This window comes from Barbus barbus (genome assembly GCF_936440315.1).
Source record: "Barbus barbus genome assembly, chromosome: 26".
NCBI lineage: Eukaryota > Metazoa > Chordata > Actinopteri > Cypriniformes > Cyprinidae > Barbus > Barbus barbus.
In genome coordinates, this window is record NC_136754.1 from 26,279,730 (window position 1) to 26,351,818 (window position 72,089).

Genomic DNA, 72,089 nt, shown 5'->3' on the forward strand with positions numbered 1-72,089 from the left:
AAGTACTCAGATAATCTACGATGTCCGGCATGAGGCCAAGGGAGAGGATGTGAATGCCAGTGAAGCAACACAACTGATGCTGATAGATCACATGACAGGTCATATATATAGCATATACTATATATACCTTTTTAAAGCTTGCAAAGTACCTACTCTGAGAGTATGCAGTTTTAGATGGAGCCTATGATGGTTTATGGTTTTGAAAAACTGAAAAGATTAATGACAACTATGAATGTGGTGTAATTGTATATTGTAATAATAAAACAAGGTTAACATTAGTTACCTACATTAGTATGAATTAACAATGACTGTCTTGCTCATTGTTAGTTAGTGTTGATTAATGCATTAACTACTGTTACTGTTTTGAAATATACTGTATTAAGGAAGTCATGCCACATATTTTACCACCTGTACTAACCTTGATTTGTCATAAGTTCATTTACCTTAAGTTAGGATGAAACAGAAGTAGTGACAAATCTTTTCTTCTTTATTGTTATGTACATCCGAGTATTTTTCATGGGAAGGTTCAGTTATGGCATTTTGATTAAACATCACAAGTTCGAAACATAAAGCAATGAACCATATTCACGGATGAATAGTTCTCAATAAGATCTGTAACATGCATTTAGAAAATAGACACATTTTCATTCCATGCTGACTTTAAAAGATGAATTGACCTTGATGCACACTGAACTTGACCTTTTGAAATTTGGTGACTTTCAAATATTAATAAGCAGTGATGCAGTTTTATTCAAATAATATTTGTTTCTAGAAAATAATAAAAGCTTGTGCTAAACTACTTAAGATTTTATCCATCAAGGAATTTCATCCTTTTAATTAGGCTTTTGTCTTCATTGCTATCAAGTGTATTGTATTACCCTAATGAGAAATATTTTTTAATTGGATTTTAATTAAATCAAATCAATGCATGAATAGAATTGCAATGCATTTTTGAATAGATTGATCATTGAGTGTCACATCATTGACCCTTATGTTATACAAAAATAATATGGTAACACTTTATTTAAAGCCTATATATATATATATAAGTATTATAAAAGTAGTTTTAATGAATCAATTATGCCTTGTAATGCACCTCATGAATTATACACTTAACTCTTCATTATTACACCTTTAGAAAGTATACTGCATTTAAAAAACAAAAATTGAAATATTACAATGCATTTCAAGTTTGGTTACAATTATTTATGAAAAGATATAATGCATTGCATACATTTTGAATACTTTTATAATAAAGGCTTTAAAAGTGTTATACCAATAAGAAGCCAATAATAATCAATAATGTTTAACCTTGTAGCAAGTGAAGCCTTATTTTATGTATTCAGGCTGATAATTGCCTTTTACGTTGTGTTGTTTAAGGGGCAATGTACACAAGACTGTTATCAACTAAAAACTGAAAACCTTTTATGCATTTTGTATATGCCTTTCATATATATGTTATCAACCTTTTGGTGGCCTGAAACTGCAAACGTTTGAAAATGGATTTTAAAGTGCAAGCTTTTGAGAATGTTTTGTATATTGTTGTCGTGTAAACGTGGTTTTTGATAATGAGTATATCACACCAGCCATCCATGTTGACATCAGCCTAATTTGACTATAGCTCCTACCGAATGATAGATGAATGTGTGGCAAAATACCATAGAGCTTGATTGGGTGCACAGCCTTTGACATCAACAAGGAGATATTTAGCATTTTATTATTTGTAGTCAGTGTTCTTTCCCTGCTGTCCATGACCCTATCAGATCAGACTTGCGGCCCACCGCCTCAGACCGCTGCACTTTCATGTTTTCTTCCAGCATTTTAGCATGCCATCACTTTTCTGCTTGTACCCACAGTGAACCTCGCGAGTCACGCTTGTCTGCAAGATAGAAAAATTAGGAAATTTACTTCACAATGCTGCTGTCAATCACGACGCAGCACTCTGGAGCAGCAGATGGTTTCGCAGATCCAAAAACAAATTCATCTGAACCCTAGCAACCAAGGTAAATAGCTCACATGCTTGGAACAGACTCCTGCCGCCATGGAGAAGGATCTCAGATAATGGGCTCTGTCCAGGGTGCCAGCCTTTCGAGCGCCGCACGTCTCCATCTCCTCAGTGCTCATCCATCACACCGGGAGCGATGACGAAGCGGAGGACTGAGGGAGGTCACTCTCCTCATCGTCTCTTGAGGACCGTGCATTTAGGGCACTAAATCTGCCACAAAGAAAGTAGGAGGAGACCATATGCTGTCCGTCTCTAGGGGTTGTTAAGAGCCTCTTCGCACGTTGAGGTGTGATGGAACGTTGAAGGATGAGTTGGAGATGTATGACATGTGAAGCAGGCAGGAAATAATGTTTATTAATGACCATGTGATTGACGTTTCAGAAGCAAGTCTGTTTTTGATGTGAAATTTAAAAGGAGTCTTTGAATGTTGCTAAAGACCCATCCTCTCCATTGACAGATCAGTACATATTTATGTATTTTAGTAACTTCATTTGAATATCCTGTGTACACCTAACACTATTTGTAGTCTGTCTGTTTCACATGATGTCTTTATGCGATCCATTCTGACTTCGATTGGAATGACACATTTAAGGGATAGCAGCACCTCGGCTGTCAGTGCCATTGGAAATGTTCAATGTGGTACTTCAATATTCTCTTTAAAAATGTCTAGCCCTGGATTTAAAATATATTTCACTCACATCTAATATTTGAAAGTGAAAATGAAAAAAAGATTTTGTCTTTGCCAATTAAAAATGGATGTAACATGCATGATGTGAATTGTTAGGGTGACCAAAACATGTTCAGGCCACAGGTCATCCCCAATTAGTATACATTATAAATATATATGGTAGAATTCATCAATATGCCTTTTTATGCTGTATCAGTATATATATATATATATATATATATATATATATATATACACACAGAACAAAAATCCATACTGAGAGCAATAAAAATGGCAACAACAACAAAGCATTATATATACACCATTCAAAAGTTTGGGCTCTCTAAGACTTTTTTTTTTTTTTTTTTAGTTTTTAAAGTCTCTTATGCTCGCCAAGGCTGCTTTTTAACAAAAATATAGTAAAATGGTAATATTGTGAACAACTGTTTACTATTAGAATATATTTTAAAATTAAATTTACAAATTGTGATGCACAGCTACATTTTCTGCATCATTACTCCAGTGTCACATGATCCTTCAGAAATCATTCTAACCTCATTTTATAAATATACAAATCCTTTGTGACATTTTAAATACCTTTACAGTCAATTTTGATAAATGTATTGCATCCTTATTGAATAAAAGACCTTCCACCGATTTTTAATGGTAGTGTATAATATATGCATGTATGGATGGATGAATGGATGGATTACTTTTATTTTGGGGTGAAATATGACTGTTCTTGAGGAGTTACTTTGAGTAAATGGAAAGTTCTCTGCTTTTTGTTAAACGCATAGTTCAAATGTTCCACTGCATGGTTGAGATCCAGCCAACTGCAATCAGTGTGCCACAAAACATAACAAAAAGTTTGGTTTTTTAAACTTGGTCTTTTTTGCCTATTTTATTTAATTCAAACATGGCAGAATTGATAGAATTGTGCAAAACGTTGTTTCATCTGAACTACCATTTGAACCAAAGACATCAAATATGTAACAGTAATGACTTCATATCAAACAGCAACAACAGTGACCCCCCCTCATAAAATAATTTTCAGTTAAATTAACTTCTCAGCGAGTAAAGCAAAACATCAATGGCAAAAATAAATTGGTTTGCTTTCTAACTACAAAGTTTCACAGCTTCGTACTCTTTGTAGAACGGCTGTTTGGTACTAAAAGTCTGCAGTGTGGTGAGTATTCTCTGTACCTCGGAGCTGGAGAGCTTCAGCCTATGTCGAAGTAGGCAGGAGAACAGATCCAATGGCAGTGATCCAGGAGGCGACAGTCTATTGACCCGATATCGGATCTCCATCAGCTGCAGCAGAGCAGAGTCCTGAGATCCCTGAGTGTATGGATAGTCCAACTGTAGGATCAGATCCTGGATAGCCTCAGGGTCAAAGTGCATGCTGTAACCGAACAGTTGCATGCTGTTGATCTTCATGTATCCAAAGTTCTGAGAAGCATCCGGCGGCTCGAAGTAGACCGTTTCGTTCCCCTGAGAGGACTCGGCCCGAATGCGGCTCCTCAGGTAGAAGTGAACGGTCTCAAAAAAGCTCTTCCACCGGTTGCCCAAATTCAAGGTCCAGTTGAAGCAATCCAAAGGAATGTCCAGCTTGGTTTTTTCCCAGTCCGGGTAGCCATTCTGATTGATGGGCATGGTCCAGCTCTCCGAATGGCTTCCGCCAAAAGGGTTGACATAGACGGACAGCGCAGGCTCCAGGGTGGAGTTCTTGGTCATGCAGATCTGCAGCGAGATGCCCAGGAGCATATGGACGCGGCTGGATTTGAACTTGTTGCTCTTCAGCGTAAGCAGCATCCTCTTTCTCCAAGACGGGTCGAACCAGACGTTGAGGCGAACGTCGTTGCTGACGAAGATGGCATGCGTCGTGATGCGGCCGTCCCGGTGTTGCAGTAGGTAGCGAAGCTCCAGGTCTTGTAGGTCGGTCTCAAAGCCCAGGTAGTGGTCTGTAGGGTTGGGTACGGCATATTTACAAACTCCATGACTGAGAACGTAACCTGGGTTGCAGCTGGAGCAGCGGGTACGATTGTCCACTGAACAGGAAGCACAACGGTGACCATCGCCCACCTCGCACGGGACGATGCCCTGGCACGAGGGGCTCTCGTACGGACAGGCGCAAGTACGTAATTGCTCTGCGTAAAATCCCAGTTGGTTATTCTCACTACAGTACAGGATGGACAGGGTGAACTGTAGCCAGTAGCTCAGCGGCCTGTGAAAAACAATAAAAGAGTGAGGAAACAAGACAAAACGGGATTTTATAGCATGTAATGTATGCAAATAATTGCAGAGATCATAAGGCAATGATTCGCAACAAACGGTGACTGTCAATAAACAGCTTTGTTTAAGCAACAGAACGAATTGGTTTCTAACCTTGAGCTCTGCTAAAATCAGCCTTTGAAAGCACTGCTAGGGCAAAAGTAATCCATTAGTGCAGCAATAGCCTCAGAGGCTGTAGTGGGTGGTTAAACAATAGATTAGTCATTAGTCATTTTTTACTCGCTTGGAGATCAGGCTTGGCTAAACAATGGCGCTTTCAAATCAAAATCCAGTAGTGTAATAATCATCGAAGTGTTTTCAAAATCCCAGAGGACAACTGCATTGCTCGGAGGTTACCCTTTCAAAGCTCAAAAGACTTAATAGAGATTTTAGTTCTATGTTTAATTTATGTATCATCAACATATTAAATAATAATAGGCACAATTGTTGGTTTTAAAACTTGACAAGGACAAAGACTGCTAATATGATATAACTCCTTTCCTAAAATGTAAAAGCAGCTATTTATCTTCATGTAAGAAAAAAAAGAAAAAAGCAATAACACAATATAAAGACAAAATTAAAATAATTTTTTAACTTTTTTATTGCCATTCGTCAAAAGCCGAAATACATTTTTCAAATATTTTCAACTTTTTCTGCCCACTATGAGGTAGCTGTACGAAACTGAAGAGAAACATTTTCAATTCAAATGTATTTATATAATGCATTTCACAATAAATATCATTCCAAAACATTTTAACAGTAAAGGAGATAAAGGTGCCTGTAGCAATTCCCTATAAAAACAAATGTTTTTTTGTTTGTTTTTTTACGTCTCACTAAAACTAGATAGCTATCAATTAATTATTAATTTCATGATTTACAACAAAAATGAAAGAAAGACAAAACAGTATTACAGTAAAATCAATATTTGCTCAAGTGTTAAAATATATTACTGCATGTTAAGCATTTAATTAATTTAATTGGTAACACTTTAGTATAGGGACCAATTCTCACTATTAACTAATTGCTTATTAGCATGCCTATTATTAATATATTAGCTGCTTATTAGTTATAAAGCACATATTCAGCATTACCATATTCCTCATCCCTAATCTTACCCAATACCTAAAGTTAACAACTATCTTACTAACTTTTAATAAGCAGCAAATTAGGAGATTATTGAGGCAAAAGTCACAGTTAATAGTGTGTTAATAGCAAGGATTGGACCCTAAAATAAAGTGTGATAATTTAATTTAATCTAGCAAAAAAAAGTCTCAAAATATATTTTGTTTTCCACAAATGCGGGTTTGAATGACACTGGAATGAATTCTGTCACCACTCTCCAATTGCTGTCCTTTTAATTTCATCACTGTCTAGAAGAAACAACTGAGATATTAAAGAAATCTTATTTGTGATATTTCTGTCCTTAGAGATTGAATGGAAACACATACAATTTCAACTCAAATCCAATGAATCTCAAACTTCTACTGAGTTTAATGCACAAACATTCAGAATTCCTTATAGACTAAAACTTTGCAAATTCATTTGCATAGCTTGCATAATTATACGACACAAACTTTGGATTCACGGGTTTGATGTGTGCCTATAAATATATTTTACCTTTCCCTTAGAGACACTATTTTGGGCTGTGTGCGGCATCTCTTGCTGAGGCTGAAGAGCTTGTTAGCAGTTCGTCGGGTCTTGGAAACCAGGAGGCTAACGCGACTCTCTAGCTGCCTGTAGCGTTGCTGTAGAGCACTGTCTGTCCTCCACAATTGCTGGGTTCCTGATGAATTTAGAGCGCTCTGTGTTGGCAGTTTACCCATGAAGCTCTGGAACTCATCTGATAAAAAAGTAGATCTGAATTAACACAGCATTTTGTTTCAGTGAAATAACCATACTAGGATTACTAGAATTAGAATTAGCATACATCGAACACAATTGGATTCAAGGTAAACAAATACTAACTGCTCATGTTAAATAAAGAAAAGTAATACTGTTTTTATGTCCTATATAACATGGTCTGGACAGGGTGCTTCTGTCAAACGTTCTGCTTTACTTTTGTCTGTGTATTGTTCTTGTACTTTTATATTGTTAGTTTGTATTCAGTTGTTGGTAATTTCCCTGCTTTATCTCAATTGTAAAGTGTCCTTGAGCTATGCAATAAATGGAACTTTATGATTATTATTATTAGGCAGCGGCTATTTGCACTAAGTGCACATAGCATATTTTCTTAGCGACAGATACTATTTACATTAAGTGCAAATAGCAATGGATTCTATTTACACCGAGTGAAAATAGCAGTATTTTTAAAAGATATGCTATTTACACTAAGTGCAAATAGCTATAGATTCTATTTACACTATGTTAAAATAGCAAGATTTCCTGCTATTTATAGTACTTATTGCAAATAATTATCTGCACCTCAGTATTGTAGTACATTATAAAACAATGTGCAATAACGTATTGAGTGTAAATTATAGTTTTAATTCAAATGATTAAATAGATGCCACCTCATTGGGACAATAAAACCCTCCCTGCACCTACCCTAACCCTACCCGATACTTTTATTTTCAACTTTTTTATTATTTCCTTCATTTTTATTGGAAATAAATGCCTTTCTGATGCGATATGAGATTTGAAAAGGTAGAAAACATTTTGGGCAAAAGGCGGATTCGAACTCGGGTCGATCGCGTCAAAATCACTTTACCATCTATGCCACTGAAACTGATGCTGAATTAGTGTCTATTTTTTAGTGTTGACTACCCTAGTCACATGTTGATGGGCGGAGTTAGTGTAAATAGCCTTTGCCAACAAGCCGGGCTATTTGCACTTAGTGTAAATAAACACTCGGTTATTTATTATCTGTTTGCTATTTGTAATGGTTAGTATGAACTTTTTTCACATATTACAAAACCCCAGATCCCAGCAGATCCCAAATCTTGGACCCAGTCCACACAAATATTTTTTTAAACGTATGAGTGTCCTCTGTGTTTTGGTCTTGCATTCAAATTTTAATGCTATTCCAAAGTGAAAAAAAAAAAAACAGAATGCATGTGGATATTTTGCCAAACAGTACGATTATGCACACAATTTGCACATGACAATTATTTTTAAATACAAAGTGTCTATTTGTACCCAGGTGCAAATAGCATCTCCCACACAGTGCAGCTATTTCCACCCACGGTAGTGTGAAGCCACAGATATTTAGGACAAAATATCACTTATGTACTGTAGCTGCAATGGTGTGGAATAAAGATGAAACCAAAACACTTGTATGTGCAAGCAGCCAGAGTTCACCTCTGTGAGCACGAGTGCAGAACGAGCCATGAAAAATGTAAAGAAAAAAATCAATCAATCAGAATCCAGCTACACTGTCCACATCTCATTTGACTCTTTTCTCGACTCTTTTCTCTTCTAAATCAACTACAAGTTCTTCCTCCATGTTGTTTGTTGACATTCTGTGTTCGTAAGTTTGAGTGAGAATGTAATTTCGGGATGAGAGTTGATCGTATAATTGCCACACGTAATTTCGATAATGAAACCAACTCGCTCTCTTTAGTTTCGTACAAACAGCGCCATCTTGCATCTCAATTATCGCCAATAGTGAAAATGACCTCAGAAGGCTACTGTAATATATTGGTTTTCTTGTTGCTTCACTGTTAAGAATTCTTTCGAAGGTGAAAATCAAACTATTACTGGAGTATGTTTTACAAGAAAAAAATTTAGTTTTTTACTTAAAAATTTCACATTTAATTAAATGCGTTGCTTGCTGTGTTTTTGTATTTGTTTGTGAAATTTCTAGCAATAGCTGAGCAAACTTGTTTTTTTTTTTCAATCGTTTGTTTTGTTTACTTATTTATTTGTTTTAGTGTAGGCCGATTATGTTTTTCCTAGCAGACTTAAAGATAACAAAATGATAAAATAAAACAAATTATAAAAATAATTCATATAAATATTATTATACAACATAATAAATATATAAATATATGACACTGTAAAATATAAAAAAGTTGAGAAAACTTACCAGCTTCAGCAGATTTTTGCGTTTTCTCAACTTTTTATTTTTTACAGTGTACAACATTGATAAATAATTCAACTTCAGTCAAATCAATATTTATTTATTTTTGTGAGTAGCCATCAGTGCTATTTTAGTAATATTTTAGAGACTGTTATACACTGTAAAAAAAAAAAGTTAACTTAAAATTTTGAAGCAACCAGCTTCAGCAGATTTTTGAGTTCTCTCAACTTATTAGTTGAGCGTTAGTTAATAATAACAACACTGCCCTGGGCAGATTTGGGGTAACGGGGGTGCCTATGGGGGTCAGCGGGGGAGCTGGCTCCGAAGGGGGGGGTATTTTGCCCCCTCTGATGCTTTCCTCCCCATCCCTAAGGCTTCACTTCTCCCGCTCCATCACACCAACACATAGGTAGGGTTTTGAGGTGCGGGTGTGTCGCTGGGATGCGGGGGAGGTGGTACTCCTCTGTCTCCTCGTGGCCACCTGCATCTCAGTCACACATTACAGCTTAGACATTCTCATTACTTACTGTCACATGACACATACATATAGGGCCTTGGGGGTGGGCACACTGAATGGCATCCGGAGGGCGGTCTGTTCATTCAGCCTTCCCTCTGGTGCCAGTGCCCACTTCTCAATTTTAAGTTGCACATAGACATTGAGGGCTCTAGGGAGGGGACGAGCTGACACAAGCTTGTGGAGGGTGCCCCTCCCCTGTTTTAAAGCACCCCTGTTTTAAAGCACCTTAGAACAACACACACCAACACTACATTTGAGCGGGTGAGGTGAAGCATGGGGTCTCTTTTTTTTTTTTTTTTTTTATCTCACACCCCTGTTCTCTGTTCTCTGTCCGGGGCCGGGGGCTGCGAGGATGAGCTGGCCGCCCGGTCGGGGTCTGGGCTGGTGGTCTTCTCTGCTGCTGCGGGGACCGGGGTGGTCTTCCTGTCCCCACGCCAGAGCGAAGGGGGTTCAGCTCCGGGATCGGGCGCTGATTACCCCTCTGGGGGTGGTGGTGCCTGGATCTAGGAGTATAGAGTGCATATAGGGAGTGTGAGTGTGGGTACCATGTCCATTTTTGTGTGTCTACATGTGGGGCGAGGGTGAGAATATTCGTTGCGTGCATGAGGGTGGGAACGTATGCTTGTGTATATGTGTGCTTGTTCGTCTACGTCTATGTGTCAGGTCGGGCCTTAGACTCCACCTCACTCATCATCTCAGTCGACCCCCACCCCACCACCATGCCCTGCTGGTGGAGGATGCCGCCGGTGCATTGGTGGTTTCTCGCGCCGGGGCAGGATGCTCGGGTGAGCGCTGGCCCACTCTCGGCGGTCGCTTGGCGGGGCCTGGCCCTACTGGCCTTGCTGGGCCCCGGTTGGGGGGTGGGGGGCCCTTGGATCTCCGGGCCCAGGGCTCGGTCTGCCCTGGTGTGGTCGGCTGCCGGCGGAGCCTGCGGGCTTGCCGCCACGGCACCCTGGGGTGTCTACACTGTGGCTGTCGGATGTCCCACCTTCGGGTTCTCCTCTGCCCTTTTCTGGGTGGGGGCCGCAGTTGTCCCTGCGGTGGTTCCCCTGGGGGTCCCGTGCCCTGGGGGGCCTCCGGATGTTTGGGGCCTGGGTCTCTTCCATGCCTGCTTCATGCCTTGCGGGATGGGGCTGTTGTTCCCCACACACACACTATTAAACATTTACATGGAGGAACCTTATGAACACAAGCGCGCTCACACACACAGGTGTACACTCAAGCATTCACATTGGTGTAAAAACGGGTGCTCACAGACACACATTGTTCTGATCTGCTGTTGCTTCAAAACTTATTTTGTAATATTAGTTATGCGTGTTGCTCAATAACATTTAACATTTAGAATTTATTGTGATTCATACAGATGTTGGTTGTTGCTGCAGTTTCTCTGATGTTGTGTCTTCTGTTGTGTCTTCTGTTGTTTTCTCTTTTTGTCAGCAGGTATCGAAGCAAATTGTCTGTTTTTTTTTTGTTGTTGTTTTGTTTTTTCCTCTCTCTCTCTATCCCCCATTCTTTTTTTTTTTCCTCTCTCTCTCTCCCCCTTCTCTGTTGACTTTATCCACAATTTTTTTTTTTTTTTTTTTGTTTTCTAATTCCTTTTTTTTTTTTTTTTTTTTTTTATTATTATTATTTTTATTATTATCATTATAATTATAATTATAATTTTTTTATTATTATTATTATTATTATTATTTTTTTTTTTTTTTTTTTCTCTCTCTTGTTTTCTCTGTCCCCTGGTCTTGTCGGTCATAGTATGGTTAAATAAAAGGGTATATAAAATTTAATTAATTAATTAATAATAAAAAAATAATATAAAAAAGAAAAAAAAAAAAAAAAGGCTGTGAATGATGATAGCATAACTACACATACGTACTGTCATGTGTTATCTGTGTTACTGACAGGCCAAAAAAAATAAAAATAAAAAAAAAAATAATAACAACACTGGTAGATGTGTAATAAGCAGAATAATGTACATTCAGCTGGTCAGTATTGCAAAATAAACCCCTTACATTAAAAAATGGACCCATTTAACTTGGTTGACCAAGTCTTGCTGGTTAGGTTAGTTAAGCAAGCTAGCAGCCTAATGGGGACAATAACGTCCCACGAGAAAAAGAGAAACACAGGAAGTTTTGGTACCTGAGTCTTGAAATTCCTGGTTCTCCTGCCTCCAGGCATCCCTCATGCGCTCCAGGTAGTTTTCCTGGGAACGGATATCAGCTTCAGGGCAGTTACACTGGGGAAACTCCTTATTGCACTGGCACCAGCAGTCATTGTCTTTGCACACAAATTGGCCTTCAGCATTGCAGCCTATGTAGCCTAAGGCGGCCTGAACAAAATTGCTCCTTAAATAACTAGGCAGAATAGCCTGAAGTCCTGGAAGGAGAAAGACGGGAGTGTGAGGTAGACCACACATGCCTCCACTTTTCTAGTATGGCCTTATTCGTGTCAGTAGCTAAATCCTTTAATCTCATTAGCAAGCACAGTCAACTATCAGCATTCAAGATTTGTGTATCATTAGCAGGCTAATTAGACAACGGCGGCATTGAGGCTTTGATCGTGTCGCTACCACGGCTCATCACACAAGCACGACCTCTGGAAAACACTTTAGAATCAGCGTCAGGATGAGAGGAAGTGTTTTGAGATGAGGTGTGGGATTGTGTACTTCTTTACCTTGCAAATGAACTTTGTTCTCGTGGCTGTGAACCAGAACGGAGCTGACAGAGTCGAGGTTGTCATAGTTACTGCAGCCTAAAGGGCCGGTCCTGGTCTCTGTTACCTGGAGAGAGAGACAAAAGCAATTATTGTCTTTGTCTAATAAATTAATTGAAGTGACTGGTAAATATCAAACACATCTGATCAGTGGGTGAGCGCTTTTCAACGTAACCATCTAAATGATCAGCACAAGGGATCCTACACCTTTTGGCCGATGAATATCCACAACTTTTTGAAATAGAATTTCCTCACAACAAGCTATTTTAATTTGGTGTAGAAACAATTTTCACTCAGAAATTGCTGGTTAGCTTTGCAAACAAACAAAACAAACAAACAGCAAGTAACACTGAATTTTAAAGTAGAAAAAAAATTACATAGTATTTTCTTGTAAAACATAATCTTCTTTGCATGACAGGGTTTTTTTTTTTTTTTTTTTTGACTTTGACTTTGACTTTGACTTTTTTAGCACTGGAAATGAAATTCTCCAGAATATTTTGTATTTTCCTAATATTTGTTATTTTTTTTATATTTCCCTAATAATCTTGCTACACTTGCCTGTTTTTAAACATTGTCTAAATCACTTTATTCTGAAAAGTTTAGAAAAGAAAAAAATAGACAAAATCTGCAATTTTTACCAGCAACAGCAACAACAAATATGCAGGCCTACTTCTGTTTGTGTAATGATGCAAGAGTTGGTTGCATCTGGTCCTAATTTATCACTAAACTAATTAGGTTAACGTCACTGTATTTAATTAACATTTTTATTATCTTTGCATCTTTGTGCAGCCCAGCGAGCACTGTTCATCTCTGTATTCTGCCGTGGCATAACACTATGGATTTTAACCGGCAAAATAATTCAAAAGCTTAGGTAGTTCATCATTTATGAAAAAAAGCTATAAAAAGTATTGAAACGGCATGAAGTCAAGGGCAAGAATCAGCAGAGTGTGAGAGAGACAGAGAGAGAAAAATCACAACTTCATTACACCCGCAGCAGGCTCTTACGCTTCTGTTAATGCTTGCTGGAGGGAGATTCATTAAATCCAAAAAATTCTCTCTGAGGTCCGAGCCAGCTCATTGTCCCTGCAAAGGCCAAAAACACAATAGGCCTGTTGTTGCACTCTGCATCTAATTGTACATCAAAGAAATAATTGAGAAATAAGGATTATATTCCTTATTTTGCTATGAACTGTGAATATGGAGGAGGGGGAGATTTTCTCATACAAATCTGCTGGGTGGCTTCATTAAAACGGTGCAAAAGCTGTACTTTCATTCTTTAAAAGCTTCATATGATAAAAAAAAAAAAATCATATTTAATGCAATATTTTTCTACACCCTGAATACATGTAAAAAAGTAACTTTTTTATTTTACAATTATTATGAATTATTCATTTTTAAATTATGAATTATTATGAGTTATGCATTTTTGAGGGGACTTTAACATTGTGATCTAACTGTGCCGAAGGTAAAACGGTCATAAAAAGGTAAAATAATCTGATATTCCTAGACAATTTCACTGAAGTCTCTGCATGTATAAATTACATTTTAATCTATTTTTAAAATTTAATATTATTTTTTTCTTTATATTATTCTCATTAATATAGCTAAAGTGTCACATTATTGACCCTTCGCTGTAAAAAAAATTAAAATAATTTGTTATGCCTCTGACTTTAAATTTTTAGTTTAGTCAACTTGAAATTTTAAGTCAGCGGTGTAACAAATTATTTTAAGTTGAAACAAGTTTTTTTATATATAAGGGTACAAATTATTTCCATTTTTTTAATTTTATTTTTGTGTGAAGTGTTCCTTTCAAACCACTGATTGACATTGGATGATAACATACTTTTAATACATTACTTTTCTCTAACATAAATATTATATAATTATATAAAATTTATATAAAAATTTTATATAAAATTAATATTTTATATGTGAGCATTAGTAAAAAAAAAAAAAGATTTAAGCACTGGAAATTTTTAAATTCTCTATATTACCAGGTCCTCTATGATTGTGGGAAATACTCATTATTTTCACTCAGTCTACTTTCTGTTTAAAATCATTATCTAAATCATTATTTTTTAAAATAAATAAAATAAATGGTTAATAAATAAAATAATGAATGTGGTTGTAAATTGTATTAAATTATGTGAGATACAGTATGAGGGTCAAAGATGTATTAATTATTCCGAATTTTCACTTTTGTGTGACCTGTTCCTTTAAAAGGACTGATTTACACTAGATGCCAACATATGGCCAGACACTGGCAAAACAACACCAAAACAAATCTTTCCCGGTGAACTTAGAGACACTTTACTAGTGAAAACTGATTTCTGCTATCTAAACGATGGCCTCCTGTGGTCAAATTTAATCTAGGTGCCAGAAAGAAGCATTGTGAGTTCATGTGAAGGTTAATGTTCTTTGGCCTTCTCTCTTCCGCTTTACCGAAGAGTTAAAAAACTGTGAATAATGTGACTGTGCTTAATGTCTCTCTCCAAACACTCTGAATTTACTGCTTTGATTAATACAAATGCAGAGCGAGTATTTCACCCCCACATTTACTGTCTGTGTTAAAATGAAAAGCTAATTCAGACAGCAAGAATTCTCCACCTGATAAAAGAATCAATACTCTTAATGAATAACATATAACGTTATAAAACTATTTTTGCACACAGACAAATCATTATTTTTCTAAACACATTTAACACCATTAATTAGTGAAGAGACAGATAATTGTTCAAAGCACAGATGAGGTCAGTTACTGATGCCATCTGCGACTCTACCGAAGACCCAGCTAAACTAATGAGGCCGAGAGATTTGGCAGCAGTGCATCATAATCAAACCTCTAATTTATGCTCTCAAACACTCTTCGAATAGCGTCCTCCCTCACCTGCTCATCCATAAGACTAACACTGAAGAATCATTCAACTAGCTCCATTTAACACCTCGGCTAACCTTACAATGCATCTTCCACACATCTGTTTTCGTGCCTCAGAGCTCACTTCATGCTAGATGCAACTAATGAGTTGAATTAGTCAACGCAGAAAGGAATGTAAATGGAAGAGCCAGGCTGATCCATCACCGTGATGCATGTTGCGACTAACACAGACAGGCGCTTTGTCCTCATTAATAGCAACTTAGCCCAGGATTCTCTTAGCAAACGGGCTCAGATCCCAAAACGGTTTGCCTGAGTGAGATTGCGAATGACTGAATGTGGCAGGGCCAAGTTCAGATGGAAAACTGCAGTCTGGGATTAAGTCGCTGCTTTACTGATGACTGTTTGAGACGTTTTCAAAGGAAACCTCGGGTCAATCATATCTGAAGCATGGATTTATATTTAAAGGCTGTGCTTGACGTTGGCGCATTAAACAAAGCCTGAGCAAATGAGATCAGTGTGGAGTCTATCACGAACGCCGCAGGCACGAGGTTATGCAGCTGATAACTGCGCGTTGAATAATGAACTCACCTCTGAGGCTGTAATAATTGTATTCAAGAGAAAGGCGTTTGCTCGTATGTATCACCGGTGATTGCACATATGAAAATTCACATTGAATATCAGTCCTGGTTTTTCTGTCTTAAGTTGCAAAAATGGTGATTTGAGACTTGACTTGGATTCCGATTTAGAGACTTTTGCAGGATTTAAAGAGAAATATTTTCTCTGAATTGCGACACAGTTTTGCAGAAATAAGGAATTTAAAATTTCCAATTCTGGTTCTTTAATGATTCTTTTAATAATGATTGATTGATTGATTGATTGATTGATTGATTGATTGATTGATTGATCGATTCAAATGCCAATATGTGGCCTTAAATATGTATTAAATAACAATACTAAACAAACCAAAATATAATTTTTCATAAATAATAATTTGTCATAATCATAATAACATGTTGTCATATTCATAACCAGTCAGTAATATTTTACTATCATTACAATATCTTGAATTAGATTTTATATATATATATATATATATATAGATAGATAGATAGATAGATAGATAGATAGATATTTATTTATTTATTTATTTATTTATGTAATTATAACCATTTTTTTAAATATCCTGTCAAAAGAAAAGTTTGGTTTCACTTGAAGAAACTGTGACTGAAATATTACTAAACGTAATGACACTGTCACAGATCGGTCAATCATCAGTCAATCACAGCGCACTCCCTCACCTGAATTCTAATCACCAGCACCTGCACGTCATCAATGGCAATCATCTCGCACTCCTCAAATACTCACACCTCACTACACTCCAGTGTCCGGTCTCGTTCCTACGAAGAGGACTACTATAGCTATCATATCTCTATGCTTGATACTTACCGTCTTGTTTACTTACCTGCTGTGTTCCATCCCAAGTGTGTCTTCCAGCGATCCCAAGTCTGTCAGCTCCCGAGTCTCGTCCAGATCCACTGTGTTGGTGAGGTGTTCAGTTACTCCTGTTCCGTGTCTCCTGTTTGGAAAAAGATATTCAAGTTACCATCCCTCCAGAACACCGAAGAATCCTAGTATCATCACTTACCTGATTCATTCCACTACCTCTAGTCTGTCAATAAAACCCGTTCACATCACGTCCCTCAATCTGTGTCCAACTTCTGTAACAGAAGACCGGACCTACACCGAATAGACAGACTATGAGCACACCGGATCCATTCCAAGAGCTCGTAGATGCTCTCCAGCAGGCTCTCACACCGACTCCTCCACCAGCACCTCTGGTCACTTCCGTCAACAGCTCCACCAGTTCTTCTACCACCGTGATCTCCCTTCTCTGGCAGTGCAACGGATTCTTATTACAATGTTCCCTAGCCATCGAGATGCAGCCGCACTTGTACCCCACAGAAATGTAAAAGATTGCTTTAATTATTTCTCTCCTAAAGGGAGAGACCTTACAGTGGGCAGAAACCTTCTGGGCTCAGGGGGATCCAGCCACTCAATCTTTCGACGATTTTGTAAACCATTTTCGGGAAGTATTTGGCAGGCACCTATGACACCTCCGTAAGTGAGAAGCTGTATCATTTACGTCAAGGCTCTCTGTCTATTAATGATTATGCTCTCCAATTTCGCACCCTAGCAGCACCTCCATAGAAAGTCCCCTCGAGAAACGCTCCATAGATATCCCAGCCTGTTACTCCCACTTCAGCGACGTCTTCTGCCCCCAGAAGGCCTCCCAGTTACCTCCACATCGGCCATGGGACTGTGCAATAGACCTCATACCGGGTGAGCCAGTGCCCCGTTGGGGAAATGTACCCACTCTCAATCCCCGAGCAGAAGGCCATGGAGGAGTACATTGAGGAGGCACTCAAGCAAGGTTACATTCGCTCCTCCACATCCCCAGCTGCTTCGAGCTTCTTCTTCGTGGCCAAGACGGATCAAAGGGCCAATTATGACCTTGCATAGATTACCGAGCCCTGAACAACATAACGGTTCAATTCTGTTATCCCCTTCCTCTCGTCCCAGCAGCGTTTGAACATCTTCACGGAGCCACCGTATTCTCCAAGCTGGACCTCCGCAGCGCCTACAACCTCATGAGAATACGTGAGGGGGACGAGTGGAAAACGGCTTTCGTGACTCCTACTGGCCACTATGAGTACCTAGTCATGCCCTAAGGTCTTGTCAATGCCCATTCCGTATTCCAAGACTTTATAGATGAGGTGCTCCGGGAGTTTCTCCACAAGTTTGTGCTGGTCTACACTGATGATATTCTCATCTACTCCCAGAGCATGGCTCTGACACGCCTGAGAGACGTCCACCTGTTCCTCAAGGCAGAGAAGTGTACGTTCCATCAGTCCTCAGTGCAGTTTTTAGGATACAACATCGACATCGGTGGCATCCGGATGGACGAGGGGAAGGTGGAGGCCATTCGAGGATGGCCCACTCCTGGCACTATTAACGAACTGGAACGGTTCCTGGGGTTTGCCAACTTTTACCGCCACTTCATCCACGAGTACAGCACCACAAGCCCTTTGACCAACTTGCTTCGCAACAAACCCAAATCACTAGTCTGGAACCCCACCGCCACTGAAGCCTTCAAGCGTCTCAAGGAGGCGTTTACGAATGCTCCAGTACTCGTGCACCCTGACCCCAGTGAACCGTTCATCGTGGAAGTTGACACATCCACCTCAGGAGTTGGTGCTATCCTTTCTCAGCAGCAGGGGACACCATCTAAACTCCATTCATGTGCCTTCTTTTCCCACAAACTCAGCCCGGCAGAGAGAAACTACGATATAGGTAATCGAGAACTCCTCGCCATCAAGCTGGCCCTTGAAGAGTGGAAGCATTGGTTGGAGGGTGCGCAACATCCGTTTTCAGTCCTTACTGATCATAAGAATCTCCAGTATCTGAAGGAAGCCAAGAGACTTAACCCTCGTCAAGCCCGATGGGCTCTCTTTTTCACGTGCTTCAATTTCATAATTTCCTATCGACCTGGTCCCAAGAATGTTAAAGCTGACGTTCTGTCTCGACTCCATGACTCTAAAGAGGAAATTGAAGAAGAACCAGAACCCATCCTACCCGAAAAGATCACAGTAAGCCCCACTCAGTGGATTACCAGCTCCAGCTTCCACCCCAGTACAGAATTCATCCCACGTTCCACGTCTCGCTCCTTAAACCTTACTACTCTCCTGTTTCTCCCTCCAAGGGGCCTGGCCTGATAGAGGTGCCCACTCTCCCATTAATCCTGGAGGACGGCGGCATCTATCAGGTCAAGGAGATGGTCGCCGTGGTGATCGTCTGGAGTACCTCGTGGACTGGGAGGGATACGGCCCTGAGGAGAGATCTTGGGTCCCCAGAGACGATGTACTAGGTCCAGCCTTACTCGAGGAGTTCCATGCCAGTCATCCTGATCGTCCTGCACCCAGAGGAAAAGGTAGACCACCACAACGTCGGGGTCCTCGGCCCTCAGGAGCGGGCCGTGGAGAGGGGGGTAATGTCACAGATCGGCCAGGCTCAATCATCAGTCAATCACAGCGCACTCCCTCAACTGAATTCTAATCACCTGCACCTGCACGTCATCAATGGCAATCATCCCGCACTCCTCAAATACTCACACCTCACAACACTCCAGTAACCGGTCTCATTCCTACGACGATTCCTACAGCTATCATATCTCTATGCTTGATACTTACCATCTTGTTTACTTACCTGCTGTGTTCCATCCCAAGTGTGTCTTCCAGCGATCCCAAGTCTGTCAGCTCCCGAGTCTCGTCCTAATCCACTGTGTTGGTGAGGTGTGCGGTTACTCCTGTTCCGTGTCTCCTGTTTGGAAAAAGATATTGAAGTTACCATCCCTCCAGAACACTGAAGAATCCTAGTATCATCACTTACCTGATTCATTCCACTACCTCTAGTCTGTCAATAAAACCCGTTCACATCACGTCACTCAATCTGTGTCCTACTTCTGTAACAAATACTACTACTACTACTAATAACATTATGAAATTATTATTATTTGTAAAGGAATATTTACCAGAAAAATTATTTACTAGAGTTTATTTAGCAGAAAAATTGCACAACACAGTATTTCTGGAAAATAAATAAATAAATAAAATAATATATATTTTTAAATAAACTCAATTAATTACAAATGCTAAACTGGAATCCTGAAAATTAATGGAAAGAATTTGGTAAATATTGGTAAGTTTCATGATTTACATTAATTAGATATGCATTTTTGACTAATAAAATGTAATTAAACCATTAAAACAGAACCTAAAAAAAATGGAATAATATAATCCAGAATAATTAAAATGGGAAAAAAATTAATTTGGAAAGAAAATAAAACTGAATTTGGGCCTTATTTTAAGAAAGAAACTTACCGGTTTGGAAAATTTTGAGGGTGAGTAAATCATGACAGAATTTAAATTTTTGGGTGAACTATCCCTTTAAGAACAACTTTACACAGAAAGCTAAGCTGTATGTGTTTGATTCACTAAAAAATAACTGACTCATTCTTGTTTGAGAATGTGTGGACTACACTGGATGCGATGTGTCTTTGATTTACAGTTCATAAAAGTCATTTGATCAAGAATTCCTGGCTGCACTGTACAGTATGTTTTTGATTCACCCACAAAAACTGAATCATAAGAGCCATTCTTTTGGGAAACAGACCACACTAGTTGCACTGAATGCATTTGGTTTACTTTAAAGAACCAACTTTTTCATTATTCATTCAGGAAAGAGACTACAATGGTATTTACATTAAATGGAACTGATTCATAATAAGACAACACTTTTGGTTCCCCACCAGTCTCCTTCCTGTTGGCATATCAGTGGAACATTCACCATGGAAAACATGCTAGAAATACAGAATCATTCATAATATTAAATGTAGCTGTAGATATAACAATATAGACCTACTAGGGAAATGAGGGAAAACAAATCCCTGTTATCACAGTTATCCATTCATGTACTATAGGGAAAACAAAGAAAGATTATGAGTGGGCATTCAAGGAAAGAAAAGCCATGTCTGAACATTGTTCAGTGGTTTTCATTTTTAATTGCTCCCTTGCTCACTTGGATAATGGGTAATGAATAAACTATCTATTTTAAAAGTACATGGTATTACAATGAAATGGTCTGTTGATTCAAGTAAGGCTTCCTAGACTTATGTTATGATAAGAATGATAAGAAAATTATGTGAAATAATGTTTTATTATACCTACACCACAGAGAAAACTATTACTTCAGGAGTTCTAGCTCATTGTTACCTACAGCTAATGCATGATTAGGTTTAATCAAAGCTGCCAAGTCCACCGCTGATTTGATGTCAAGTTAGTCAATCAGTAAGAGCACTAATTAAAATGAAGCTAAATCACACCCTGTTCCATATATATATTTTAGATGATTACGACAAGATAATGTACTATTAATGTAATGTACTAATGGGGGATTTAAACCCAGGATGATTTGATAAGGAGAAAAATGTCGACCTCTGGCTTGGCTAATCACATATTTCTCATAATTCACAAGAGCAATGAAAAAGAACTTGTGTGTGTTCTTCCAAATTTTATTATTTAATATTATCTGATTAGGATTGTGTGTAATTGATATGCTACTAGGGCTGAGCGATATAAAAAATATAAAATATGAAATATAAAAATATATTACAATTATTAAAAAAACAAGAAGAAGAACATCCTACAAGAAGTTGTGGTCGCTAAAACAAGCTCTTTGAAGAACAAAGAAATATGTTAAGAACTAAGAAATAATATATTAACCCTTGTGCACCCTTATGGACATTTTTGTCCATTTTAGTTTAGTTTTTTTTTTTTTTGATAATTTTGCCTGTGTTAATGCTAACTGCATAAATGTTGGCTCAGGTGTGTATTTTTATTGGAATTTTAATATTCCACCCTCATTTAATAAATCAATTTTACACTAGGTACAAAAAAGTGAAACACTCAGCACCGTTTGGACAAAAATGTCCCCATTGAAACCCATTGATTTTTAATCGCAGTGCCGTTTAACTGTAAAATGATGCCATTTTTGTTAATAGGCTTTCATTCTGTTGGCAAGGCTTCAAAATTAAATGTTTTACTATTTTTACCAGATGGTGCCATTTTTCAGGTTTGGTCTATAAAGGGTCTATCTGTTGGACCAGTGACAGCTGCACGCTGCAATGTTTCGGGAGTGACATCTGCTTATAAATGCGGCATTAATTAACAGGGCAAAAATATGTCAACATGTATATTAAGGCTAGAGTACCGTCCCTGATTTCAGAAGCACCCTCAGTGATTCAGGAACCGAGTATATTAAACCGTGTGTAGCGCTCTAACACGATGTAAGGTACATGGCATGCATGGTTCTCTCCGATACTGTGACCCAGATAGCACACAAAATTGACAAAATTATATCCCAGTATAGAATTTCATGACGATTCCCAGGATTCTACCTGTCTATTTTAAAAACCATATTTTTATTAAGTTTCTGCATTGTTCCAAAGACTCTAGTTCTCAACTGAACGTGCGGGTGAAGCATTACTAAATTTGACCTGTTAAAATCGCCATTTTTCTATATTAATTTGTGCATTTTTCAAATGTTTATTAAAAATACAAAAATTCATAAACAAAAATTTGAAAAGAAGTCAATATTTTACCTTTTCGTGAAGAATTTTGTGTGTACGGTTCTAATTTAAATTTTGGTTTTCAGCGTAGCAGTTAAAAATACTATAACTGTTCTTTTTTCATGTTTTTCGTCTGGGTTAAAAAACGAAAAATGAATGGACGCAAAAGTACAGGGAAATACTTACAATGGAAACAAAAACAGAAATGGACTGTAAATACTCACAACACAACAAAATACAGAAACACGCTGGAAATACTCAAAACGCAACCAAAGATAAACCATAGATAAAATGGAAATGTTTATAGGGGACCCCAACAAGTGATGAACCTGGCTGAGACATGCTTACTGTTCAATGTCTACTCATCCGTGGAATTGTCGATGAACTGTGAGTCTTATTTCTACATCAATAAATTCCGTAATGCTTAATTAATGGTTAAAACCAAGTCAAAATCACAGATTGATGGCATGAATAACTTTTTTTTTTTTTTGGTAGTCTGATATTTGCAGTGGTTTTCTGTATTTGGTTGCATTGTGAGTATTTGCAGCATGTTGAGTTGTGGGTAGTTGTGTTTTCTAACTGATGAAGATATATATACCTATATATTTTTATATGCTTTCTTAATTTGCTGGTGTTTTTATATTTGCTTGTGTTTTCTTCACTTGCAGAGTTTTAAGCTCTCTCGGCCACCATAAACAAGTGTCAGGTTTGCACTTACACTCTATATGATATTTCCATATTTTATATCATCAGCAAAGATGTTGTGATAATATCCCTAATATGCAATGTATCGCCCAGCCCTATTTACTACATAGATGCAAAATCAATTTTTGCATTTATTTACCACTGCCATCACATTTCAAGCCTGGTCGGTAGCATGGAGGTCGTACCTTAATGGCAGTGGAGGCAATCTGGAGGTGATGGAGCTTCCGGAGCGTGCTGTCTCTGTCGATGAAATAGGATGCTGCCAGTTGGTGGAGGGCTTCGAGGGTCAGCGAACCGGCTGTAGCGTTGGAGGCGGCGCCATTCTGCTGACCTCTGCTAAGCTTGCTTTTGTCCACGAAAATGGTCAAGGACTCCTCGCCTGATCAAAAGCCAGACAAAAATGATCATCTCAGCTGGAGAAGCTAATCAACCCTAATCATCTACAGCATGAGCTCGCCCCGTCTCGGCCCGTCGGGGACCCACAAAGCCATGCAGCTCGTCCCCATCTGACGCGTCAGCTCTCATTACACGCATGGTACAGATGAGAGTATCCTTCATCTCCGAGTGAGAGCGATCCAATGAAAATCAATTGACTCAGCTGGTGGGTTTGTTTGGAGAGAATAAATGCCTAAGAAAAAAATTTTAGAGTCAAAAGGTGTCCTGTGGAGCATTAGCCAGACCTTCAAATGATCTCCACTTTCAGCCTTAGTCATGGTATAAAAGCAGTTTATTTATGGAGCGAGATATTGATGAATGAGAATGTCTCTTTTGAAGAGGTGTATACTGTAAACAATCTCTCGGCAGGCAAGGTATAAAGGACTATAGAGAACCGAGAGACTGCTGCTCTCCAGTATATCTACAAATGAAGATGAGTTCTCGGAGCTGAAAGGCAGCTAACAAACAGAGATGTACCTGTACACACTTTTCATCTTGCCTATGGAAACTGGCAAGGCAGTCGCAATTCATTTTGCTTTCGTATTGATGTCTTTTTGTGAGTGAAACAGAATATTCAGGGAGAAAAACTGTGAGGGTCTTTATTTACACATGGGAAACTGATTGGACAGTGAAAAGCGGAACTTTTGATGTCGGTGCTAATGTAAAGAGCATCTCAACATGAGCCAAAGCAAAATGGTTCGATGTACACCCAGCATTAACATGAATTTTCTGTGATCGTGTCATGATCAGATCGCACCTCACTACATTAAGAATGTGATCGGATCACTGCAAACACATTTTGAGGTGGTCTGGAATGGATTTTGACTACATTTAAATGAAGGTGTAAATGCAAATTTTGTGTTATCTGTATGCAGCAATGAAAGTAATATGTGATGAGGTCGGGATGCAAAAAAATCATCATTTTCACACTCAGGCACTACTCTCATGCTCTCGCAAATTAAATCAACAATTTCCCATTATTTATTGAATTATATATTTGGAGTACACTTAGAATCTCATTTCTCTCAATTATCTCCCCATAATAAGAATTTTAAACCACCACACCCCTCCCATTTTCTTAAACCCCTACTAACATCTTGAAGATTTGGTTAAAAAAATTTCTGTATTATATATCAATGTGTTTAAAATGAATACAAAACTATATACTGTAAAAATGATACAGTGAGAAATGTTTTTGCTGCCAGGTGTAAAGGAAGCCTATAATTATTATTTCTGTAAATTATATATTGCATGTATTGTGTTGACTCTTTTAGAAGGGCTGAATTACCTACAACAGCCCTTTCAACAACAACAACAATTCATAATCAGCTATTTGATAGCATTAACTATTAACTAATAGTCCACATGGCTGTTTTTTTTATTGTATTTTTATCAAATAAACACATGTAGTACAACTTTGTTTTCTTCAATAAAATCTATAGTTATTGAAGAAAAAAATACATTTTGATTGTCAAGTTAGATTGTTTCAGTATATTAATAATATTATTGATAATAATAATCATAATTATAATTTTACTTTATCCTGCAGTCACCTTGGAAGGTTGCTGAGACCCCTCTAGTGATCCCCGGTCCCCTGTTTGAGAACCACTGGCCTAGGTGTCATCAGCTAAAAAGGAGGCGTTTCAGTTTAACAAAACTGCATTTTTAAAGAAAGGTTACAAAGACAAGGTTTTTTATTTGGAGTAACATCCACCGGTGAAATGTGCATTAATAAATGAAATGGGCTGAATTTTGAGTTCGTTGTCTGACCTATTAAGTTAATCCAGGAACTGAAGTTATGAGTGTCATATCCATTAGACAACACTAACCCCAGTGTTCAATAATGCATAATATCACATCACCCTCTACTGAGACTATATAAAGATGTCCTTGCAACTCAGGAACAAGGCAAGAATGAAAATCTATTTTGCAGGGATAATAACTAGCTCAGATGTAATATAGTTTTCTTACCTCCCAGAGTGGCAGAGAGCAGGAAATGAGTCCCGTATTTCTTAATGATGGTGTCAGTAATTTTCTGCAGGCTTGGCCTTCTCCCCAGAAGCCTGATATTATGGATAAAGTCGGGGTCAAAGGCCACCCCATTGCCTTCTTGTCTCTCCGCAGCAAGGCTGTTGACCTTCCATCGGCCGAACTCCCTGTGAGTTCATAATCATTTACGTGAGACATTGCATAAGTCAATACTGTAGCACAATAATCAGCACATCCTCTCGCATTAGTCATTACAGTCACATTCATGTCGCCCTCTCCTCAGTCTGGCTCTTCTCCACATCTGTCCCTCTCTCTATGTTTGTTTGCTCTATTCCTATTCCAAAAAGCTCTTTTGGGCTCAACAGAGCAGCCAGGACGGTAGGAGGTTTTTCATTTTTTTGAAGAGCCTCCATGGGGAGCCAGGTGCACAATCTGAGCACATTTGTACAAAGAAATGTGAGGATGTAATCCCTTAAGATCCTCCTTTAAACTCTGTGTGGTGCCTGTGCATCTCGAATTGTGCATATTAGTACGCTGAACAAGGTAAAGCTTGTAAATGTTGTCTGTTTAACTTCTCTAACCAAATGCTGAGGTGACACAGTGTGTTATAATGTCCGTTACATTTCCTTTCAGAACTATTATCTGATTACACCCTCACACAGAATAACAGCAATCCCTTGCTCGACTAAAGGAAGTACTGTAAACTAAAATGCATACTGTACACCCACTAAACTATGAAATGGGTATTGTGGATGGAGAATGGAATCTAGTTTCTTTCCATTTAAATACATTTGCATATATTATTACGCAGCGAGAGAGCTCCGTTTCAAAGTTTAGTCATCTGATATTCTGTTCTAATCCGGTCTGAGAGAATTTGTTGCATTCCCTGAAGCTAATGCTCAGATGGTAGATCTTCAAACAAAGCATCCCACTCGTGCGTCCCTAAACACTGTAGCAAAATTTAAGAGAGAATGTTAAACGTTTCTCTCTTTTTTTTATGGAAAATATTTCTAAACTTTTTTGTGTGTGGAAACACACTCATTTTAAGCATCACATTGCAGCTTCATTATCATATATCTATAAAATAAAAATAGAAATAATGATAAGAATTTCATACAGGCCATTAAGAATAAATGTGATACTCAAGAGTGCTTTCTGCCTTTGGGGAAAATATCATAATGTTTACATGCAATTTAATATAATTATTAGGGATATTGATTTAATTTGTTAATTTTGTTTGATTAATTATGAAAAAAAACTTTTTTTTTACGTTTACCACACCATGGCCTGGCCTAGAACTGTATGTCATCTTACATTGCATGCAATTGCTTAATGGCGAACATGATGCAGAGCAATGACTCAGTGCATGCTGTAGCCATATGATAATGCAGTTATATGCTAAATAATAAAAAAAAAAAATATATATATATATATATAATACAATTTAGCAATATAATTTGAGCAAGAGCAACAAGGCTATTTTTTTCTGAATATTTGCATGATGTGATAATGTGACACTGTGATATAAATGTGATATTTGTTTTATACAAAATAAATGAGAAATAAACTCATATTAATTTAGACACATTATTGTCAATATCATAATTTTGACAAATTAAAAGCGCTCCAAACAAAGCCACAGCAGAACTGCTTTTCTGAGAACATACAGCAGCATTTTAAGGAAACCACAAGTGAGTTAATGATTTAGTTACTCATTCATAAAGAATTGTGAGCAAGTCACTTGCTTTCTTCTTGAATCAATCAATAAATGTTAATTTATTAACATTTCAATATATGCTGATTCAATGTATGCAATATATGCTAATTTTATTTATTTTATAATGTTACAAAAGGTTTAAATTTCAACTAAATGCTGTTTTTGAAGTTACTATTCATCAAAGAATCCTCATAAATGTATGACTTTCAACAAAAATATTTAGCAGCACAACTGTTTCCAACATTGAAATAATCAGAAATGTTTCTTGAACAGCAAATCAGCATATCAGAATGATTTCTGAAGGACACTGAAGACTGGAGCAATGCTGAAAATTCAGCTTTGCGTCACAGGAATAAATTACATTTTAAAATATATTCAAACAGAAAACAGTCATTTAAAATTGAAACAATATTTCACAAAATGCTCAAAAATATACTGTATTTTTGATCAAATAAATGCATCCATGGTGAACATAAGAGACATGAATATTTAAAAATCTCCCTGACCCACAACTTTTTAATAGTAGTTTATATCTGTCTTTTCATGCATCTCATACAGTAAAAGATCATTTAATATCAGTGTGTCAAATTACAGCAAATTCGATTTGTAGCCAGTACTTTTCACCTTATGGGAAAATATCTCATAATTTATAAACAAATCCAGTTACTGGTATCCAGGCAGTGTACAAATTGCATGGCAAGCAAAAAACATGCCTCTTCTTCTCAGGTTCCGCAAGACCACACCATTAGATCAATATTTATTATTTTCTTTCATCCTATTTCCCACATTCCCTATCTCCTTTACGAGATTAGTCTCCACACCAGAGAAAACACAGGAGTTTCCCCAACCTTGGCTGAAGAAATCTCTCTTTTGAGATTAGCAATTAAACCACAGCCCTCTATACTAGTGACAGAGTTTAAAACTCATGGGAGCCAATCCAATCACTCACATGAAGGGCCCTATCCAGAGAACAATCATGAAGGGAATGGAGGATGTCATTATCACCAATCAGCCCAACGAGGGATGGTGTAAGTATCAGATGAGGCGCCTGATGAGCACTAGCGTTGAGCACCTAAGCCACTGATCACCACCGACAAACCAGAGAGGGCAAAACGCTCCTTTACTGGAGAGCTCTCTGAGAGCCTGCGGTGCAGACCTGAGGGCACCATGTAATCAAAAGCCACAAGCTATTTTGTAATCAGAAGCAGAAACCAGAGGCATAAATGAAGATGAGATCAAAAGGAAAATGATGCTAATAATACTCTAGAGTTCAGCTGCAAGGCTTCGTGAAGGCTGTGGAGGTGTGTTTATGCATTATTACTTATTGTTTGGAGAAGGTATTTATTGATGATTTCTGAGACGCTATGCTGAGTTCATGATACTTGACATCTTTTCACCGGGGATGTATTATGATTTGCTTGGTTATGGCTAATATATGAGAACAAACACTTCAGCAAACATTAGGAATGTTGCCACACCACCACTTGGCAAACTGTGAAGTATGGTGGGTTTTCGTATCAGGAGAGACATAAAAGGCGAAAGACGGCAACCTCAAACCACCCAAAATCCGTTTGTTGCATATTGAATAAAAATGGGTATACTTTCTTGACCTGGAAAGCTCTAATCTGATTGGCTTCTTGACTTTACACAATTTTCAGCAGTTAGGGTGCACAAAAAGTCATGTTTGGAAAGCATAGGGTTGCTATGAGCAAACCACCTTATAATTACCAAAGTTTGTAAGGCTGTGGGATGAAAGCTTTGCAAGATATATGGGTTTTGTCTGAGGAACTCACAATCAAGGAAACTAGGCGATTTTGACTTATATTCCACTTTTTGGTGTTGATGGTTCCATGAAGAATCTTTATCCTCTTATCTTTAAACTTTCCATTCCAAAGTGTTCTTTAAAGCTGAGAAAGGTTCCATAGATTTTTAAAATGTTCTTCTGAAAGGTTCTTTGGGGAACACAAAAGGGTTATTTTATGACATCTCTAAGGAAATCCCCTTTTGGAACCTTGATTTTTAAGATAATGCATTAACATTTCTGATTATAATGTGTACACACATATTTTACAATCCTGTTCCACATGCACATACTATGTACTTAGTAATTACATAAATTGGGTAATAACCAGATACGAAACCTGAACATAGGCTACCCTTAAAGCTAACCTTAATCCAAGTAGTTACCTTATATTAGGTAAGTACACTGTAAGTGCACGTATTACGAAATAAAGTGAAACCCACTTCTGATAAACCTGCCTCTGAACAGCTTGTACAGATGACCTGTGGTTGGTTGTTTTCCATGTCAGTCAGACAGTCTCATGTTGTTTAAGTGGGCAGTTCTTGGCTAGAATATCCTGCGTGGTTTTGTGTGGGGGGGAAGCAAATCCCAGTTACTTAACCATGAATTAAGAAAAATATCCAATAGATTTTGTATTTTTAGCAAGAAAACACTCCACTGAAAGGAACATGCACAGACATGCGCATCTTCAGATGTGTCATTTCACCAACACACTTTCAAGAGGAAACAGCCACTTTTATCCTGCACTATGAAAATTACACTCTGGTACTCCTTCCAGAGGACTCCATTACTTTGCCCATGACAAAACTTTCAAATGTTCAAATTAAATTAATTAAATTCTGTTATTTACTTATTATGATCATTTACTTTTTGTTGTGGAGCTCAACAAGCTCCGTCTTGCAACATGCTAATGTATGGATGTATATTTTTAAATAAGTTTTCAGTGAAACGTAACTTAAATTTTGCCCTGCTTTTCACACAAACTGTATGCCTTCATGGCAACTAGAATAAGGCATGAGATGTTTTTTTTATTTATTTTTTTTTATATAATTTTATAATTGCCATTTTAATTTAATTTAGCAAATGCAAATTCAATTAAAGAAAAAGTTACACAGTTTTTCTCTCTATGAAAAGCAAAATCTGTTAGAAATATATAATTAAGCAGGATTTGTTTTCCTTAGATAGGTGGTCATGTGAGCCAATACTAAGCGAACGCTATGCGTTATCATTTTCCAGCTTCAGTGCTTGAAGCTTGGGCTTCTTTTGGAACTATTTTCATTGGCAGATAAGAAATACACTAACCAACTCTCAACGTCCATTACTTATAGAACTGCTGTATCAGAATGTGACAGGAATATGATAAACTCTTTTTAGGCTCGAGCTCAAGACGAATAAGTCATGCTGATATTCAAGTAGTACAGCAGCACTCTAGCCCGGGTTAAAATGACACCCGTCACACCTAAGAACGGTTTAAAGGGCAAAGGGTGCTGAAATCTGATCCTGACCTCACACATAACCGAAACGAATTACACGGTCACTTTACTGTTTCTGAGACCTGTCGTACCTGTATATTTTGTATCTGGTTGTAAAGCCGTGTTGGTATCGCTCGGTGAACTCGATGAATTCCTGAGAGCGATGGAAAGGACCTTTATCGGACAGCAGCCATCCGAGCGGTTCCGCGGAGCCCACATACACAGCCAGAGAGACCAGCAGACAAGCCCAGCGGAGACAGATCACCATCCCCTCCCATAGGAGCATCAGGTCAGGCGGTCTGGGACCAACGCTCCGAGCCCACATCCTTCAGCCATACATGCTTCCTCCTCGCAAATCCCCGCTGTGTCCTGCAACTCAAAATAAAAGGTGTTTTCAAACGGCGATCTCAAGTTAACATTACCATCACACAGATTTCGGAAAGAGGGGCAGGCACTACCTGACATGAGTTGCACTTCAGCTGTCCGAGACGCGGAGGAAATCATAAAAGACAACACTTGGAAATCCTCCGAGCAACTCTCCGCCCAGGAAAGCGATCCTTTTCGGAAGAGGTCTAAAGTATGTCCATAAATTGTTTTCTCACATCAGGTGAAAGCAGGTACGCGCGCGTTCCCAAATCCACGCTGGCGCGCAATGGAAGAAGTTGACGCACATCTGACAGCGGTAGGAAAAAATGTTCTATGGGAAACGCTTTTCGAATGAATAAAAAGTGAGATTTCTTTATATCCCTCTGTTCTCTCGGGGGTAGCAGGTTTCCCCACGAGTGCATCTCCTGCCTTAACACTTTCACACTGAGCAAAACATATAAAGCATAACTCTCGTGCCCCCACCCTTTCTCTATTTCTCTCACCCTGTACGCCCCTCCTTCTGCGCATTCACTTCTTTTCGTTGGAGAATGTGCCCTGGAAAATGTACTATGATGTGGTTTTATTTTCTCTAAGTAACAGAATTTAAATAAGGTAAGTCACTTGCTATAAGTTTATTGTACATGATGGTGTTACATTAACATTCATGTTCTGTTGGGGGTCTGAGACACCAGCTATTTTAATAGCCCAAAAAATGACTTTTCCTTCCTTTTTTACATACAGTATCTTAGTATAAACTATACTTAAACAACTAGATAACATATTTTAAACATCCTCCAAAATTACATAAATGAAATTATTTTCATGTATATACATATACACTGTGATCAAATACCAGTGGCAGGGCCAGGATGTTTTCATAGGGGTGGCCAGGGAGGGGCCAGCAACCAGCCTGCACTCAAAAAAATGATTTTTCAGTTTTGTTCACTTTACCTGAACAATTCATGTTGAATTAATGCCATTTTGGCTATTTTTCATTTCAACATGATTGTGTCATGTTAAACTGACTTAAAACTGTCACTCATTGGTTTAACATAAAGTTTTCATTTTAAAAGTACATGTTTCAATCACTTAGCTCAGTCAAACTGAATTAAAAATATATATATATAATAACTTACATAATATTTATTCTTTATTTTAAATATTTTTGTTTATTAATTTATAGCTTGATTATAATTATAGAAGTGCAATTAAATGGTTATTGGTGTTTTTAGGTTTGTTATTTGTCTTAAATTGCTGTTACCTGAAAGACAATGCATTATATCCATTTAAAGGGTATTTGGTTTGTGTCGAATGAAGCACACACTAGCCTATTAGTATGTCTAGTGACAAAATAAAGCTAATGTGGAGTTTAATAATCAACATTTATTGTGCACATTTAGTGCAAAGCAACATAAATGAAAAATTTATATAAAAAAAAAATAAGGCCTTTACTGTTGTTCATATTTATTTGGTTTAATGTCTACTTTCTAAGTTTTGAAAAATAAAGCACAAAATTATTCATACTTACTAATTTTAAAACTTTTATTTTGAGAGAAGAAACTAGAAGAGAATTACATAACTATACATTTGTATTACATACAATTCATTAAGAATATTACAATATTCAATATTACAATATAATATACACATTACATTGTGACATTACAATATACACCTATCACTTCACACTCAGCACATTCAGCACAGGAGGTGGTATGCACCGAAAAAGTTGGTATGCGACCCGCCAGTAAATCCATAGAAGAAGAAAAAGAAGAAGAAATCTAGATAATAAATCAGACTGATACAAATAATGTTTAGTAAAAGTCAATCGCACATATAAAATGTGTGTTTTTATAAAGTCAGCCGGACTGAATGTCAAAACAGCCTGAAAACAAACGACATTCTCAACCTAAAGGAAGCGGAAATTTGTTGTGACGCAATTTGCATATCCTGGCGGCAACATTCATAAAATGCGTTAATGCTGCGCATGCGCATATCTGAAATAGATCGCCACACCACTGGAATATAAGCTTAAAACAAACAGGTACGTGTTCATCCATTTCCATCACTGTTATTAGAAACAATATTATCAAACTGTTTTATGATGTCGGTTGATACTAAGTTAATGTGTTATTATGACAGAATGCACGATTGTAAGCCTAAATGAGATGGCCGCGCCATAAACTGTATTAAACAGCACACGAACAGGTAACTGTTAACTTACTGTTAACTTAACTCATCTATCCATTTGCATCAGTGTTATTAGAAACAATTTTGCCAACGGTTTTATTATGTCGACTGATACGGATGAATTTATGACAGAATCCACGATTTTATGCCTGAAAGAGATCACCGCGCCATTAACAGAATTAAACATCAAACGAAAAGGTAAGTTATGTGTCTAAGTTTGCACATGTTTGTTAGTTTAATCATCTATCTTTGCACTCTGTTCATTTTCATGGCATCGATCAAGGATATTATAACAATGTTGTGTTGTGTGGTTGATGGTTCAGTGCGTTTTGAAAGCATTAATGACAATTATTATTGGTTACTGAATATTGTTAATAATAATATCAATAATGGGTATTTGCGCCTTTGGTTGCTAGAATGGTATGGATGTATGGCTAATCATTTTTATAGTTATTCATATTTGTTATTAGTGTCTTTCAGAACCACACACATTTTAAAGTTGTATAAACTAATAGAAATACTGACTGTAACCAGTACAGTAACGTTACAGTGTTTTTTTTAAATGGTCTCATTTTACAACTCCCATAGAGAAAACCATGAATTTGACCATTTTTGAATCTGTTCAGCTAATCTCTGGGTCTGGTGGGGGCACCAGATAGTGTTCCCTTCTTTCTGAGGGTAAGAAGAAGAACAACGAGCAAACTGTGAGAAGATTAATGGACCTTTCATTTGCATTGAGAAGACAAGAGGTTGTCAAAGAATCTCCACTTATTGCTGACTTTATGAGCAATAAATGAGGTAATTCACCTTAATGTCTTTAAGTGGGATTTTACATAAAATTAAATGTATTAAAATGCCAATAAGTCAAATAAAATAATTACACCATATAAGCAAGTTAGAACACATAGGCTAGCTAGCTTTTTTTGGGCATACATTAAAGTTTTGGTGTTTTTCTCTTTGTGTTTTAGGTTTGTGCTGAATTTGCACGGGTATAACTGTTGCCTTAATTTCAAAATTCTTCTCAAAGCTGGATGAACACACTCCAAGTCTTCTGAGGATCTTTGCCAAGAGAGGTGGAGCTCAGGGACAAAGGATAAGGAAACTTCTTGTGCCACTTACACAGGTATGATAACTGCGAAAATTGTTTTTCTAGATAAATTAATCATTTGTTTCTCACTTATGATTTGTGTGACTTGAAAATGTATTAGTTGATTGGTACATGTTGCTAATTTTCTTTATTTTCCCTAGTATGCCTGCATTAATGTTAAGAGGGAGTGTGTCCTCAAAGCCCTGTTTGTCTACCTAAATGAGGATCCTGACAATCTCATCAAGGAGTACATGGTATTATTGGCTGAATATTCTGACAATATTTTGTGTATAACAATACATTTTATAGTACATTAGTATTAATGTACTTTGTTTCTGTTTATAGGATGTCGATTTTTCCAACGCTGAAGCTGCACTCAAAGAAATGGTGATGGGTGTTTTTGTCATCAGATGTGAAGGATGTGAAGTTGGTGATGAACCTGCGGATGTTGGAGTAGTTCTTGAAGGAGTTACAGCACTAGAAGGGCTTGGTAATGCAGCTAATGGTGTTGCATTGCTGATTTTGGGCTTATTTATGCCCTAAATTTTAGTTATCCGAAGGAGTTTCGATACACCTTTGAACTCCTGCAAAAAGTGTTCCTGGAGCATGATGGACACAAACTCTCCACCAAAGTTCAAGCCCTCAAGACCAAGCTTTTTACACCTCATTAAAGGACTGATGAACAGACTGATCTTTACCTTGAAACTATGTTTTTTGTGTCAAATAGTCAAAACATGTTCATGTTTCATGTTCACACATTTTTAATGCCTTTTATTGATTTGATTTTTTTTAAACATCAAGGCATATGTGAAGAGGAATAGTTTCCTTAAAAATTACATTTGTCCTTAACTCACCCAAAGAAGGTCAAGGAAAACCATCAAGGGTTTCAATGACTCATGGGTTAGTTAATGGGGACTATTTAATTTTATTTATTTATTTTTTGTTGTCCTTTTAAACTTTTTTTTCAATGACGGTTTTAATGGCTTCTGACTGTTCTTCAAGGAAAGACATTTGAATGACAATGTATTTTAAATAGTTTTCAAAGATGTTCCACATAGCACACATTGTGTTTGCTTTTCCTTTACAAAAATTATCCAGGCACATTTTGGAATTTGGCTATTTTTTTTTATTTTTTTTATTAATGGGTTGTTGTACATGTAGGAATGTAAACCTGTTTGTTTCATTTTGCATTGTAAAGGAAAACATTTCTGTACACATTTTTATATATATAAGGGGTGGTATTTTATAAGGGGTGGTGATGGCGCAGTGGATAAGACACATGCCTTTGGTGTGAGAGACCCGGGTTCGAATCCACTGTGAGACACCAATGTGTCCCTGAGCAAGACACTTAACCCCTAGTTGCTCCAGAGGCGTGCGACCTCTGACATATATAGCAATTGTAAGTCGCTTTGGATAAAAGCGTCAGCTAAATGAATAAATGTAATGTAAATGTATATAAATTGTCAAATTCAGGCTTAATGTGTTTGAAATGTTTTTGAAAGTGTGACACCTGCTTAAGCTGTTCCCTAGTAAAAATTATTTATTACATATTTGCTGCCTCCGTAGTCATCATTGAATTATGGGGGAAACCGGGTGATATTCATTATTTTATAACATAGTAGTAACTTGACTAAATGGGATTCATTAGAAGTGATGTAAACATATCGGCTTAACATCAAGGATTAAATTTAAGATAACATGATTAATTGAAGTTCAATAAAAACCATTAATTCAAGTTAATAAATATTTAAATCATGTTTAGTGAATGTCATCTGTTCATGTTAAATGAACACAAATATTTCAAGCTGGTTTAACATCATCCATTGTTGTTAAGATAATGTGGTGTAATCACGTGGAACCACTGTCCACGATTAAATCATGTTCAACCAAAGTGCTATTTTTTTGAGTGTGGGGTGGCACAGAAATCTTCATTGTTTCAATATAAAAATGTGGTTGACTATAATGTACTAGATATTTTAGTGCCTAAAACACAGCTGAATACAATTAATTTCTACTTAATTGTAATTGAGATATTTGTGAATTATTATATCAAGTAATACTGAGTGAATATGACATTTTTGTATTATTCCTCACCTCCAGGTATTTTAATAAATGGGCTCACTATAGCTTTATTGCTCTATCAGTTTGGTTCTGGTTCTAATACTCATGAATGAGACATGCAGTTAGTGATAAGAATGTGAAAAAGGCCGGAAGACAACAGCACATAAATGCCATAGTGTAAAATGAGTTGTTTTATGCATTTAAATGGTTTCATTTTCGTTTGTACTTTTAAAATGAATGAAAAAATAGCGCATATTTTCTAGTATAAGTGCACTGTGCGCACATTTACTTGTGCATTAAATTACAAATTAAAATACATATCAGCTTGCGCCGTATTGTGATCTGGAATTGCACGATAACCTATATTTTAGTATGCATTTGAGAGACGTTCTGAAATGTAATGCATACATACATGCATGCAGTTTGCAGCTTTAATCGTCTTTTTGGTAATTTCATGACATAACTGACGAGAGAACTACGTCGTATGCTCGTAGTTTCTTGTGCGCTTATTTATGATGACGCGATCAGAGCACAGTGACGGCTGACAAGACAGGAAAGTTTGTTTTACTGACATATAGCCTAACAGCATCTCATTGTTTTGAGCAGGGTGGCCAAGCTAGATCACCCCCTTGCTCCGCCCCTGTCACACACGCACACACACACACACACACAATGTACAGTCAATATCAACAGAACACAAGAGCTGTGTTCTGTTCTGCTGTGCACTGTGATTATAAACAGTCTCAAAAGCATTGATTACAAAATGATGAAGAAAAAAACACCAGAATATTAGGTTTGTGGAGAAAAGAGGAAATATTAAAGGAGAACTGTTTCATATTCACAAAGAGACTAAATCCATCATGCATGGGATATCTGTAAGTGCTGGAATATCATCGTTCTCTTTTAGTGCTACTCTGCTGGATTTTTAATTGGAAATGTTTTGACTTCCAGACGTGCGATACATTTTAGATACGGTGTTACCATATACTTTCTGGTATTATTAATATTTCAAGTGAGTTTCTGACAGATACAGTGTAGCCTACAGTTTAAATGTCTAAGACCAGCACAATTATTCTATTTTGCACTTTTCTTACATTTTTCTTACAATATGTTATCAGCATAACAACTTGAGTAAAAAGCTTAACTGAGAAATGTCAGAAATGGTATGTTCCCTTTTGCTTCCAAAGAGCATATTGAGCTTCAGTGAAAGCAAGAACTTGTGAGTCACATGATAGTCACACTTCTATATAATTAAGCAGTTTTCTGTTGTTTTGCTAATAGGAATCAATTAAATGTTTATGTATTTTATTTAAATGTACTGTACTTTAAAATTTAATCTTCAGTAACCAGTAATCCAGTCTTCCGTGTCACATGAACCTTCAGTAATCATTTTAATATAATGGTTTGGTGCTCAAGAAACATTTCATATTATCGACAGTTGTGCTTTATACAGTATACTCTCAGAAATAAGGTGGTTTGATAGAAAGAGTGCAAATGTGCTTTCGTCATTGAAATGAAATAAAGCAAATCCAATGAAACTGTACTTTTCTGTTAACAACAGTCTCTGATTAATTTCACAGTGGAAGAATTGCCATTTTAAAAAAATGAACTGCAGATAAAATTGTGTGCCTGTTCTGTCCCACGTCTGAAGAATTGGTGAACTATTCGCTGTGTGTGACCTGAAACTCCAAGTGAAGCTCCAACCAATTACAAAAGCAATTACAACATTAATTAAAGTGAAATTAAAAATACTCTGGACACTTAGAAATATTCTCCACGAAACCTTAAAAAGTGATCTCCGCTCTTGGGAAAGTTGCTCACAGTTAATCTTTACGGGCAATTCATTACCCTCAAGCTTCTGAAGATAATTTCAGATGTAATGAAAGTCTGTCAGCAGAGGCAGAACATCAAATGTTTGCTCTGTGCGTCTCTGACATTATTTCTGTGAAGAGCAAAGTTGAGGAGGGGAAATGAGTTTCCCTTGAGGCTAAAGACTGTTATAGTTTCCAGTGTTGTGGGTCTTTGTTGTCTGTTTACACAGTAATTGAAATGTTCCTAAACCTTTACCCTGCCTTACTCTTCCCTTTTTCCCTATTTCCCATTCCTTCTATCTGTTCATTTCACTCTCTGTTCCTCACTTTACCCTCTACTCCCCATTCCTTCTCGCCTCTTTGTTGCTCCATTTCTTTCGTTGTTTTCCTCCTGCTGCCTGCAGAGCAGAGGGATTCAGTCACTGTAGTTATTTGTGTGGTAATCATCTCCTGCACCTCAGTAGCTAAGCCGGCATAGATGAACCGGTCGCAGAGGTACGTCCTCCATTACGGTGGAAAGACTTTTTTTTTTTTCAACCAAGCCAATTGAATGTGGAGATGCATGTGTCTTTCTATCTCCAGGAAATAGGTTTGATGGTTTGGGTCACTGCAGGACTATGGCTGTGTGCATGACATTAAATTGAGTTCATGAAGAACCATGGCAAGAAATTGATGTAGCAATACTTCATGCTCTCTTAAGGCTCTGTATGTGATCAGTGAATTCAATTATTTTGCGAGTGAATAACACTTCTGTGATCGCATCGCTTTAGAATGAATTAAACCACTGGAATTGTTCGGATTACCTTTATGTCCTTTTTGGACCCCACTGACGTTCACTCTATGAACAGAAACAACAGAAATATTCTTCTTTTGTGTTTCGCAGAAGAAAGAACATCATTTGGAACAGCATGAGGCTGAGTGAATAATGATAGAATGTAGGTTTTGTAGGTTAAAAAAAATAATTTAGCTGCCTGTACTACTGCCGTTTAAATAGTTCCCTCTATTTAAAAAAAAAATATTTTCTGACCACTTAACTTTCATGTTTTTCATTTTTTTATTACAATCCTGCTCAGCACAGGCTATATATATATTTTGCACTAAAAAGCATTGTTTATTAAAATTTCATACACTCCTAAAAATTACGTTTCTTTATTGGGATGGTTCTATGAATTAAGAAGTGCCTTATGCCACTTTATCTATCTCTTTCTTTATTTTTCTACAAATGTCCTCATTTGTATATCTGTATAGTTGTATGTACATATGTTTAAACTGTATTTATCTGTATTTGAACGTCTTAAATGTTAACTGTATGCACCAAGGGTCTGAGAGTAACGCAATTTCAATTCTCTGTATGTATGTGCCGTACATGTGGAAAAATTGACAATAAAGCAGACTTGACTTGACTTGACTTAACATCTAAAATGTGTTTTATAGTGGAAAATGATTCTTTAGATTAATAAAATATACTTCACATTAAGAAAAACATGGTTGTTTTAGGAAGAGTTCACTAAAAGGTTCTTTGCGGATGCCAAAATGGTGCTTCTACCGGATCGCTGTGAAAACCCCCTTTATTTTTAAGCAAAAATTTTGACACATCAGTAACATCAAAGCTTACAGGTGTTGGTGTCATGACATCACATGACACGTGAGAATCAAGTTTGATGTTATTAAGGTGCTGCCCTGTTTGATTTAGGCTCTGTGTGAGAGTGTCTAAATCATGACAGAATTTCCATTTTTGCTGAAGCAGTAGTTTATTGCTGAATTATGATAAATTGAGAGTTCTTTAGCTCTGTGTGATTGTAGTATAAACACTATCCCAAAATCCTTGTTTGTTTTTATTCATTTTATTTTTTATTTTATTTTTAGGTCTTTTGTAATCTGATCTCACAGGAACCATTATGAGGTGAAGATTTTGCATACATTACTCTGATTACAAAGTTTTCCCTTTTGAGCATAGCATCATGTCAGTTAAACTCCTGGGGTATTGATCTGGTTAGTTAAGACTTAGTTCACACTGCAGGTCTTAATGCTCAGATTGGATTTTTTGCTGAAATCCGATTTTTTTGCACTGTTGTTCACATTGTCATTTAAACGCGACTGCCATCGTATACGTATACGGTACACCGTATACGGCCCTGAAGTGACCCACATGCGCAGAAGAAGACGTGACGTCAGACGCAGCGCACCATGATTGCGGAAATAAAAACGGATGCTGCTTGTGTTAGCGTGTGTTTAGCTATTTTTAAGTTAATGTGCAATCGGAGCCTAAATAACGAAGTGATATTATTGTCTATATTGTCTGCCATTGTGATTTTAATCTTCCCGCCTACTCCAGTGCAGAATTGTGACGTTTGTCGCATTTCAATGACGTAAAAATCACATGAAATGCAACATGGCCGTTCAGACTAAAGTCGAATTGCAAAACATCAGATATGTATCCGATTTAGGACCACATATGAAAGTGGCCTGGGCCTGATTTGAAAAAATCGGATTTGTGCTGTTCAGACTGTCATAAGAAAATCAGATATGGGTCACATTTGGGCAAAAAAGTCGGATTTGGGCCACTTTAGCCTGCAGTGTGAGCTAAATCTAAGTAGCAGAGAACCCAGTTTCACACATTTTAACTGATTTGTTAATCAGTTTCAGCTGCTTTGGTGTAAATTAAATTAACAACAGGTGCATTAGATGGGCAACAATGAGATGACCCCCAAAACAGGAATGGTTTTACAGGTGGAGACAGGCAGTTACCCTAGGAGAGCTGGACTGGGCCGTAGAAGGTCCTTAACCCATCAGCAGGACTGATATATGCTCCTTTGTGCAAGGAGGAACAGGATGAGCACTGCCAGAGTCCCACAAAATGACCTACCGCAGGCCACTGGTGTGAATGTCTCTGACCAAACAATCAGAAACAGACTTCATGAGGGTGGCCTGAGGGCCCGTCATCCTTTAATGGGCACTGTGCTCACTGCCCGGCACTGTGGAGCTCAATTGGCATTTGCCATTGAACACTAGAATTGGCAGGTCCACCCCTGCACCCTGTGCTTTTCACAGATGAGAGCAGATTCACCCAGCACATGTGACAGACGTGAGAGGGTCTGGAGATGCCGTGGAGAACGTTATGATGCCTGTAACATCGTTCAGCATGACTGGTTTGGTGCTGTGTCAGTGATGGTCTGGGGAGGCATATCCATGGAGGGACGTACAGACCTCTAATGGCACCCTGACTGCCATTAGGTGTATTGGGATGAAATCCTTGGACCCATTGTCAGACCCTGTGCTGGTGCAGTGGGTCCTGGGTTCCTCCTGGTGCATGACAATGCCCTGCTCATGTGGCGAGAGTATGCACGCAGTTCCTGTGTAACTGTCGTAGACTAGTAAGAGCTGTGTGTGTAAACTCCCCTGATCTCAAAAAGAGGCACTCTAGCGACTGACGCTAGAGGCTGTGGCCTTTAGCCACCTTGTTAGAGCGTACGCCTCCTACACCAGAGACCACGGTTCGAATTCTGCTTAGAGCGAAGTGAGGTAGAACTGGTTACACCTGGAGGATGAAGGAATTGATACCATTGAATGGCCACCATGCTTGCCTGACCTAAATCCAACAGAACACCTCTGGGACATTGGAGGAAATACCCTGGACACCATCCGTCGTCTCATTAGGAGCATGCCCCAACATTGCCAGGCATGCATACAAGCATGTGGGGGCCATACAAACTACTGAGTACCATTTTGAATTGCTGCAATGAAATTTCAGCAAAATGGACTAGCCAGCTGCATAATTTTTCACTTTGATTTTCAGGGTGTCTTTGAATTCATCCCTCTGTAGGTTGATCATTTTCATTTCCATCAAACAATGTGGCATCCTTTTGTTCCTAACACACTACACAATCCATATCAGTGTAGATATCCAGTATTATATTTTTCCCCATTGAGAAGTGAGGTGTTTTCAAACAGTTCCTTGAAATGTTTTTGAGCAGTGTACAATATGAAACCTATGAAAATGTTGTACAATTATATTGCGTGATGTGCCATGAGATTGTGTTGGTCTTTCAGAGTTCAGATGTGCAGCTGAGATGTTTGCTTAGAAGATATACTGAAAGCAGTGCCTCAAATTCAGATGAGGAAATAAGAGTAAAAAAATGTGTTAAATATTTGAAGAAATAGTGTGTAAATTATTCATTTTCTAAAGTAATACTGTCCAACGGCAAGACCAGTGGACAAAAGATGAGAGTGGTTTCTTTGTTTCCTTGGAGAAACGAGAGATCACTAGAGTTACTAGAGTTAAGAAACTTCCTCCATGTACTTTTCCTAATGGTTCAGAAAGAAGGTAATTTTTAACAATAATAATTGAACAGCAGTTAGGTACAAATTATGTACAATTCCATCTCAACGGATGTGACATTTGCAGTGAAAATGTTAAATGTAACTTCACTGAGAAAGAAATCACTAGTATGTGGAAATATTATTATGCATAATAACTCGAACCCCCTGCAGGTACAGTCCAGATGTCAGTCTAGATAAGTTTCCCTCCACTTTAAATCGAGAAATCCACTTACGTTATGGATGTGATCAAAATGGACATGACTTTTTGAGAGATGACACACTTTAGGAAGTCTGTGATTTGAAATGCACAGTTTAGAAACAGTAATAGCCACATAGAAGACTTGGCCCTTCGAACATATAAGGTTTTTTTTTTTTTTTTTGAAAGTAGCAATTAAAAAAGACAATGGGAAACCAGCAGATTTTGACCTCCGCGGCATGATTACAGCCATTAAACCTGCACAGCTGATCTTATTTACAATGAAATCATGATGTCTAGTGATTATAAATTATAGTTGGCTTTCACTACTTGTATCATCATAGTATGGTTAGAAAAGTAAAAGTTAGAAAACAGTTTGCATAAAACAAGAGAAAGCAGTCCATTTAATTTTAAATAACGCAGGTCGTAAATGGTGTACATTTTACTCACATAGTAATGTGGTTCATTCAGTCAGCAGTTTTTAACACAATTTGTCTGTGATTCTCTTAATGAACATGACATCTAAGGACTCCTTAACTATTTACTCTTGCTGTAGAGAGAGAGAGAGAGAGCAACACAGAGAGACTCTTGTCTATATATTGGGAGAGAAGGAAAAGTGCATCCACCTGGCAGCGCAGCATGTGTACTCCTGCCATCAAATGAGGGACAAAAGCTGAACCCTCTTTACCATTTACAATTACTCTCTGTATTCTTTTAATTTGTTCAAGTTCAAGTTCAAGTTTATTTGTATACTGCTTTTTACGATACAAATCGTTGCAAAGCAGCTCTACAGGAAATTAAGTTTCCAAAATATATTTATATATTGCAGAACCTTAATATATTTAACTTATGGCAAAATTAACAAAATTTGGTAATTCTGTATGTTGTCTGAGCGTTGGCATCCTCTGAGGGGTTGGCATCATCTTTTCTCAGGTGTTCGGTCATCTCAGATCATTTAAGGGTTGGATCCAGACTGTCCAGATGTTAATCCCGTGGCAGAAACAGAGAAACAAATAGAGACATAATTAGCGTAGCTGCTGTTCCATCTAAGCAAAAATGATTTGTTCAACCCAAGATAAAGAATAATAATAATGTGTATTTGATCAGATAACTGCAGTACAAGATTATAAGATGCATTATGTGAATGCTTGGCTGAAGAGATGTGTCTTTAATCTAGATTTAAACAGAGAAAGTGTATCGGAACACCGAACGTTATCAGGAAGACTATTCCAGAGTTTGGGAGCCAAATGTGAAAAAGCTCTACCTTCTTTAGTGAACTTTGCTATCCTAGGTACTACCAAAAGCCCAGAGTTTTGCGACCTTAGGGAGCGGGTTGGATTGTAGCGTGGTAGAAGACAAGTTAGGTACGCAGGAGCTAAACCATTTAGGGCATTATAGGCAAGTAATAATATTTTGTAAATGATACGAAATTTAATGAATGCTGTTTTTGTAACATGGGAAATATGATTTTCAAAGGACAAGTTGCTGTCTAATATAACACCCAGATTTTTGACTTTAGAGGACGTAACAGTACATCTGTCTAAATTTGTCATTTATTTATTTATTTTTCTCTTTTCATTGTGATAAGTTGGACATATATATGTGTTTATTTTTCCCCTCTTTTATTAATCTGTATCTGGCAATATAGTGATATGTTACACAGTCATGCCAATAAAGCTAATTTGAATTTAATTGAATTGAATTGAGAGAGAGAGAGAGACTGTTTAGTCTGTTACTGATCACAGATTACATGATAAAAACTGGTAAAGTTGGTTGGGTAAATTACTCAAAAGTAATCCACTACAAATTACTAATTTCTTCTTTAAAATTGGAATTTGATTACATTACTAATTACTGCATTTAAAAAGTAATCAGATTACTAATTACTTTACTTTCAACTTACTTTCAAGTTTACTTTACATTTCAAGTTATCAAACCTAAAAAACACACTACAAAGTGAAATTCACTGTTCTTTAATTTAATATTGACTGAAAAAAAAAACATAAGTATTATTAGTATACACTCACAATATTAACAAAACCTTTTTTTGGTTTTGTAAAATAAAGAAAACAAATAGGGTGTGCTTTCTGCATTCTCAGTCTCCACGTATATCTTCCTGGAACGAGAATGCTTTAAGTGTCTATTTTTAAATGAAGTAAGTCATGTCGAAAACAAATATTCTCTGATAAAATAATCCATATGAAACCAATGTGAGGTACAATCTTTCCCGTCTGATCTCACCTATAATGTGATTATGCCCACGCACATTGTGCGCTATAAAATAATCATCCACACGAAACCAGGCTTGAGACGCACAAGCATGTAAACATCCTCCACATCACCTCTGTAAACAAATAAAGATTCATCAAGTTCATCTCGGCTACTTTTCACTTTTGGAAGAAGATGCGCTGTGAGGAATAAGAATTGAATTTACCTCAGAAGAAGAATGCGATTTTTTAAAGTGCATACTGATGCGCAAAACATGATTTTTACTTCATTTTTTTAACACTGCATTTGTAACTTAAGTAACAAATTTTATTGACATTAGTAACTGTAATCAAATTACATAAATTTAAAATGTAATGCATTACATTACTGCGTTACCAGGAAAAGTAATTAGATTACAGTAATAAGTCAGTTACTGTGTAAAGTGTTATACCCAACTCTGGTAGTAACGTAATCGGTTACTATCTATTTATACTGCATGTTAACTTGCTAATTGTGGTCAAGAGCATGATCTTATGCTAAGAAGAAAGTATTTTCCATAGGTTTTATCCACAGATCAAGAGCTGTAGTTCCAGCCACACAAGTTTGCAATGCTGTTTGGGAATGTTCTTTGGAACTATGGTCACATGCCAAACATTGAACTATGTTGGTAATGGTAATGACGTAACTTGTGGGCTAACAATGTACAGTTGGCTAACAATATTTTTGGGAAACACATCATTGGCTGCTAAAACATTTCTTTAATTTGGCTGGATATTAGCCTGTGAACATCTCTCTCCTATCATGAAAAACTTTCCCCCTTTTCCGCTCGAGCTTTGTCCTCATAAACGCTGGACAATCAAAGGGAGAGGAAATTATTTCCCAACCCTTTGTCTTGACTTGGCTCATTAGCGGTACTGAGCGGAAACAGTACATTGTGTATCACAGCTCTGACACAGCACTGCTTCTCAGTTACTATTTCTGCAGCACACGTCTACATGCCCTCCGTGTCTTGAGTCACATTTCCACAGTAAAGGACTGACCTAGAACATTTTACAGTGGGCAGAGGAGCAAAACACGAGAGCATTCACAATCACCTCTTTTCTGTTATATCACTTGACACAAGTTCTTTGATTTCAGTGTGCAGCGTTCAAAACGGACATGAATGCACAGAATACCCTTTGTAGTGGAGTCTGGTATTGCTGATGCGGTGTGTTATGAGATCTGATGCAATCCTTTCAGGTCGACATATATGCGGCTTGCAGTATTCATGAAGTTCAGTACTGTAGGGTCTTTCTGGTATTTTAATGCATTTGGTTGTTTACCTTGAATAGTTGTTTCTAGATTCTTCGATTACTTACAACGGTACAGCAAATTAAACCCCAGACGACATGCTGGGCTACTGTATCGATTTGCTTACTCAGCCTCCGTTTGGGGGGGGCGAAATGAACACAGCAAAGCCTGGAGGAAAAAAATGAAGTTTTAAAAAGTAATACCTTGAAATAGAATCATCCTTATGGAGTACAACGGGTTTTGATCAAATTCTATGTGCTGTCTGCCACACATGAAATCACTGGTGACTCCTGACCTCAAAAGAGCTGGGGTGAGGAGTGCCATCTTATGAAATGAGACATGTAATTCGACACATGATCTTGTATTACAAAACAATCCCATCGAAATGAACAGTGCTTCTGGCTGTATTGAGTAACAGGGCCATGCAGAAGGTCAGCTATTGTCATTGCATGTTAGGATAAATATCAAGAGTCTGCACTACATGGCATTAATGGCAAAATATTTAGAAAGCATTACTGAAGCGGTCGCCATAGGCTGTTTGTGGGTCACCGTTCAGCCATGGTGTTTAATCATGCCTCACGGCAATATGAGTCAGTCACCCACACCAATGCTAAAGTATGAACTGCTTATTATAATAAATAATCAAACCCTTCAGTTACAAGTCATTACTGATTCCATTAACTTATTTGTATTCTATTTTTTTATGTATGTTTATTGTATTTGTCTATTCTTATATTTTTATTTGATAAATAAAATTTTTAAAGTATTTTAAATAAATATTTTTATACAAATACAATAAAAAGTAATTTTATAAATGAAACATAAGAATAAAATTTAATTTGTAACCCTTTTGTTACAAGTTCATTAATCATTACTGGTCTCAATAACTTATTTTTATTCTATTTATGCATGTTTATTGAATTTATTGTCTATTCTTATATTCTTATTTTATAAATAAAATGTAAAAAATAAAATATTTAAATAATTTTATATAAATACAATAAAAAGGTAATTTTTAAATAAAGAATAATAAGAATAAACTTCTATTTTTAACTTATATGCAAAAAAGTGGCTCTTACAAAGAACGGAATTTAACACAGGTTAAAAACATTAAATATGACACAAACTAAATACATAACTAAAATCGTACAGCTTATATGTATTCATTTTTGTCCATGAGCAATGGTTGTAATATACGTATTTATTATTTTAAAACTATTTAGCTCATATAGGCTAGCCAATAGTTTTAACAAGGTATTTGATATAAATCCGACATAGTGTTAATCTATTTTCTTAAGGTGAAACTGTAATTTCACAATGTGTGATTTGAATTAATTCACAGCCCATATGCTGCATTGCTTAGTATTCAACACACACACACACACAGCCATATTCTTCTTCATATCAGTGCTGACCACATTGTAGAATGTCCGCTGACTCTCCCAAGGGAGGTGTCTATCTGAAGATAACAACTTCATGTAAATGCAGTTATGTCAAAATAGAGGTCAATATGTAACACGAGAATGATTTACAACTCAATGTCACTAGAGGGAATAGTCATCTGAAATTCTCAAGGCTATAGCTCTTGGAAAAGCTCACAGTCTATGATAACTGCTACTGCGGAATAAAGAAGAGGAGTTTTTTTTTTTTTCCTTTCTTGATTTACAGTGCGTTTTGCTGAGCAAAAATCTGAGAACAGACAGTTTGACGACCATCATCATTTTGTTTTTGCCTTAGGGTGTTTCTAAAATAATTTGGCTTCTACATGCTGGATAATTATTGGTAATAGTAGTTTTCTCTTCAGGTTCATAATGTTTTACACTGGAATACTGCCAAGTCCCAGTTCTTTAATTATAACCTATGTAGTTCCATGGGTTGTTATTAACCTTTGGCAGAGCAAGCATCACTGCCGCAGCGCGTGCATGACTGAAAATTAATTCTTCTCTATCATTGTCTCCCACGGTCCATAGTCTGCTTTTGAATAGACACATAAGGGATTTTTTACATTCTTTCATCTTTATTCTTTTCACATGCGCTATTCTAATGATACAGCAGCAGTTGAGACATCTGGAATCTGATGTGATTGTATCACACAATCATTGCAGAACACGGTCATTCATTTCAGCGGTGAATAGTCTTTGGAGGCGACTAGGAATGAAATGAAAAGACATGCTGAGCCCAAAATCCAAATGCAGCTGTTACTTGATTACTTTAGATTCAGAAGATGTTTTTTTTATACTGTAAAGAGAGACTGGTCCCCTGGAGCAAGCTGAGGGCCACAATGTTTTTTGCTCTGTGCACACTTTTTCACTGTCAGTGATCGCCCGGCATTTTCACGTATGGAAAACAGCAGAACTGTTTGTTTTTCATGAAAAAATAACCCCAAATGTACCTTTATATGCACTCACCAGACACTTTATTTTAGGTAAACCTGTTTGCTCGTTAAAACAAATATCTAATCAGCCAATCACATGGCAGCAACTCAATGCATTTAGGCATTGAGTCAAGATGATCTGCTGAAGTTCAGAATGGAGAAGAAAGGTGATTTAATGTATTTGAATGTGGCATGGTTGTTGCTGCCAGACAGGCTGGTCTGAATATTTTAGAAAGTGCTGATATACAGACATTTTCACACACAACCATCTCTAGGGTTTACAGAGAATGGTCCGAAAAAGAGTCAGCGAGTGGCAGTTCTGTGGGCGAAAATGCTTTGTTGATGCCAGAGGTCAGAGGAGAATGGCCAGATTGGTTTGAGCTGATAGAAAAGCAACAGTAACTGGAACTCATTACTACCGAGGCATGCAGAAGAGCATCTCTGAAGGCAAAGCACATCAAACCTAGAGGCAGATGAGCTACAGCAGTAGAAGAACACACCGGTGCCATGAAGTACATAAAACCGAGGCTACAATTCACACAGGCTCACCAAAATTAAACAATAGAAGATAGGAAAAAAGTTCACCTGATCTGATGAGTCTCGATTTCTGCTGCAACATTTGGATGGTAGAGTTAGAATTTGGCATAAACAACAAAACATGGATTCATGTGTCAACGGTTCAGGCTGGTGGTGGTGGTGTAATGTTTGTTTGTTCTGAATTAGTTTGTTCTGCCGAACACAAAGAAAGATATTTTGAAGAAAGTTTGTAACCAGGCTGTTTTGGGGCACCATGGACTCCCATAGTAAGAAAAGATAAGACTATGGAAGTCAATGGTGCCCCAGAACTATCTTTATTTGTTGGCTGGTTTTAAAGGGGTTTGGAGGACTGTTAATTTGGTCAGGCTGGCTGCCCAGCTAAACACCAGTCTGACCTGGCTGAGACATCATCTTAGAACAAGCTAAGACTAGCTAAGGGTTTCTTGCAGCAGAGAAATATAAAGTCAAAATAAGGTGTGTTCTGATTGATCTGTTGTGTACTAACCTTAACTGTGAATCAATCAGTAAAGTAAAACTGGGTGCTGGCCCAATAATCTTCATAATAGCAATCTGGCCTATCTAAAGGGCCTAGCAATCTAAAGTTTAATTGAGTAATCAGGTTCACAGTTGCCATCAAGGCACATCTGACTGTTACAAGTATATACTGAATTGCTATGTAATCAAAAATCATTATTGCTGGTGTTCAAATGTAATAGCAAGTTACTTTAAAGGGACAGTTCACTCAAAAATGTAAATTCTGTCATTAAGTACTCACCTTCATGTCATTCCAAACCTGTAAGACCTTTGTTCATCTTCAGAACACAAATGACAATATGTTTGATGAAATCCAAGAGCTTTCTGACCCTATAGACAGCAAGCCAACTACCACGTTCAAGACTCAGAAAGGTAGTAAGAACATTGTTAAAATAGTCCATGTGACATCAGTGGTTCAACCGTAATTTCATGAAGCTACAAGAATACTTTTTGTGTGCAAAGAAAACAAAAATAATGACTTTCAACAATTCCTACCTTTCTGTACCTTGAATGTGGTAGTAGCGTTGCTGTCTATGGTGGGCCAGAAGGCTATAGGATTTCATAAAAAATATCTTAATTTGTGTTCTGAAGATGAACAAAGGTTTTATGGGTTTGGAACGTCATGAGGGTGAGTAATTAATGACATAATTTTCATCCCTTTAACACATTTATGCTGAGGAAAAACCCCATTTTGAAACCTGAAGCATTGTTTGGAGGGCATTGTGTATGTATGGAAATTTACAAATGGTCCATTTTCACAAGATAAAGTAAAGAAGAAAAAATAAAGTTGTACGTACCAGTGAAATTCTGAGTCATTGTTTTAACACAGTGGTTGATTGGCAGGTGAATAGACTTTTCCAGCATGTATTTGTGTACAATACAAATGCATGTGTTTTTTTTACTTAGATATGTGGTTTGAGGGTTTGAATCACAAAATTGACACATGTATTTACTGTAGCACTGATCGTATCACTGACGGATGTTATTGCCAGGTGTAAAATGGGCTTTGTGTTAGCAATCCAGATGCCTAACCATTAAGCCACCACATGCCATTTGTATTTCAATGGGTTCCCGAGCAAACCCCCTGTAGCAAATTGACATGTGCAGCTTTGATTTCCCTCAATTTGTTTGAGGCGTTGTTATAAATGAGAGCTGTTTATCTGTGCTTTCATTTATTTATCATGGGTGGGATGGTTTGAAATACATGGCAGAGGATCCATTCAGTCCCATTTGATAATGGACTAAGTAGGATTTTTCAGTGCTAATGCATTTTTAATGGAAGCAAATTTAAGAATGGGTGGAGAGGTTAGCTAGCACAGCCTAGCCTGAACCTTTCAAAACTATGGAACAAACACAGTAATGGAGAATCAGCAGTGCTAAATGACAGAAGATAGTTTGCATAAATGTATGCAAATCATTGTTGCTGTTGTTCAGGCACTTTAGGATCAATGTCCAGTAGAATAATAATCATTTTGTGTGAATGAAAGAATTCACAGATGTTGTTTTATCACAGATTTTACAAATGATGAAACACAAAACTGTGCTTATTTATTTAATTATTATTATTTTAATTATTTGCATTTGTTTAGGGGATTTTTCCCCCATTATTATTTAATGGTTGTACAGGAATACAAAGCTGTTTGTTAATTCAATTCCTATTTCCATTTTTATTCTGTAATGCCTGCAATAATTCAGTGTTTATTTATCTTCTTCATGCATGTTACCGTTCTTGCTGTAAATTATTCATCAGTGCATTTTTTGTTTTTTTGTTTATTTACATTTTTTGGACCTCGTAATCTTTAACCAAAACATCAAAACTTGTTCTTACTTAGACATGAATCCATGTAAGCCATTTCACTCAGATATAGGTTATGATGATATCTTAGTAAAGTTAATTGTAACCCTTATTTCATGCCTGTGTTAATGAGGGTGAAAGGTGCATTTCCACCACCTACTGGACTGGAGTATGCCATGTTTTTTGTTTTGTTTTTTTTAATACAAAAAAATTGTGTTGCATTTACTTTTAAATTATTTTTACACAGAAATGTCTTTTAACTTTCACAAATAACTGCAAAGAAACAGCAAGGAACACACTGGCTACATTTACATGCAACCAAATAATCAATTTTTAATCGAATTGATGGCTCAATTGGACTAATTGGGGGCAGTCGTGGCCTAATGGTCCAGCAGGGATTGTAGGTGGGGGGAGTGAATAACGTCTCGGTTACGTACGTAACCCTCGTTCCCTGATGGAGGGAACGGATACGTTATGTCGTGACGACATTAGGGGATTTACTTGGAAGCCCCGACTGCCTCTGATAAGAGAAAACGCCAATGAAATTTGGCTAGTGGATTTTGCATACCTGAGCCACTCCCCGTGCATACGGGTATAAAAGGGCGACAGGTGCATCCACTCATCAGGTTTTCCGCTGAGGAGCCGAGAACGTGTCCCTGGCAACCAGCGATGGTTCGAGATTGTGGCATGGGGACATAACGTCTCCGTTCCCTCCATCAGGGAACGAGGGTTACGTACGTAACCGAGACGTTCCCTATCTGTCGGTCACTACGAGTTATGTCGTGACGACATTAGGGGTCTATGGAAAGCGCCACAACCTGAACCCCGTCACGACCTTGTGGCATGCAGATGTTGACAAGCTAGCGCGTGACAGACAAATGCGATGCGAAGGTCGCAACCTTCCCGTCGCCCCAGCGCAAATTCGCTAACCTTGGTGCCCGCAGGGACCACTGAGTACATTGCTGCTGGAGATAGCCAAGCCGCTGTTCCTTTCCCCAGAAATCGGAAGGGATTTCGACCTTCTATGAAAGATTGCTTCAAGTCTTTCCTGTTTGTTGTTACAGCCCGGCAGTAACGACGGGGAAGCGAGCCTTCCGGAGAAGGGCGCTACGGAGGCCACACCCTGCCCGAAGGGAGGTAACGTGTGGAGACACTGGTATGGACTGGCCCAAGCCTGGGGCAGTGCTACATACGCCTGGACCCTGGGGCAGATCCTACCTAGGAGAAGGGAGGAAGGCTGCCAGCAGGGCCTGACAGAGCTCTGTCAAAGGGAAGACACGGGTTTACCATGAGGGAAACCGTACCGTGGATGAATACACGTGTGGGATCACCCGAAGGGAATCAGGCCGCACGGGCACCTAGCCGAGTACAGGGGCTGACCGGAGACCCGGGCAAGCTAACACCGGTACTGGGCCTGGCGTCAGACTGCTCCGCCCAGCCTGACTGCCGGGGGTGCTGGAGGAACTCCGCCAGGGTTCGCCGTTCGGGGAACTAACTGGAGGAGAGAATAGGCGCTCGTATCCCCGAGTAAGGGGGAATGGCGCAGCAAGCGTGACACCGGCCAACTCTTCCCGCCACTTACCTGTTACCCAACACACGGGAAGAGACTGGCTCAACGCGGAGACTGTAAAATCTCGCGAAGGTGTTCGGTGTCGCCCAGCCCGCAGCTCTACAGATGTCTGCCAAAGAGGCGCTGTGCGCCAGCGCATAGGAGGAGGCAACACTCCGTGTGGAGTGAGCCCTCACCCCGAGGGGGCACGGCTCGCCTTGGGATTGGTACGCCAAGGCGATGGCATCCACTATCCAGTGGGCCAACCTCTGCTTGGAGACAGCCTTCCCTTTCTGCTGACCTCCGTGGCAGACAAAGAGCTGCTCGGAGCTTCTGAAGCTCCGGGTGCGGTCCACGTATATGCGCAGCGCTCTTACGGGACACAGCAACGCCAAGGCTGGGTCTGCCTCCTCCGAGGGCAGTGCTTGCAGGTTCACCACCTGATCGCGGAAGGGCGTGGTGGGAACCTTGGGCACGTATCCAGGCCGGGGTCTCAGGACAACGTGAGAGTAGGCCGGCCCAAACACAAGGCACTCTTCGCTTACCGAAAATGCTTGGAGGTCCCCGACCCTCTTGATGGAAGTGAGCGCGGTCAGGAGCGCTGTCTTGGCCGACAGGAATTTCAGCTCGACTGAGTCCAGCGGCTCAAAGGGACCCCTCTGAAGTCCAGCCAGGACAATAGAGAGATCCCAGGAGGGCATCAGGGGTGGCCTAGGAGGATTTAACCTTCTGGCACCCCTCAGGAACCTCACGATGAGATCGTGCTTCCCCAGGGACCGGCCGTCCACTGCATCGTGATGGGCCGCAATAGCAGCCACGTACACTTTCAAGGTGGAGGGCGACAGCCTGCGCTCCAACCTCTCTTGCAGGAAAGAAAGCACCACTCCAATCGTGCATCTTCGGGGGTCCTCTCGACGAGAAGAACACCAGTCCGCGAACAGACTCCACTTCAGTGCATAGGCTTGCCTAGTTGAAGGGGCCCTAGCCTGAGTGATGGTGTCCACCACAGCCTGTGGCAGGCCACTCAAGTCTGCCGCGTCCCATCCAGGAGCCACACATGGAGGTTCCACAGATCTGGACGCGGGTGCCATATGGTGCCGAGCCCCTGAGAAAGAAGGTCCTTCCTCAGAGGGATGCGCCAGGGAGGGGCTGTCGCGAGGAGGGTGAGTTCCGGAAACCAGGTCCGGGTGGGCCAATATGGCGCAACCAACAAGACCTGCTCCTCGTCCTCCCTGACCTTGCACAGCGTCTGTGCGATCAGGCTCACTGGGGGAAACGCATACTTGCGCAGAGCCCGAGGCCAGCTGTGTGCCAGTGCGTCCGTGCCGAGGGGGGCCTCGGTCAGGGAGAAATACAGCTGGCAGTGGGAGGACTCGCGGGAAGCAAACAGGTCTACCTGAGCTTCCCCGAATCGACTCCAAATCAGCCGGATCGTCTCGGGATGGAGTCGCCATTCTCCGGGGAACGTGAGCTGTCGTGAGAGCGCGTCGGCTGCACGATTGAGCTCCCCCGGAATGTGGACGGCGCGCAGCGATTTGAGCTGTGACTGACTCCAGAGGAGGAGATGGCGGGCGAGCTGTGACATGCGGCGTGATCGTAGACCCCCCTGCCGGTTGATGTACGAAACAGCCGCAGTGTTGTCCGTGCGGACCAACACGTGCTGGCCTAGAAGCAGTGGCCGGAACTGCTTTAAGGCCAGATGCACTGCCAACAGCTCTAGGCAGTTGATGTGCCAAAGCAGTCGAGGCCCCGTCCAGAGCCCCGAGGCTGCCTGCCCGTTGCATGTAGCGCCCCAGCCCCTGCTGGAGGCATCTGTTGTGACAACAACATGCCGGGACACTTGTCCTAAGGGCACCCCGGCCCGTAGGAAAGCAAGGTCTGACCAGGGGCTGAAAGAGCGGCGACACGACTGTGTGATGGTCACACGACGTGTCCCGCGGCGCCATGCCCATCTCGGGACCCGTGAGTGTAACCAGTGCTGAAGTGGTCTCATATGAAGCAACCCGAGCGGCGTGACTGCGGCTACGGATGCCATATGCCCCAGGAGCTGCTGAAACTGTTTCAGCGGAACCACTGTCCTGCCTCTGAAGGAACTCAGGCAGTTCAGCACTGATTGGGCACGCTCGTCCGTGAGACGTGCCGTCATACTCACGGAGTCTAACTCCACACCGAGAAAAGAGATTCTCTGCACAGGGGAGAGCTTGCTCTTTTCCCAGTTGACCCGAAGCCCCAACTGGCTGAGGTGCCGGAGCACCAGGTCCCTGTGACCACACAACTGTTCTCGCGACCGGGCCAGAATGAGCCAATCGTCGAGATAGTTGAGGATCCTGACGCCCACTTCCCGTAACGGGGCAAGGGCGCCTTCCGCCACCTTCGTGAAGGCACGGGGAGACAGGGAGAGCCCGAAGGGGAGGACCCTGTACTGCCATGCCCGCCCCTCGAACGCAAACCGTAGGAACGGCCTGTGTCGAGGGAGAATCGAGACATGAAAGTAAGCGTCCTTCAGGTCGATCGCTGCAAACCAATCCGCGGACTGCACGCATTTGACAATGCGCTTCTGTGTCAACATCTTGAACGGGAGCTTGTGTAGGGCCCGATTCAAGACTCGCAGGTCCAGGATTGGCCGGAGGCCACCGCCTTTCTTGGGCACGATGAAGTAGGGGCTGTAAAACCCCTGCCTCATCTCGGCTGGAGGGACCGGCTCGATCGCACCCTTTGCCAGAAGGACAGCAATCTCCTCGCGCAGGACAGGTGCATCTCGGACTGCCACCGAAGTCTCGAGGATGCCACTGAACCTGGGAGGCCGCCTGGCGAACTGAATCGCATAGCCGAGTCGAACTGTGCGAATGAGCCAGCGAGACGGGCTGGGTAGCGCAAGCCACGCCCCCAGATACCGTGCAAGTGGCACCAAAGGCACAATCGACGTGCCCGCAGTGGTGCAGCGAGGGGGAGTAAGGTTGGATGGAACAGAAGGCGGTGCGTTCTGACTCATCCCCACAAAACTCCCTGAGTCCCCGGGGGGACTGGCTAGAGGTGCGCGGGGAGGCATCGCGTCCCCAGACCGCACTCTCTTGGCCACTGGCAATATGGGTCTCGGGTGAGAGTGAGGAGGCAGTGCGTCGCACACTGTCAGCCCGCAGACCTGGGAACCCGGAGGAAAGGGAAATTGCTCTTTCTTTGACAATGTGGGTACCACTGGCCCTTGAGCCAGTGGTGGAACAGAAAGAAAAGAAAACACAGGATTCTCCACCCGGCCCTCCTCCGGGGGAAGGAGCGACGCTAGCCTCGTCGTCTCCTGGGAAAGAGCAAATTCCTCCATCTCCGGGTTGTGCGCGTCAGGGCCGCTTTGTCGTCTTCCTGGAGGACTTGGCGGCCGGCTGAGGCGCAGGGGGCGCCGCACTCCTGCGAGAGGCTCGACGCACCGGCCTAGGTGACGACTCAGCACGGGGCGGAGCAGCTCTGGAGGACGCAGGAGGGCGCCCACGGCGACCAGCAGACTGGGGCCTGGCCCTTGGGCCAGCGGTGGCAGCTGGAGCATCCCGCCGTTTAGGGAGGATGTGCTGAATTGCCTCCGTCTGCTTCTGTACTGCCGAGAATTGCTGGGCAAAACCCTCGACAGTGTCGCCAAATAGCCCCGTCTGGGAGATGGAGGCGTCGAGAAAGCGTACTTTGTCGACGTCCTTCATCTCGGCCAGATTGAGCCAGAGATGGCGCTCTTGGACCACTAACGTGGACATCGCCTTCCCGAGGGACCGCGCCGTGACTTTCGTCGCCCGGAGAGCGAAGTCAGTCGCCGTGCGCAGCTCCTGCATCAACCCCGGGTCAGGACTACCCTCGTGCATTTGTTTTAGTGCCTTGGCCTGGTGAACTTGCAGGATGGCCATGGCATGCAGGGCAGAGGCGGCCTGGCCCGCAGCGCTGTAAGCCTTGGCGGCGAGTGCGGCCGTCAGCTTACAGGCTTTGGACGGGAGACGCGGACGATTCCTCCAGGTGGCGGCGTTTTGCGGGCACAGGTGCACCGCAACCGCTCTCTCCACCTGGGGAATATCCACGTACCCCCTGGCCGCCCCGCCATCGAGGGTAGTGAGGACGGAGGAGGGAGACGAGCGGCTTCTGGCCGTGAAAGGGGCCGTCCACGACTTCGTCAGCTCCTCATGCACCTCCGGGAAGAAAGGCACCGGGGCAAAGTGCGGCCGCTGGTCGCGTTTTGCGCCGATGAACCAATCATCCAGCCGCGAGGGCTCGGGACTGGGCGGTCTGTTGACCTCCAGCCCGATACTCACGGCTGCCCGGGCAAGCATGGCCGTCAGCTCTGGGTCCGGATCGGCAGTGGCGACAACACCCGAGGGGGGCAGCCCCGCCGATCGTTCATCCTCAGAGGACGAAAGCCCATCCCCCGATGCCGCGATCGACATCTGATCCTCGGGCGGCGCACCGAATTAAATGCTGGCGGCCCCGTGAGGCGAACCAGCGAAATCACTCGGGAACCGGACGGAACAAGCGCTGCGGGAGGAGTAAGAGGTCCGTGGGGACGTGCCCGGCGGAGAAGCTCTTACCGTCACCCTCAGATCTCCCAGAGCGCCAGCCGGCGGTCCTCTGCTCGAGCCAGAGAGACCGGGACGGGTGGCGGCAGAGGGTGCCAATCCTTTCAGAAAGGAAAGGCGAGAACGCAGCGTTGCCATGTTCATACGCCCACAACAGGCGCATGACTCATCCACAAACGCATCTTCAGCGTGCTGGATGCCCAGACACTGAAGACAACGCTCGTGACCGTCATCCGAGGACAGGAAGCGACCGCAACCAAGAGAACACGGACGGAACGGCATCTTTAAAAAGACGCGAACCGCCCAGTGTTTTAGAAATTTGCTCTTTCAGGTGAAGTGCCCAGGGGAATCGCTGCTGCAGGGACACCGCTGTCTGCACCGTGACGCCACCCAGGAACAAACTCTTTTTTTGAGGCAGAAGGCTTTGTGGAGATCGCAAAACTTCTCATCCACTCGGCTCCGAAGCAAAAATCTGATGAGTGGATGCACCTGTCGCCCTTTTATACCCGTATGCACGGGGAGTGGCTCAGGTATGCAAAATCCACTAGCCAAATTTCATTGGCGTTTTCTCTTATCAGAGGCAGTCGGGGCTTCCAAGTAAATCCCCTAATGTCGTCACGACATAACTCGTAGTGACCGACAGATAGGGAACCAGCGCTCTCTTCCACCCTCAATGCCACGTGAGTTGAGACCCTTGAGCAAGGCACCGAACCACCAACTGCTCCCCGGGCACCGCAACAATATGGCTGCCCACTGCTCCAGGTGTGTGTTCACAGTGTGTGTGTGTTCACTACTGTGTGTGCACTTGGATGGGTTAAATGCAGAGCACAGACAGTGGGAAACTCTATATTTGTGCAAAATACAGAAAAAAATGTGGACGTGGACTTCTTTTCTGATGTTCTTAGGTGTTAAATTAACTATTTAAGTGAAACACAAAGCACTGCCACAGTACTGAATTTACCAAACCGGATTTCCATATAGGAAATTTGGAAACATTTAACTTTAAACATTTCTTGGAGGTGTTGGACTCTGGCCGTGTTAGTCAAGAGTATCAAGGCTTGCATGGCATGAAACATCTTCAGGACCTGTGTTTAGGCACTCACCAAATCAATTAATGCACTTTCACCGAATGACTGAAACACCCACAGCGCAGGAAGAAAGAACATACAAAGGCTTGAAAAACAGCCCAGCATCACCGAAAATCCAGGTAGGCTTATTCAGAAACTCATGGATCTTTTCTCAGCAGGTGGGTTTCTTTGAGTAGTAGATACAAGGGGACTGGTCCTAATACCATGCTGTGCTGGGAACAGTTTAGTCTCTGCTGGATTTAGATTACAGAATGTTTGACTATTGTCTTTTCCAGCAAGACCAATGCAGAGCTGTGGAAACACACCTAATAATACGATTACTGTGTAAAAGAACCTGCAAGTACAGTTTTATAATTACAGCCAAGGTAAAAGTTTCTTATCACATCCGCCATGACGTCATAAAAGCTGTCAGTTCATTTAATTGCAGGCATGTTCTCACTTGTCAAGCCTGCGGATTTGAAGGACACGTCAAAACGGAGTTACATTAATGAGTGATTTGTTCCCCAAGGCATTTGCTATTTTAAAGAGATCACAAAACTTTAAGTGGTATCAGCAAATTAATATGTTGAATAATCTTAAAGGAATAATTCACTCCAAAATGAAAATTCCTCATGTCATTCCAAGTTTCCCTTACGAAACAAAAATATATGTGAATATATTGGAAGATATAATGTGATATATGAAATAATATATTTTGATATATGGGACTCTAGTGCTTATATTTTTCAATATTCTGCAATATATGCATGAACATGTATAGCCATATATATATTTAGCAATAAGACAGAAACGATACAGTACTACATAGCTTTATTGAAACACTCTTTCCTTTTTATTAACACATGGGTTTACATTTACATTTACATTTACATTTATGCATTTAGCAGACGCTTTTATCCAAAGCGACTTACATTGCATTCAAGTTACAGTTTTTACATTTTATCAGCTCTTGCTTTCCCTGGGAATCGAACCCACGATCTTGGCGTTGCTAGCGCCATGCTCTACTATTTGAGCTACAGGAAAGCCCCATAGTCCCATACATACAAAATTAAATGTCTCAAAAATACATTCCCAATATACCTACAAAGGTATTTTCACATACATTTAGTAGATATTAACAATATTATATTTACTATATATTAATATATATATATACACACACACACACACACACACACACACGTATAGTCATATATTACGGGATATAGGCCTATACATATATGGATATATATTACAAAATATATTTGCCAGATTTGGTTACATATATATGTAACATACATGTTCCTGTCACGCCTTAGGACTGTCTGTGTGTGTTTTCTGTCTTTGTGCTCCACATGACTTATGCCCATATTTGGTTTTCCTGTTCCTATTAAATCCCCATTTAGTTAATTCAGTTCCACCTGTGTTTAATTAATTACCTCGTTTAGTTTCTGCTACTTAAACCCTGTGTTGTCCAGTGTCTGGTGTTAACGTCGATGTCGTGTTCCTGTGTGTCTCGGCCTGCCTTGTGTTACCCTGGTTTGAGAAGATTAAAGACTGTTTCTTTGAGTTTTACCCTCATCTCTTTGTTCCTCATTTTGCCGCAGTTTGCAATCATGACAGTTCCCATATAAATATTAATGTATAGTCGCTACGTTGAAAATACATACATGTATATTCACACATACATACACACAGACAATAAATTTGCTCATATTTGGAAGCATATATTTTGCATACATGTTCACATATGTGACATTATATTGCATATATGTTAAATTATATGTGTAGCCAATATTTATATATTTACAAATATATAATTCTATAATAATAAAATAAATATTTGCCTTGAATTGTGTTCATATATTGCAAATACATAGTCCCATATAAATGATATATGAGCACCATATATGTTGACATACTGTATATTCCTCAATATATGGAAAGCAGCAATTCCTTATGTATTATTCAGTATATTGTAATATATTACCACAATGTATTATTCTATATAATTACCAATATACTGAATTTTTTTAAAATATATTGACCGTTCTATATAATTAAATATATTTTCTTTCCGTAAGCATTCTATGACCATCTTCTCTGATGAATGTACTCTTGCTCTTTTCCATGCAATTATCATGAATGGGGACTCAGTAGCATAAGTAGTATAAAAACAGAAAGCAGAATCAAAGTATCATGAAAGTACAGTATGAGAACCATATGACTTGTGATCTACTGTTTATGGCAAGTCTTCTGAAGCCATATGATATCTATACTATGTGAAGAACAGACAGAAATGTAAGTTAAGGCCCAGAAACATTAAACTGACATCAAAGAACTATGGCAACGAAAGCTGACTATGGTGTTGCCTGCATCTGGGCCAAAATATTACACTTAAATGCTGCAAAGACTACAGTCAGTGGCCAACTAGCAAATGTGAGAGGATGTGAGAATGTGAGAGAAATGTGCTGCAAGCAGTGATTACTGGGGTCGAGCGCCTTATGGCATTTATGACATGGATGCTGTTGGGGTGTAGGCCAACCTGAAATGTATGGCTGAAACTAAAACATATCCATGATGGAGAATACACTCACAAATGAAATAGTTAAACTTTTATATTAATACTCATTAAGCATGCTTACACACACACACACACGCGTTTGTTTTTGTGAATTGTGGGGACATTCCATAGGCATAATGGTTTTTATACTGTACAAACCATATTTTCTATTGCCCTACACCAACCCTACACCTAACCCTTCTCCTTACAGGAAGCTTTGTGCATTTTTACTTTCTCAAATAAATCATTCTGTATGATTTATAAGCCTTTTGAAATATGGGGACGTGGTAATGTCCTCATAAGTCACCTTGTAATACCTCTGCTATACCCATGTCATTATACAAATTTGTCTCCTCATATGTCACAAAAACATGCGCACACACACACACACACACACACACACACACACACACACGCACACACACACACACGCACGCACACACACACACACACACACACATTTTGTTGCAGATATAAATCTATATATGAAATAAATAACAAACAAAATACTTACTGCAAGTCTTTTTTTTTACAATTTATATACAATTTTCAGGTTTCACTGTAATCATAATGTTGCATAATTGCAAAATCTGATTTTTCAATTGCAGATGAAGTGGTAAACTTTGACAAAATGTGATTTTAAATGTTATAGCAGTGATTTTTTAATGCATAAATATGAATCCAAAAGCAAAACCTGTGAAAAGTACTTTTTTAGTAGTTGAATGAGCCCACGTTGCATGTGTCACATGCGTACAGATGATTTCATAAAGTTATGAGTTTTCATTTAGGAATAACAGACTTTTGGGCACACTTGCCCATGCCCATTTTCCAAATGATCCTGTTATAGTTTTGCAAATGTTAGAGGATTGTACTGTTTTTTTTTTTTTTTTTTTTTTTTTTTTATAATTACTGATATTCACTCAGGCGAAAACATAGGACTACTTAGCAAAAGTAGATTTGTCAAAAAATAGAATAGTGGTGATTGAACCAATCACATACGGTTTGTCTTAACCCAAGGATTCCAATAATATCAGGCTGATCGGGGCGAGAACTGGTGACGGTGTAGATGTGGTGGGTACTACCATCCCTCAAAGTTTCAGGTCGCTATGCTTTACCGTCTGGATTGCATGATCACTTTTAAGTCAGAATTCTGATCTTTGAAAATCTTAACTTTAAAGGCAATTTTTTTTTTTTATGCACCCACAGATTCCAGATATTCAAATAGTTGTATCTCGGACAAATATTGTCAGATCCTAACAAACTATACATCAATGGAAAGCTTATTTATTCAGCTCATTTCGAACAATTGACACTTATGACTGGTTTTGTGGGCCAGGGTCACAATTTTACCCTGTGAAAGCATCTCAAATGAAGACGAAAATGTAACAATTTAAAGGTATAGTTCACCCAAAAAGTTTGTCATCATTTTCTCATCCTCATGTTGCTCCAAACCTGAGTTTCTTTCTTCTGTTGAACACAAAAGGTTTTATGAAGAACATCTGTTAACCATTGACTTCCATAGTATTTTTTTTTTTTCCATAATATGAAAGTCAGTGGCTACCGGCAGCTGTTTGGTTACCATCATTCTTCAAAATATCGTCTTTTATGTTCAACAGCAAATGATCTACGGGTCTGAAAATGCCCTAAATGATGACAGCATATTCATTTCTGAGTGAACCTATTTTTTCTTGAAATTCTGACAGTAATGACACAAGATTATTTTGAAATGTTTCAGTGTAATCGTTTTAGCTCTCACTACCCAACTACTTAGAAAAAAAAGATGAAGCAAATGATTTAAGCCTCACACAGCTAATTACCTAGGTGTCATAAAGATGCAGAATGACTCGTACATTTCCTGCGTTGAGTGAGAGTGACGGAATGGGAAACGATGGAAAACAAATCATCTTTGGTTCTTTATCATGCAGCCCCATCACTCAGGTGAAGCGATAAAAACCTCACTCTCTCATTCTCTATAAAAATCCCTTCAGTGGGCTGGCCCAGAACCTGCCGTTAAATCAAGCAAACAGAACCGTGCTTTATCACTAAAAACTCCAGAATAACAGTGTGCTGTCTAGGAGTGAGAATAAATACCAATCTATGGCAGCTGATATTTTGATAAAAGAGTGAGTGACCTGTTCTTTAATATGTAACATTTCTATGTTGGTTCCAAAAAAAATGGAAGTTTTTAAAAGGAACCATCTTTCATTGGTCAAAAAAAGATAGTCCCACCTCCAAACTCACACCATTGGTTGAGCCGGTGTTGAAAGCTGTCTCTGTTGTTTCTGCACTTTAAGATACCTTCAGACACCAATATTATGCACATCAGCTTGGAAAGAAATATCTAAATAACAGATTTATAAATATCTATAATAGATAAGTAGAACATACAAGACAAGCTTCCGGCTGATTGAAAAGACTGCTTCTCATTACTGAAAGTCCAAATTCATCCGAATTATTGCAGCAGAAAACTAACAAACATGCAATCATGGTCTATTGTTATAACTTACAATGATAAATGATTAGCGATTAAACCATTTTGGTTATTACCTTTTGTTCAAGGCTTGTTTCCTGTTGATTAATCATTATTTATTACAAGAGCAGAGAGAGAGAGAGAAAGAAAGATAAGTCTGCAAGCTCTCATAAAAACAGCTTTGCCAGAAGCACGGAATAACTTCTGTGTAACTGTCATTTTAGACTGTGAAAAAGAATCTTTAAGATGAATCAAGACAGAGCTTTCATTTAAAAGGAAGAGGAAAGCAAGTGGTGTGCTGTCAAATGAATTAGAAAAATTGACAACAAGAACAAAGGTAAAAGCAGTGAGCTTCCCCCAGGGGTCGGCACACATCAGTTCCTCGCTTCACTCTCTGGTGTTCCAGCGCAGGTGCTCCATAGGCAGAATGCCAGCGGTACTTCAGTCATCTGAGATGCATTAATGTTGGCGTTACACTCAAAACACTCTTTTGAATGATTAGGACAGATCTGAAAAAGATAAAAGATGAAAAATAGATAGAAAAGCTGGTAAATTTCCTAGTACTCTTAGTGTAGTCGCATTACCTTTGCATGGCAAAGTTTGCATTTTGCATCAGATTCAGGTGTGTTCAACTTTAAACACTGAGAAATTGTATGCATTAAATATATAAATAAATAGCTGCTTAGTTTGGAAATGACCTCTAAGTATGCAGTGCTTCATGCGTTGCTACACTATTAATAATTTACCATTTACAATGGCATTTCCTTAATGTGACTGCAACTTTATAGTAAACAATCCAACAAATAATAGTTGTGCTTATGAGCATTTTGCCTTTAGTTGCAAACAATATCATACAGGCTACTTTAACTTTGAGCCAGCCAGCAGATTTGCCCATCTGTTTAGACTAGCGGTTTCAAACTTCCAAATTTAATTTTATCTCATAACAGTTCTCTAGGGGTCTGTTAAATATCAGGCTAATATATGTATATTTAAGCAATGTTACAGAAGCAAGAGTGTTGTATTCCTAAATATGCAAGGCCTTTGGTAAAGACAGGCATTCTGATATTCAGAATTATTGAGTATCTCAGGCTTAGATTTTAGCCCCAAATATACCACTTACTTTGTCCATTTTTGCTCAATCAATGCAAAATATTTTAAACAAAACCATCAGATCCCATGCAGGTCTCTAAGCAACAGTCAATAGCGGCAGTTCCTGAGTGAATTAGCTTTTTCAGCAAATTAATTGATTAAGCGAATGATTCAGTGACTCGTGCATAAATTCAGCCTCTTGTTTTGTTTGAGTGAATCAGGTTTGTAAAGGAATCACCACAAATCTGTTCCGCTTTATCCACTGATGGCAAGTCAAATTTACGAACTTATGCATTTTATTTAACGGACAGTAAACCAAGCAAAACTAAAACATGGCAACTTCAACTGACTTGTGCTTCACAGGAACTTGACTTGAACAGTTTGACAAAACTCACCAACAGCAACAGAAGACAGAAGACTGTCTAAATTCCCAGACTTGCAGTCTTGGTCACTTGAGAGCATGTGTACGCAACATGAAGTGCGCAAAAAATTGTCCCAGGTCTTCAAAATGCCAATGCGCAGTGCCTTTGTTACAGAGGAGGTTCCTGTACCGCCTCCCTCGCACCACCAGAGGGAGCCATCGCCTGAGTATTAGTTTTGATTCGGACTCCATTTCCCATAATGCCTCTTACCTGGGACTGATTGCACTCACACACCTGCATCTCATTAACACACACACATATAAGCTGCCACATCACACAGACACTCCGCGAAGTCCTGATTTGCCCCGGCTGTCATTTCTGAGCGTTATTTCCCGTGTTTGTTTTCTGTGAGTTTTGACCTTGGACTGTTTACCGTTATTGATTGTTTGCTGCCTGCCCTGACCTGGATTGTAATTCGGATTCTGATTCTTGCTGCCTGCCCCGATCTTCTGCCTGTATTCACAACTCTGTCTCTGCCTCGCCTACGTTGCTCAGTTTGCTGTTGATTGACCCTGCTTGTTTGACTATCCTGAATAAAGAGCTGCAAATGGATCTCACTCCGTCTGGTCCTTCGCAACAGAAGACTTCGCCAATAAATGATCCAGCGGCCCTCGCACAGATCTCCAATGAATTATCAGCTCAAGCATTTCAGCTGGCGTCACAACAATACCAGCTGAATCGTTTGACCACCTTGACTGAGGAACTAGTTCAAGCATTACAAGGCATTCGTCAGTCATCAACCAGCAACATGACAGCCCAGCCATCAACACACAGCAATCCCACACCGACGCCGCCTTCTCCGGTCAGCCCACGCCTCGCCTTCCCGGAACGGTTTGGTGGGACACCAACTAAGTGTAAGGGCTTTCTACTACAATGCACTCTGTTTGTTAACCAGCAACCGTTATTATATCCCACTGAATCAAGTCGCATAGCTTTTGTGTGTTCGCTCTTATCTGGGAGAGCGTTAGAATGGGCAACAGCAGTTTGGAGAACGGATGGTTCCACTTTTCCTACCTTCGAGGCTTTTCTGCAACAGTTTAAGGAGGTGTTTGAACATGTCACGGAGAGAGGAGATGCTGGTGAACAATTACTGACTTTAACCCAGAGAAGTAACTCGGCAGCAGAATACGCCCTCTCCTTCCGCACACTCGCAGCCCAAACCACCTGGGTAGAGGACACCCTTAAACTGCTATTCAGGAAAGGATTAAGGAACGAATTGCAGTCCGAACTGGCTTGTCGTGACGAGGGTAAGAACCTGAACTAATTCATCGAACTCGCCATACGAGTAGATAATTTGCTTCGCTCACGACGCTCTACACGAGCTCAAGTCCGAGTCTCACATGAGGCGGTCATAGATCATGAACCTATGCAGATCGGAGCTACTCACCTCACGCCAGAGGAACGTGAACGTCGTATACAAAACCACCTCTGCCTTTACTGTGGTCAACCTGGACACATGAGGAATTCCTGTCCTGTACGTCCTTCCTCAAGATCTCAGCCGGTGAGTCAACCCTTCCAAAATACCCATTCCTCATCTTGTTTTAATCTGCCAGCTCAGTTAATTACCCCGAACGAAGTATTTAGTACATCAGCACTCATAGATTCTGGGGCAGCCGGAAATTTTATTTCAAGCCAGTTTGCCACTCAGTGCCATTTGAAACTAAGCCCCTGTAACTCACCCTTGGCAGTGGAAGCGCTAGACGGACGACCAATCGGCGAGGGAAGGATCCTTCAAATCACAGAGGAGGCTAAACTGCTCATTGGAACCTTGCATACTGAAACCATCCGCTTCTACGTCATCAATTCATCCACACATTCCATCATCTTAGGACTTCCCTGGCTGCGCACCCATAACCCTCACATTTCATGGAGAGAGAATCAGATCATTCAGTGGGATCCATCCTGTCAAGATCGCTGCTTGTCCAAGGTCACAAGGATCCAAAGTAAGGTTTCCGACTCACCTACTTCAGATAATGTTAACCTGAACCTGCCAACCGAGTACTCTGATCTCTCCGAGGCCTTTAGTAAGAAAAAAGCCTCTCAATTGCCCGAGCACCGCTCTGTAGACTGTGCGATTGATCTTTTGCCTGGTACCACGCCCCCTAAGGGAAGAATTTTTCCTCTCTCACAACCTGAGTCTGAAGCGATGAAAAACTACATCGAGGAAGAATTAACCAAGGGCTTCATTAGGCCCTCATCTTCACCAGCTTCAGCAGGATTTTTTTTCGTAAAGAAAAAAGATGGGGGTTTAAGGCCTTGCATTGACTATCGTGGCCTAAATGAGATCACAGTGAAATTTCGTTACCCACTGCCCCTGGTACCAGCCGCTCTAGAACAACTCAATCGAGCAAGACTTTACACAAAATTAGATCTGCGCAATGCCTACAATCTCATCCGCATCCGGGAGGGGGATGAATGGAAGACTGCCTTCTCGACCACTAGTGGGCACTACGAATATCTAGTTATGCCCTTCGGCCTAGCCAACAGTCCATCCGTCTTCCAATCCTTTGTCAATGACATTTTCCGAGACATGCTGAACAAGTGGGTGATAGTCTACATTGATGATATTTTAATCTATTCCAACACCATGGAAGATCATGTCAGTCATGTCCGATCTGTGCTCAATCGTCTGATCCAACATCAACTTTATGCAAAAGCTGAGAAGTGCGAATTTCATCAGACCAGCATCGCATTTCTGGGATACGTGATCAGTCAGCAGGGGGTTGCCATGGAAGACAAAAAGGTTAGTGCTGTGCTAGAGTGGCCTCTACCACAAACGGTGAAGGAACTTCAACGCTTCCTAGGATTCGCTAATTTCTACCGTCGATTCATCAGGAACTTCAGTACCATCGCATCACCACTAACTACTATGACGAAACGTGATACTACCCGTTTGAGTTGGACTCCAGAATCACTGCAGGCATTCGATGAACTGAATGCCCGATTTACCTCTGCACCCATCTTACGACACCCAGATTCGGAGAGGCAGTTTATCGTCGAGGTCGACGCCTCCAGCACAGGAGTGGGGGCAGTCTTGTCACAACGTCAGGGACAACCGGCCAAGATGTATCCATGCGCTTTTTTCTCTCGCAAATTGTCTGAAGCTGAACGTAATTACGATGTGGGCAATCGCGAACTCCTGGCAATAAAATTGGCCCTCGAGGAGTGGCGACATTGGCTAGAGGGATCCAAACACCCATTCATTGTACTCACCGACCACAAGAACTTGGAATACCTCCGTTCAGCTAAACGCTTGAATCCACGTCAGGCTAGATGGGCGTTGTTCTTCACCCGCTTCAACTTCTCTGTTACCTACCGCCCAGGATCCAAGAACACGAAAGCCGATGCACTATCCCGCCAAGCGGAGGAAACAGTTCCCACTACCCCGGCCGAAAACATCATCCCGGAGAGCCTGCTTGTAGCCCCCGTACAGTGGGACATAATAACAGAAATCAACCAACTGAACAGCCAAGAGACACCCCCAGCCGAATGCCCAGCCAACCTCACCTATGTTCCCGAGATCCTCCGCAAACAACTCATCACCCAGGTACACACAACACCCAGCTCAGGTCACCCCGGAATAGCAGCCACAACACAACTCCTCCGTAATCGTTTCTGGTGGCCCTCTTTGTTAAAGGACACTATTACCTTCATCCGCAATTGCACCAGCTGTAACACCTCAAAAACCCCCAGACAATTACCCGCCGGTCTTCTGACTCCATTGCCCACACCACAACGACCTTGGTCACATATCGCAATTGACTTCATTACCGACCTGCCCACCTCACAAGGTAACACCACCATACTCACTATCATCGACCGTTTCTCCAAAGCCTGCCGCCTCATTCCTCTACCTAAACTGCCCACATCCTTTGAAACCGCAGAACTATTATGCAATCAGGTGTTTCGTTTCTACGGTCTCCCCGAAGACATTGTGTCCGATCGAGGTCCACAGTTCACCTCCCGAGTATGGTCCGCCTTCTTCAAGCACCTGAATATCAATGTCAGCCTCACATCCGGTTATCACCCAGAATCTAATGGACAAACTGAAAGGCTAAATCAAGAGGTAATACGATTCCTGAGATCTTACTGCCAACAAAATCAACACAATTGGAGTAGATATCTGTTCTGGGCCGAGTATGCACAAAATTCCCTCACCAAACCTGCCACAGGAATGACTCCATTCAAGTGTATCCTGGGTTACCAACCACCGCTATTCCCCTGGTCAGGGGAACCCACCGACCTGCCTTCAGTAACGGAGTGGCTACAGAATAGTGAGGCCGTCTGGGACCGTGCTCACACCCATCTACTACACGCAGTAAGACGTCAAGAACACCAGGCCAACCGTCACCGACGCCCTGCTCCAGCATACACCCCTGGTCAGTGGGTCTGGCTATCCACCAGGGATCTCCGCCTCAGATTACCCTCCAAGAAACTCAGTCCCAGGTATGTTGGTCCATTCCAAATTGTTAGACAGATTACTCCAGTATCATTCCGTTTAGATTTACCTGCTAATTATCGTGTCTCTCCCACTTTCCATGTTTCCCTGCTGAAACCCGCTGGTGGTCCGAGCGGAGCTACGGATGAAGGAACCGTTTCCCAGACCCCCCCGCCTATCCTGATTGACGGCGAGGAGGCGTACCGTGTGCACGAGTTGCTCGATTCCAGACGCCGGGGGGGTAAACTGCAATACCTGGTCGACTGGGAGGGATTCGGCCCGGAGGAGCGTTCATGGGTCAATGCCGATGACATTCTCGACCCCACTCTCACCGAAGAGTTTCATCTCACGCACCCGGAGAAGCCGGCCCCCCGACCTCGAGGAAGACCCCGGCGTCGATTGCCTCCTCGCTTCAGGAGCCGCTCGCAGGGGGAGGGCTCTGTTACAGAGGAGGTTCCTGTACCGCCTCCCTCGCACCACCAGAGGGAGCCATCGCCTGAGTATTAGTTTTGATTCGGACTCCATTTCCCATAATGCCTCTTACCTGGGACTGATTGCACTCACACACCTGCATCTCATTAACACACACACATATAAGCTGCCACATCACACAGACACTCCGCGAAGTCCTGATTTGCCCCGGCTGTCATTTCTGAGCGTTATTTCCCGTGTTTGTTTTCTGTGAGTTTTGACCTTGGACTGTTTACCGTTATTGATTGTTTGCTGCCTGCCCTGACCTGGATTGTAATTCGGATTCTGATTCTTGCTGCCTGCCCCGATCTTCTGCCTGTATTCACAACTCTGTCTCTGCCTCGCCTACGTTGCTCAGTTTGCTGTTGATTGACCCTGCTTGTTTGACTATCCTGAATAAAGAGCTGCAAATGGATCTCACTCCGTCTGGTCCTTCGCAACAGCCTTTAACACACACTTAATCCACACTTCGGCTTCAGAGCGGTATTCGAGGCTAAGCGTATCCCATCATGCATCATGTTCTGGAAATAAATCATGAGACTTTCTCACAAGATGACGGAAACCTTTCCAGTGTAGTGTATTTTCAAACTGAATAATTATATTACATATCATTTGTTAATATAACATAAAGTGTTGCACATTTTATTGGTGCGAAGATGAATATGCAACACTTAATTAGAAGCACCACAATTACTATATTGTGTCATCTGTTATAGGGACTACTGGCATTTAGACATTTATTTTCAAATGCAAAGTATTAAAAATTCAAATATAGCTGTGTAAACACTTTTATTTTTACAACACTATAAGTGTATCCCATCTGCTAATGAAACGTTCTACAACCACTTGAGGTCTTCACGCCCACTTGGAGCAAATACAGGAAATACATCATGTAAGTTTACATCACTTTGTGGTATTTGGACAGACCTAAAGGAGACATGAGTGCTATTCATTCACTGGACACTTTATTAGGTGCACCTATTCAACTGCTTGCTAATGCAAATATCTACAGTAATCAGCCAATCACATGGCAGCAACTCAGTACATTTAGGCATGTAGATAAGGTCAGGATGATCTGCTGAAGGTTAAACCTAGCATCATAATAGGGAAGAAATTTGATTTAATTGACTTTAAACGTGGCATGGTTGTTGGTGGCAGATGGGCTGGCCTGAGTATTTTAGAAAGTGCTGATCTACTGGAATTTTCATGCATGACCATAGGTGATGATCTCTAGAGTTTACAGAGAACGGTCCAAAAAAGAGAAAGTGTCCAGTAAACAGTTTTGTGGGCAAAAATGCCTTGTTGATGCCAGAGATCATGAGAATGAGCAGACTGGTTTGAGCTGTTACAAAATGACAAAACAGGAAGCATGATTATGACAAACTTCAAAATATAAGACATAAACGAAACCTAAAAGAGACGTGACAAAATGCAAAAAGACAGTGTGTCTTGAACACACAAATGCATAGAAAGTGAATTCCCAGCATGGATCTATCGTATTTATTTATGAATTTACTAATTTACTTACCAATTAATTAATTGATTGATTAATTATTTTATTTTATTTTATTTTATTTTATTTTATTTTATTTTATTTTATTTTATTTTATTTAATAAAATAAAATAAAATAAAATAAAATTATTTTATTTTATTCAGTGCCACATAAGCAAAGTGTACATAGTCAATATATTTTACAATACATAGTCATATAATTTTAGCTGCCAGAATAGTTACTTATATTTTAGTGCTTTTAAATCATTACATTTATTTATTTATTTATTTATTTATTTATTTATTTATTTATTTATTTATATTATTATTATTATTATTATTAGTTTGTTCCAATAGGTTTATAAGATTTTAATTTATTTATAAAATGGAGAAAGTTTATTTGTGAAGAGCCCAAATAAAACAAATAATTGCACATTATTTTGTTATTTAAACAGGCTTAACTGGGTAATGTTAAAAAACTTCCATAGTATTAAAAAAACGGCATTTTCCATGCTTTGTTCCAATAAATATTTCCAAATAAAGAAAGCATGGATCTTTCCACACTACAAGACCAGGTGCTGACAGGTTGATGTGACAGATTCGTAATTTCTGTTCATCATACTCCAGCCACTTTATTTTGCCTGTTCATCTGAAATAAAAAAATATTTTATTTTCAAACATCATCTGTTTGAATGGACTGATGTATTTTTAGGCCTGACTCCCTATATAAACAACTGACACTTACATCAAAACCAAATCAACATTCCTGGTCTCTAAGCAGCTACCTGTCTGCATGGAAAAAATGGCATTCTCAAGAAATACAATTTCAGGAGTCATTAGTTCACTAAGCA

General features: G+C 39.9%; 1 protein-coding gene and 1 long non-coding RNA gene across 2 annotated transcripts; one reads left to right on the plus strand and one right to left on the minus strand.

Annotated features, from left to right (window-relative positions):
• Nucleotides 1–3,550: 3,550 nt before the first annotated feature.
• Nucleotides 3,551–31,243, minus strand: LOC306845923 (BMP/retinoic acid-inducible neural-specific protein 3-like). The gene is made up of 8 exons (XM_079378940.1): nt 30,823–31,243; nt 30,457–30,733; nt 25,357–25,541; nt 23,136–23,329; nt 12,149–12,254; nt 11,615–11,851; nt 6,561–6,783; nt 3,551–4,896 (listed from the first exon to the last, which is right to left on the minus strand). The coding sequence occupies exons 2-8, from the start codon at nt 30,687–30,689 to the stop codon at nt 3,789–3,791; spliced, it is 2,286 nt and encodes a 761-aa protein (XP_079235066.1). The 5' UTR covers nt 30,690–30,733; nt 30,823–31,243; the 3' UTR covers nt 3,551–3,788.
• Nucleotides 31,244–32,485: 1,242 nt separating this feature from the next.
• LOC306845591 lies at nt 32,486–35,917 on the plus strand. The gene is made up of 7 exons (XR_013781995.1): nt 32,486–32,774; nt 32,873–32,938; nt 33,053–33,118; nt 33,547–33,718; nt 33,889–34,043; nt 34,169–34,261; nt 34,353–35,917. It is a non-coding gene; the product is annotated as an uncharacterized lncRNA (long non-coding RNA).
• The last annotated feature ends 36,172 nt before the right edge of the window (nt 35,918–72,089 follow it).

Coding starts and splice junctions, on each gene's coding strand:
- LOC306845923 (XM_079378940.1), bottom strand. CDS start 30,689: ATGTGGGCTCGGAGCGTTGGTCCCAGACCGCCTGACCTGATGCTCCTA. Junction 12,255..23,135: donor TTGCCTCCACTGCCATTAAG/GTACGACCTCCA, acceptor CTCTCTCTCCAG/GTAACAGAGACCAGGACCGG. Junction 11,852..12,148: donor GAACAAAGTTCATTTGCAAG/GTAAAGAAGTAC, acceptor TTCTCCTTCCAG/GACTTCAGGCTATTCTGCCT.